The sequence below is a fragment of the Folsomia candida genome, unplaced genomic scaffold (genome assembly GCF_002217175.1).
Source record: "Folsomia candida strain VU population unplaced genomic scaffold, ASM221717v1 Fcan01_Sc010, whole genome shotgun sequence".
Taxonomy (NCBI): domain Eukaryota; kingdom Metazoa; phylum Arthropoda; class Collembola; order Entomobryomorpha; family Isotomidae; genus Folsomia; species Folsomia candida.
Genome location: NW_019091202.1, coordinates 2028448 through 2088152, shown reverse-complemented (window position 1 = coordinate 2088152; position 59705 = coordinate 2028448). Strand labels below are relative to the sequence as shown.

At 37.1% G+C, this 59705-nt stretch overlaps 7 protein-coding genes and 1 long non-coding RNA gene across 9 annotated transcripts; 5 read left to right on the top strand and 3 right to left on the bottom strand.

Moving 5' to 3' along the window:
- Positions 1-8031: 8031 nt before the first annotated feature.
- LOC110854783 (death-associated inhibitor of apoptosis 1-like) lies at positions 8032-8944 on the bottom strand. The gene is made up of 2 exons (XM_022103228.1): positions 8563-8944; positions 8032-8249 (listed from the first exon to the last, which is right to left on the bottom strand). The coding sequence occupies exons 1-2, from the start codon at positions 8942-8944 to the stop codon at positions 8032-8034; spliced, it is 600 nt and encodes a 199-aa protein (XP_021958920.1).
- Positions 8945-25723: 16779 nt separating this feature from the next.
- LOC118436846 lies at positions 25724-34142 on the top strand. The gene is made up of 3 exons (XM_035855482.1): positions 25724-25787; positions 25857-25913; positions 32536-34142. The coding sequence occupies exons 1-3, from the start codon at positions 25779-25781 to the stop codon at positions 33991-33993; spliced, it is 1524 nt and encodes a 507-aa protein (XP_035711375.1). The 5' UTR covers positions 25724-25778; the 3' UTR covers positions 33994-34142.
- A 115-nt stretch (positions 34143-34257) lies between these two features.
- LOC118436847 lies at positions 34258-35165 on the bottom strand. The gene is made up of 2 exons (XR_004835731.1): positions 34916-35165; positions 34258-34699 (listed from the first exon to the last, which is right to left on the bottom strand). It is a non-coding gene; the product is annotated as an uncharacterized LOC118436847 (long non-coding RNA).
- A 7396-nt stretch (positions 35166-42561) lies between these two features.
- On the bottom strand, positions 42562-43366 carry LOC118436861 (aggrecan core protein-like). The gene is made up of 2 exons (XM_035855497.1): positions 43212-43366; positions 42562-43142 (listed from the first exon to the last, which is right to left on the bottom strand). Exons 1-2 carry the CDS (start codon positions 43288-43290, stop codon positions 42763-42765), a joined length of 459 nt encoding a protein of 152 aa, XP_035711390.1. The 5' UTR covers positions 43291-43366; the 3' UTR covers positions 42562-42762.
- A 4516-nt stretch (positions 43367-47882) lies between these two features.
- LOC110854781 (DBH-like monooxygenase protein 1) lies at positions 47883-55750 on the top strand. The gene is made up of 5 exons (XM_022103227.2): positions 47883-48565; positions 53729-54008; positions 54191-54403; positions 54536-54860; positions 55021-55750. Exons 2-5 carry the CDS (start codon positions 53919-53921, stop codon positions 55563-55565), a joined length of 1173 nt encoding a protein of 390 aa, XP_021958919.2. The 5' UTR covers positions 47883-48565; positions 53729-53918; the 3' UTR covers positions 55566-55750.
- Positions 48799-52829, top strand: LOC118436762. Its single transcript, XM_035855355.1, has 6 exons — positions 48799-49514; positions 49608-49904; positions 50004-50162; positions 50235-50425; positions 50481-50646; positions 50724-52829. Exons 1-6 carry the CDS (start codon positions 49301-49303, stop codon positions 50906-50908), a joined length of 1212 nt encoding a protein of 403 aa, XP_035711248.1. The 5' UTR covers positions 48799-49300; the 3' UTR covers positions 50909-52829.
- Positions 55751-56514: 764 nt separating the features above from the next.
- LOC110854780 (probable alpha-galactosidase B) lies at positions 56515-58705 on the top strand. 2 transcript variants are annotated; one of them, XM_035855194.1, is made up of 3 exons: positions 56515-56715; positions 57429-58033; positions 58540-58705. In XM_035855194.1, exons 1-2 carry the CDS (start codon positions 56671-56673, stop codon positions 58005-58007), a joined length of 624 nt encoding a protein of 207 aa, XP_035711087.1. In that variant the 5' UTR covers positions 56515-56670; the 3' UTR covers positions 58008-58033; positions 58540-58705. The 2 variants fall into 2 exon arrangements, with proteins under 2 accessions (XP_035711087.1, XP_035711086.1); XM_035855193.1 differs by lacking the exon at positions 58540-58705 and having other exon boundaries at positions 57429-58530.
- LOC118432882 (alpha-galactosidase-like) lies at positions 58445-59242 on the top strand. Its single transcript, XM_022103226.1, has 2 exons — positions 58445-58449; positions 58540-59242. Exons 1-2 carry the CDS (start codon positions 58445-58447, stop codon positions 59240-59242), a joined length of 708 nt encoding a protein of 235 aa, XP_021958918.1.
- The last annotated feature ends 463 nt before the right edge of the window (positions 59243-59705 follow it).

The following is a 59705-nucleotide window of genomic DNA, read 5'->3' as shown; positions in this document are numbered from 1 at the left end:
GGGTAGTGGATGGACCAAAATGAGGCATGCAGAGACCACGTGGTGTTTTCATGAGCAAGTACTATGCAGAGACCGCGTGATAACATACATATATACAATTTTTTTTTATTTTTTTATTTTTTTTGGTTAAACATATCCATATAGCATAATATTATACACATATCCATATCCATATAGCATAACACATATCCATAACCATATAGCATAACACATATCCATATCCATATAGCATAATATTATACACATATCGTCGGACTAACTCTAAAACCACGTAAGTGCATTCCCTTCTTAATTCGAAATCCACCTATGTGCAGTCAGTAGTTAATTCTAAATCCACCTAAGTGCAGTCAATAGTTAATTCTAAATCCACCTAAGTGCACAAGAAAAACGGGGAAAAAGACCTAACTGCAATTCCAAAATTATACAGAGTTTTTATTAATTATGCAAATCATACTATGAGCTGTAACATGAAAGTTTTTGGCAGATGAGGCTAGTGATGCCAAAACGCTCGAAATTTAAAAACCAAAAGAACCCCAATGAAATATTCGAAATTTAAAACCACACCCTCAATGGGTGTGGTTCTTGGCCGCTAAATTAAGTTTCATAAATTCATGGCATAGCATTTAATTGTACTGACAAAGTATAAATCGGATTAGAAACATCCGTAAAATTAAATAGCATGCTTCTGGGCACACCCCCTAAAGATTTTGTTTCACAGTTTTTAATATCCTGAACCGTTCATCTAATTCAGATAGAAAAAAGATAGATTATATGGTTTAGTCTTCATTAAGCTTAATTTAGGCGCCGAGAACCACACCCCCTGATGGAGTGAATTTTTAATTTATCCAGTTAGAATTTCCTTATGGGACTGAAAAAAGATAGGTTACCAGCCAGGTCTTTTTTAAGTTTAAAATAGGCGCAAGAACCACACCCCCTGAACCTGTGGTTTTTAAATTTCGAACGTTTTGGCATCACTAGCCTCATCTGCCAAAAACTTTCATATTACAGCTCATAGTATGATTTGCATAATTAATAAAAACTCTGTATAATTTTGGAATTGCAGTTAGGTCTTTTTCCCCGTTTTTCTTGTGCACTTAGGTGGATTTAGAATTAACTATTGACTGCACTTAGGTGGATTTAGAATTAACTACTGACTGCACATAGGTGGATTTCGAATTAAGAAGGGAATGCACTTACGTGGTTTTAGAGTTAGTCCGACGAAATACATATAATACTAAAAAAGTAGTAACCTTAGGTGAGGCGCTAATAATAATAATATTAAAAATTCTCATGTAAATCCATATGGTACAACATTTTACATTAGACAAAACTAGAAACCTTACATTTATTTCACAACAATATAAAATGTAAAAATTATGACGGAGAATAAAATAATCGCGAAAAATCGTGAACAATATAAAATGTAAAAATTATGACGGAGAATAAAATAATCGCGAAAAATCGTGAACAATATAAAATGTAAAAATTATGACGGAGAATAAAATAATCGCGAAAAAATACGACAATAAAAAGCAGCAGTCGTGAATAAAAAATGCAAGTTTATTTCAAGGTCAAAGAGTCAAACTCAAGTTTTATACGTGTTGTGTAGGAGTCAAGAAAGTCAGCATCAAGCTTATTACGTTCATGCTTCAGGTGAAAATTTTCGTTTGGATCGCATTTTAAAGGAGAAGAAATGGGCTTCGGTTTGATACCATTTCGAGCACGATAAAAGGCCTTATGGTTTAAGCGTGATAAGCATTGGTTTTTGCTGTTGAAAATTATACGCTGTTCCTCGCCAGCAATTTTGTTTGATCAATATCTGTAAAGTAAAAGGAGCAAGTTTGGATGATGAAACGCTTGCGCTCGATACCATCAATGTCGCAACCAAAAAGCCTAAGTGTGTGCCAGAAGCGCTTATTCTCGAACATAATACAAGTAGTCGAAATAACCTGACGCATTATATGCAGGAAATTTATTGTATAAAAAAATAGCCATGCTCATCTTCTTCTATATGACGTGCGACCAAGCGTTTTCCCCACAACAAATTATCCCGGTTTTTGTGTATCAAAGCTACAATGTCGTTGACCTCAATAGGCTGATCAGATTTTAAGAGGGAAGCACTGGCACAAACGGCATAAGAACAATCCCCTCTTTCCTCATGCATGTAAGGGAATAAATCAAACATATAGTTATGAAATTCTCTTTCTTCCGGCTTGCCAGCAATATTAAAGAGCTGAAACCCATTTTGCATTATAGGCACAAAATAACTGGGTTTGGTGGTGTCACGAATTGAGAATTCACGACCCCAAACGTTCCCAATCTCAGCAGCAGCGTAAGCAATAGCGTCGCTATAAATGTGACGAGTTTTATCATGGTAGTTGGGGTCAAAGAATGCTACGAAATTTTTAATTGTATCAACGAAAAGAAAAGCGAAATGACCACAATCAGAAGTTGGATCATTCAAATAGTCGCGAAAGAAAGAAGTCAAAAAGGTGAGAGGAATAAAAATAAAATCCTTTCCTCCTTCTTTGGCGTCGATAAGAAAGTCATAATTGGTAAAAAAATAGTGATTGCTACTTGTAATAGTGTTGACGGTTATTCTATCAATACAAAAGAATTTAAAGCCTTTGTGGTGACGATGGTGTGGTCATACTCAGAGTTTCATATTAGGCCTTTCCATAGTTTATAGTCATCCCAGTCTAAGTGTAACTCGGGATTTGTATCTCCAAAAACTGCCATCTTCAAGTTGTTTAAGAAGACGAGACCCCACCCACGACGGATGACGGCAACGGATATAGCTTCAAAAAGCTGTAAAAATATTTAAAAACACAGAAATATGAACACAAAAATTTTACAAACAATGTTAAAATTGTCAAACATAAATTCATAAAAATTCACTTACAAAAATATCCCTAAGTCGCCCCATTTGCTTAGAAAGGGAGTACATGTGGAAAGAAAACACACGGTCGCTGGGACAAAATTTCAAAATGGTAGTACATGAGTAACAATGATGAATATGCATGCTCCCTATCCTAACTGAGTGTAGGAAAGCCTTTGTTTCGCTTCTGGGAAGGTACAAGTTATTTTTAGTCCGCTTGAAAAAAAGGGTCACTTTTGGCTCACTTGGACGGGCAAGTGCACCTGCATAAAGGTACATTGAGTTGACCTGCAGCTTTTTTCTCAGTGAGTTTAACACCAATATAAACGTTGTTTAACATTCCACTTAACATAATCCCAATATACGTCACTTAAAAAATTCTTTTAAATCCCAATAAACGTCACTTAAAAATTCCAATAAGCCCTACAACTTAAAAATTCGTTAAAAAGTCGTGTTGAAAATGTCTCATATTTTAATACAATTTATATTTTTAAAATCCGTTAAAAATTTCTACAAAAAGTCGTGTTAAATAATCGTTAAACATTCTTAAAAATTCCTAAAAAATTATTATACAAAAAATTATTAAACATACCTTTAAACTTATAAATTCCTAATAATAAAAATTCTAATAAAAGTCAAAATCTAAAAAACTTAGTTGAAAATTCGAATAAAACTTTGATAAACTTTGAAAAGTAGCTTCACTTGTAGACTATGATGGACATGGATACCTCCCCTTGGGAAGGTTTTTGTATTTCTTGCGGTGGGTTTCATATTATCCACTGTGAAAAATTCAGTGAACTTCATTGTGCAAATGTGTGTAAACTATATCCACAAATCATTAAATTCTGCACTGTTTGTAATCATCAACATAGTGAAAAGTGTACGTTTTGTTCTGCATCACATTGCCCCAGCAATTGTTCAATTATTTTAGCCGACTTTCAAGATTCACCACCTGTTGTTAGCATACCTGCTCCCATCAGGAAACATCCTCGAGTCAATTATAAATCGGGTACGTGCAATATTTGTGGTCAAATTTTCTCCTACAAGGGATCTCTTGATTTACATTATCAAAAAGAACATGCATCAATGGCAGCTGAGCCGCTATTCTTCACTCAAGAAGGGCAAGGATTTGATAACCGACTCCGGCTTTCTCACACTATACTTAATACTGTTCGAGTGTATAAGTTAGACACTACCAACCATAAGTACACTGACGTGGCCAATGTTTTCAAATTAATAGTTCGCGAACTCGAAGCTATTGTGCAGACGGAGCTGGATCAGCATAGATGTGTAAAAATCGCTACTGAAATGCAAGCTCATTTTGTTCGCCCGTATTTAGCTGCAGACGTTGTAGATTTTAATGACATTGAACGACAAGACAGTGATTTAATGAAACATACCAACCCAGATCCAGTTTTTAAGGCTTATCCCCATACGATTCTTCAAAGCCATTTTATTCCTGAGACAATTCACAGTATTGCCTTCAAGTTAATTGAGGGAGTCAACGATTTTATTCACAAGGGAAGCGGCTGGGTTTTGGATTTTATTTCTAAACTTCAATTCAGCATTTCTCCCTTTGCCCCGTTCAGAGCAGGGGCCTATATACCCAACAACAATTTGCTGAAATTCAAAGACAAAAGTGTCCTTCTTAACATTGACAATCGTGGTGTAGATGGACAAGATGACTTCAAATGTTTTACCTGGTCGTGTTTGGCACATGAGGAAGTGTGTGGATTCAAGAAGAAATGGCGTAAGCATAGTTACAGACATGACGGTAATGTTGAAGAATATAAAAAAGTGCTACAAGAGAAGAAAATTAACTTTGACGGCATTGTCTTTCCAATGACGCTTGGTCAGCTACCAAAGTTTGAAAAACAGAATCCTGGTTTTGCGATTAGTGTATTAGGCTATGAGGAAGAAGATGCAGCAAAAGCCGAATATGACAAATATCGTGATAAGTTGTTTTCCGACTTGACTAACCTCCAGACAAAGTCAGTTCATCGTGCCATAAGAAACTCTTTATTCCCACTGTACATGTCACAGAATTTAGCCCAGTTGGAACTTAAAGAAAGGCTAAACAAATCCAGTGAACCTGTCAATCGAACTTGATCGAGATTGATTTACTTCTTGTTATTGAAGAAACAGATGATGGAAATAATTCCCATTTTAATCTCATAAGGAAATTAACATCTTTGCTACGCACTGATACATGTTACAAACATCCTTGTCGTAACTGCCTCAACAGCTGCACAACGGCAGAATCAGCTATGGACCATCGCGAATTTTGCTACCAAATGAATTGCAAAAAACTGATGTACCAGAAGAACCCTTCTACTTTTTCAACCTGTATCATCGTATGGTACGTACCCCTTATCGTTATTACGCAGACTTCGAGGCCTTCGTCAAACGCAAAAGTAGCAAACGGAATGTGAACGGAATTGAATTGGAAGAATCAGACCATATTCCATGCGGCTATGCGTTGGTTTGTGTCGACTGGCAAGGTAAAGCAGTTAATTGGAGTGTTTATCGAACTGATGATGAAGAAGAAAATGTTGCAAAGATATTTTTTGATGATATACTACAAGACCAGAAGCTTCGACAAAACGTCAGTGAATTACTCCAGCAACAAAGCTCAAAATCTATGATTATTAACCCTCAACTGAGAGATATGCTTAAGAAGCAAATCCGCGAGGATCCAACTCAACTTGACCCATGTTACTTTTGTGGAGAAAAGTTTAGGAGACTAAGCCAACAAGAAATGTCTAAACTATTTAAAAACAGACCCAACATGGCTGTTTTTCTTCATGATCACTGTTCCGGTAAGTTCCTCGGTCTTGCTCATAACCGTTGCAACTTAGAAGCTTCAATGGGCAAGATATCTCCATGTTTTACTCACAATCTCAAGTCTTATGATTCCCACTTCCTTGTGCAAGCATTCGACGAGTCGATGAACGCAACAATAATACCGTGTTCTTCAGAAAAATTTATGTCATTTACAGTGAGAAATCAAATTAGATTTTGTGATTCGTTTTCATTCCTGAGTTCTTCGTTAGAAAATCTTACAAATACATTAAAGAAAAACAACACCGACGATTTCAAGCTTACCAAAGAGATTTTCGGCAAAGCTGAAAATATATTGAAACTGTACAAGCGTGGAGGAACTGATCAAGAAATTGAAGATTTGGCACAGCAAATCAATGTAGATTTGCTGCTACAGAAGGGTGCCTACCCATATACACATATGCAATAGCCTGCGAATTTTGAGGAGACTCAACTGCCCCCAATCAAGGAGTTTTACAATGATCTTAATGACCAACCACTTGATCAGAAAGTATATGATCATGTTAAACAAGTCTGGGAGAGTTTCAACGTGCAAAATCTTGGTGATTGGCATAATCTTTACGTACTTCTCGACGTAACATTGCTAGCTGATTGTATGGAAAGAAGCAGAGAAATCTTATGGGACTCTTACAACTTGGATTTGGCTCACTATTTTAGTTTGCCAATGATTGCGTATGACGCTTGTTGTAAGATGGGCAAAGCGAAATTGGACTATGTGGATGTGACCATGCATTGCACGGATTCACGGATTCGTTTGTCTATCACGTAGAAACTCATGATTTTTATCAAGACATGGTGGATAACAAGGAACGTTTTGATTTGAGTGACTATGCTGGAATGCATTCTCATTTAAATAATCAAGAAAACAAGAAGCGACTCGGCAACATGAAGGACGAAATGCCAAAAAGTGTAATCTTTCGCTTTGCTGCGTCCAAACCGAAAATGTATGGAGCTCAAGCACTTTCAATTGAAAATGGAAAGATGACAATACATACAAAAAAAGTGGCCAAGGGGATCGAGAAAGCTGCAATCACCAATCAAATAACATTTGACCAATATTGGAAGGTTTTGTATGTAAATATTCGGACAAGTGTGGTGATTAAATCAATTCTAAGCCGCAAACATGTTCTTTGAACAACCTCAGCCATAAAAAAGGGTCTTAATGGCTTTGACACAAAACGTTGCGTCATTGATCATTTGACTACGCTTGCTCACAGGGGGACATTGACATTACGCTAAAAACGCCTTTCACTATGGCGATTGCGGGGGGAACTCAATCAGCAAAAAGTACTTTGACTGAAAAACTACTCTCTCGTCGCATGGAGCTATTGGATCCGCCAGTAAATAATGTGAAATATTGTTATCAAGAATATCAGCCGGAGTTGTTTGAGCAGATTCGAGAGGATATACCGCATATTGAATTTGAAAAAGGACTGCCCAGTGTAATTAGTGATGATGGAGAGCCTCTTATTTTAGTTTTAGATGATTTGATGACTGAAATTTCTCGTTCAGATGAAATGGTGAAAGCCTTTAGTATTTATTCCCATCACAATAATGTGTCAATAATTTTTTTAACTCAAAATTTTTTTGAAAAGGGAAAAACTAGGAGTATTACTCTGAATTTAAAATATATCGTATCGATGAAAAACCCTAGAGATACAACTTTTGTTAGCAAATTAGGTCGACAAATGAATGGAGGACGAAATCATCCAATTGTGCAATATGCTCTAACTGATGTTATGAAAATACCGTATGGATATTTAGTAATAGACTTGAGCCAGACACAGGATGATAAGTTTAGGATAAGATCTAGTTTATTTCCAGAAAATTGTATAGTTTATACAAACAAGTAAAATCAAATAAAATATGTAATTATAGTTTATATAAATAAATTGTGTAATTATAGTCTATACAAATAAATTATTGTAATTATAGTCTATACAAATAAATTATAGTTTATACAAATAAATTATTGTAATCTTATTCAAATAAATTGTAATTATAGTTTATACAAATAAATTATTGTAATCTTATTCAAATAAATTGTAATTATAGTTTATACAAATAAATTATTGTAATCTTATTCAAATAAATTGTAATTATAGTTTATACAAAAAAATTTATACAAAAAATTCGAATAAAAAATTGTAAATTTGTAATTTTAACGTCTTATTATGCGTCTACACCAAGCACAAAATCTTGCAAAATTATTTCTCCAAATTTTTTTAAATTGTTTGGGCAATATTGTTGCGGCAAGTCTAGTTTGTTGGCGTAGACACCTTTCTTGATTTTGAAATTGTTGTGGTCTTCCACTAAACTTTGACACTCACTAAATAACCAAGATGGTCTTGAAGCGTTGGCGTATCACGAGCAATTGCCAGTAAATTTAGAGCCAAGTGTAAAACTTTCTCCTTTTCAATTTCAACTTGTCCAAGACTGTTTCTTATAACAACACGATCAACGAGGAAGTGAACAGGGCCAAAGGGCGAATCTTTGAAAGCGTCACTCTTCACAAAAGACTCGAGCACACCTGTATTGCAAGGTAATATTTGTCCGTTGATGTTCTCCATGCCGTTGCTGGTAAAAGACTGAAAAATGAGGAGCACTGCTGCTGCTTTTTATACTCGGACACAAAACGATTTCACGTTTATAGATAACTTGGTCACAAAACGTTTCACATTATATATATAAAAACGTTTCTTATACTACAATTTTTACAAATCCATCTATATCCGAACGACAAATGGCACATTCATCTTGTGTAGTTGTACATTCTAAACAGCCGACCAAATGTTCACACGTCATGTTCACGTGATTTGCTACGTTAACTTGACAAATTTTACATAGATAAATATCCAATGGTTCTGCTTGATTCATGGCTTCAAGAGGCAACACTTGTTCCTTTTCTCCGATTTGAAATTTCAATTCACTTTTCTTCAAGTTTAAAAATGCACAATGAGGAGTATGAAAAGCGTGTTCGAACCATGGATCGTCTTCTGGCTCCCATTCTTCAACACCAAGTCCGCAATGAAAACACACACATTGATCTTCTAATCCCATATAATAAAAACCTGCTTCTGCTAGTTGTTGGGGCGTTTGCTTGATTTTTAAATTCGAATCTTCAAACGATTTTATTCTAGATTCTAGAAGCACCATGTCCTCATTATAAATCCAATAAGTTTTTTTAATAGCCTCCTTGTTGAGGGCTTCGTCTTCAGAATCCATGATGTCTTTATACAAACACATGAAGATAACAACCAATATACTGGTCACAAATATGACAACATTTAAATTGTCCCTGCTTCCTTAAACACTGTTGACAAGTAGTCAAATGACTACAGGGTAAGTTCACGTAATTTGCTTCGTTGATTTTACAAACTGTACACAGGGAATCCGTGCGGTTAGTCGAAAGAGTTATACGAGATTCACTGATTTGAATTTTCATTTCACTTTTCCTTTGCTCTAAAAATTCACAAATTTCTTTTTGACGTAAAGCGTGCTCAAACCAAGGATTGGCTTCAGGATTCCACTCACTAACTTGAAGTCCGCAATAAAAACAGACACTTGAATTCGAATCGTAATAAAAACCAGCTTCAGCAAATTCTTTTGGTGTGTGTGTTAGACGAGGCACTTTTTCGTAGGATTTTATTCTAGCGTCAAGTTTGATCATGTCTCTGTCAAAAATTCTTCCAGTTTTTATCTTTTTCGGAGCAGGCTCCATGTTGTCAGTGTGAACAACGAAGCAAGACTAAGCCTCCTCTTGTTTCTGCCCTTTCTTATATTTGGCCATCTTCACAGTGGGTGGTTTCTGGAAACGTCGAATGTACATCTTGTACATATTTTTTAGCCCGCTTTCAGCTCCGTCTAATGGTGCTGTACGATTGGAATCAAAACGTTGCACCATTGTTTGATGACTCATTAGCTGATACTTTCCTCCCCTCAAAATCTTCTCTACAGCTACTTTGTATTCTGTGATATCCAGTTCTGGGTCCAACATGGCAGCTTTTAGTACATTGATTGACAAATGCAATAACTGACTTTTATCAAATTCAATGCGGCCAGTATCGTTCATAAGCACAAAACTTATTTTTGGCATGGACGTTGGCTGTTCGTTTATATCCAAAACGTAACGTCCGTTTTTCAGGTATAATTGCAGCCCCCCTTCCAGGAGCAATTTCAATCTGAGGTTTTTCAGCGAATTTCAGTTTCCCCAAACAATCCTCAATAGCTTGTTGCACTAATTTCGGTTTTTTCGTTACCACTTTTTTAGGTTTTCGTTTTTTTATCGGGTTTCCAACAGTTTTACGTGAATCCTTTTTAGGATGTTGGGATGGGGCGAGTGAATCCATTTTGAGATGTTTACTGACTGACAACGTCAACTAACATTTTAATAAAATATAGCTTGAAAAAGTAAAAAGTTCTAAGGTGAGGAGATGAACTTAAAAGTATTAAACAAGCTCCCTCCGCCACCCAGATAATTTTACTTCACCTGGGCTGTCTACTGCATGCTAAAATATCTGTTGTAAATAAGTCGCTCAAATAGTCACCCAATAAATCTAAAAACAAAGGTTGTCTTGTTATTGTATAGGTTAAAAATATATCGGTTGATCAGTTCATACATTCTAACTTGAATGTACAACGAGCACGATGTGGAACTAGTTATACAATTAATTAATAAATATTTAGGGACGGATGACCCATATGTAATAATTACCACCAAATTATCATAATTGCTAATATTCTTACAACCCAGCACTGTTGATTTGGATATTGACCAATTCAAAAGTTAACTTTGGACCAAGAAATTAAATCTGATCTTTATTTTCTTACGTGACGCCGAAATATTATTGTCTATGCATGCAATCATAGAAAGTGGATATTTTAGAATGCAATAGACAGCCCAGGCGAAGTAAAATTATCTGGGTGGCGGAGGGAGCTTGTTTAATACTTTTAAGTTCACCTCCTCACCTTAGAACTTTTTACTTTTTCAAGCTATATTTTATTTAATTCTTTTTTAGGTTTTAACTTTAAAGGCAAATATAAAACATAACCATTATTGTACGTAGCAACAGTTACACCCTTAGTCTTGCGGATATCGCAGCCAATTTAATTTGTTCAAATTTACAGCATACGTTATAAAAATGTCAGTTGAAAGATATCAAGTTTTGATATGCCTAACCCACTCAAATTTGCTCTTCGACTTATGTAACGCTATATATAAGACCATTGGTGACAATTTCTAAAAGGTGTGGGTGACTTCAAAGGGTCCCTCCACATACAAATGTTCCCAATTCCAGTTCATATTCTTCCATTAGGTGCGACTAGAAATTGCTGTACCAAATTACAACTCAATTTGATGATTTTGAAAAATCAGTATGGGTTTCCCCATAGGGTCCCTCCAGATGAAAATTTTTCCAATCTGAATTGATATTCTTCCATTAAAAGTCAGTAACAATCTGTATGCCAAATTTCAGCTTTCTAGGACAATTTTGAAGTCTGGTGCATAGCACCCCACCCACTTAGATGACCAACTCGGGTCAACCATTTCAACCATTTCTCCCACCTTCGAAAATTTTTCTTCACTTTGTCCAATATGGTAAAATTGCAAGTCAATCGTGTTCACGGACCGACATTACGGTCCAACAAGTCCTGGATCTGGCTAAGACTATGAATTACTCCATAGCCAGGGTGTAATTATATGGTTACTATATAGCAACCACTCGGAAATTTTCGTTATAGGGAAAAGTCGCTGGTTTCTCAACTAATCGACCCAATTCTTGTTTTCCCTTATAGTAAAGTGGGGGCGATCTTTCAGAAATTTAGATACCCAGCTATGTAGGTAGTCTCCTTCATACTTAAATTGCAAAACGCAACCATTCACCACCATCAAAACTTTTTTTGGGACCTCATATCGAAAAATCCCTTTCAATAGCACTAGATTATGTCCGTAATTGATTTTTCGGTCTCTTTATTTTTTTCTCTAAAACGCACCCCCTTGGCTGTAGGAGGCGGTCAAGGTTTTCGAAGGGGGGGGGTGAATGCATACTAAGGTGTAAATGTAACCATAGTTTTTTACCTCACCTTAGAAAAACGTTTCGTTGTATAAAAACGTCGCGTTGCACAATGAAATATTCCTCTGCTGTTGTAAGCACTGTATGAACAAATGTGTATATAAGACAAACGCGCACATATATATCGTCAACCAGATATATGTTATGACACCAAAAATGAAGACTAATGGATGACAAAATAATGATTTTGCAGCACTAACCATCATGAGAGTCAAATGAAGAATGAGCAATGATGAGAGATGTATGAAGTAATGATGAGAGATGTAGTAATGACCGCCACGTAAAATAATTTGTTAAAACGAAATGCAAAATACAATTCAAATTGATTTTTATTCAAAAACAGAAAATAAATGAAACAATTACAACATTTCATCAAATGCGACGCCGAAAAGTGAAAATGGCTCTTTCACGAGGTACTTTAGCCATTCTTGTCCTTGTTGATCTGTAGCACGTAAAATTGTTTGCCCCCATGGATAAGCAAGTCCTTCCGTTTCCTTCTTCTTTTTAACTCGTGGAGTTAGAGAAAGCGACATGATCCAATCGTTGACCATGTAAAATATTGGGGGAGCCTTGTCACGATATTCGTTTTGTCCCAAGCTGTGGTAGATCTTTATCTCCAGTTCCTTGTATGATGCCAGTTGTTCAATCAAGGGAAAATAGGTAGCAACGTTTGATAGCAATCTTGCAAATTTCGAAAAGAAGTCAATGTAACACCCGACGTCCTTCTCCAACGTTGTGAAACAAATTTCCACAATCTTCTTTAGAGTTTCAATACACAGTAAACTGTTAAAGTTCACAACGGAATTTGCACACTTCACGTACACATAGTCCATGTGGTCAAAACGACTGAGCCACACGACGTATTCTGTGTTACTTGCTTTCTTTTCTTCAAATTTGTTAGCCTCAGCTTCTTCAAACAACAATTTCGAAACTTTTGTTGGAAATTTGTCGTTCATCAGCTTAAACAGCTGATCAAGTCCTTCAACTGAACGTAGTCTTCCAAGTAGTATTTTTTCAATCAAATTGAAACAATCCGAAAGATTGAGCTCCACAAGTCTCCCCTTTCTTTCTAGACGAAACGTTGGTCTCCCATCACGAAGTCCTTCACTTACAACAAGCACAATTCCAGCTGGATCAAATGGGTTTTTAAGAGTTTCTTCCTTTGATGAAGGGCACCTTCCAAAATCGCTGCGTGGGTGCGTGGTGTCGATAGATAACGTACCTTCCACGAATAACATTCCTCTCTCCATTTCCAGCGAATCTAACAATTACAAGGATTCACACAATGTACGAATTCGCGGAGCCGTACCATGAAATTGTCAGGCCTGGTATGAGCTTCAGTGCCGGGCCCTGTTCATGGGTTCAATATCTTCGATATTATGTAATCGTTTTCGCTCCAGAATACTATTATATACTATTATATAGATTATTCTGGAACGAAATAGGTAATATTCTACGAGTATTTAGAGTACACTATTTTCCCAGTTCCATTGGAAAATAGTGAACATTTACTTGCGGTTTTAACTCAGCCATATTTTTGAAAACGTCAGGACGGAGAAAATTCAATTATGTATACACATTTAACAATTCGATGGTGTGAAGTGTAACCCTCGGAGTTGGTTGAAATTTTGGAATTATGATGTCCAAGTCAATACAACCAACGTTTTTTGAGGCGGTTCGTGCGGTGGTTGGAATTTGTCAAAATGTTTGAGGTCAAAGTAGAAAAAGGGGCGATTTTTAGCAGTGGAAGAAAATGGAAGTTAAGTTTCCTTCCTCCGCCTGTGCAAAATCGCACAGGCGGAGGAAGGAAACTTAACTGAATAGACTGAATTCTTTCCTGAATATTCGTATTTTCGGTTGTGACAAAATTTATTAATACATTTTAAGGTAAATCTGGATTTTTCAAAAAGCTGTTAATTTTGAATTTTTAACGCAATTTCAAAAATGAAAGCACATTTTTGTTCAAAATTATTTAAAAACGAATTTACATAAAATTTGAACGATTTTACATAAAATTATAGAAACGGTTTTTCGGGAAAACTCTTAACATTCGAAATTTGTATACTACCGTAATAGAGGTCGACGCCGCCGATCTCACGCCGCCGCGCCGCCATACGCCGATGCATTTTACGCGCCGCCGCTGCCGAAAAATTTGATTTCCTATTCCTTTAACATTGCGACGCCGCGCCGCCGACGCCGCCGAAAAATCACCAAAAACTGGCCCCGCCGCCGCCGAAAATTGGTCGGCGTCGACCTCTGTACCATAAAGAATCTATTTATAGCCGGGTCAAAAGACGGCACAAATCCAAATACAATGTCAAACCGGGTATCATTAGAGACCCGGGCAAATTATTTTTCGGTTATGCATAACTTGAAGCATCCAAAAACGGACAATAAAGTAATGACATAATTATGGACGAGCTTATTAAGTTTTTCAAACTTGGGCTCAAGACCCGGTTGTAAATAGAGTCTTTAAGGTATTTCCGAATTTTTTAAATTTAAAATTTATTTGTGTGGAATAATTTTTTTGTTAAATCTTCAATACACAAAAAAGTCCATTATATCTAGTGTAAAGCTAGTCACCTGGCCCGGTCCCTTGCGGGCCCCGGGCCTGGTATTTGGTACCACCATATACCACGGGTGGTACGGTACTGCGAATTCGCAAAAAGCTGGACATATTCCAAACTCTTGGGTAGTTATGAGAATTAGTATTCCTATTTTTCTCACAATCAAATTGAAACCTTGATCCCAATCTTGCAAATTCTATCGTACCCAAGTTAACACAACTCCAAGTTAATACATTATCCATTAGCATTTATATGTCTAAAATTCATTACTTATTTCTCTACTATACCCACCCGCCTTGTGAAAGTTGCCCTCATACGATCACAAAAGGATTTACTTTATTTTTTAAACAACAATGTATTTTCTCGAAATGGCTCCTATATGCGCGACCTGCAGCGTAGATGAAGTGTGTAATAATAAAAATAAGAAAATAATATACATAAATGTCTAACAACCAACCCAACCGTAACCTAACTGCTGCCTGTGCAATAAATAAAATATACAATAAAGGTGTTTGAGTCCAGATAAACTTTTTTGCAAAAAATGTGCCAACCAAGAATCCGCTAACTCCAAATTCGTCACCACCACCATTCCCAGAACAAAATCTTGATCTGCCGGTAACACCGACAGAAATTACTCCTTTGTCGGTTGCAACGATACCAATCAAAGAAAAGTTGCGAAAATACAGGCGAAATAAGCAGCGACTAACAACCACATTCAAAAAGGAAGTTGGATTAATAATCAAGAATGCATGATGAATGCATTAAGGAGAAATATAGTTTTGCGTGACTCAACATAAAACCTTCAAAGTAACATGTATGCACTTCTTGCTGAATTAGTTAAAAAGATAATACAAAAGTTGTTACCTATTTTTCCCAAACTCCGACAAAGTTTAATGTTGACGAATGGACAAAACAAACTATTTACACCTGCAAACCGTGCAGTTATTGCAATTATTTTGAATCGAAAGATACAAAGAGCATCATTATTTCAGAAGTCACTCGGACTACTACTATTCGACGGACGACCAAGTGTGGGTGTGTTAAATAACTAAAAAATGTGTAATATTATTCTAGAAAAACTAATGATCTCACGTTATAAATTTCAACATCTATTAGTCCTTACGATTTATTACTCAATGAGAGTTTTAATGCGTATTTTATGAATGTACACATTTGAGAATCTTAATAAAATGGGATTATCCTGCTCCAATCAAACTACCACCAGAACGCTGGACCGGCTAACAACTAATTATGATCGCGTTCTAACTTCTTGAATTCAAACAGGTTCAAATATTGGCTCATACAATTTACATATACAACTGTAATAAAGGCGATATTTAATCAAACCACATCTTTGTTGGAATGACGGGGTGTGGAAGAACCAATGGATACGAAAGACACATCGTCTGAAGAATACGGTGAGGGTATTCACGCACCCTTGGTAACTACGTAAACAGCCTAAAATCCGTAAACTTACAAACGTTTAGCTTCCAGTGAATTAACTTTCGCAATTATTTCCGTAAAAATTTACCTGATGATTGAAACAAAATGTCATTTCCAGAAAATTAATGGAAGAAATTTGTAGAGGTGCATTTATTGATATAAAAACAAGCCCCCAAAAAGGGAAATCTTAGTGAGGCTTGATGCAACTATCAATATTAAATAAATTTTCCGGAATAGAATTTACAACACCGCTCTCAATATTATTTTATAAAACTGAAGATAGAGGGTGTCCAGAAAGCTTCTCTCTATGGTTTTTTCGCCCGTTTTTTGTTGATAGTTTTTATACCTTTTAGTTTTGGCGTGCAATTATTTTTCAAATATGATACGAAATTTAAGGCCTTTTCCCATGCACAAGGAATTGAGTATCCTAGGAGTATCCAATGCAGGGAATGGATTTAAGTGGAAATGCAAAAATTTCAAAGATGCTAGAATGGCGGAGTGATCAAAAATATTTTAAACCCAAACGCAGGTCAAATCGTTCGAGGACACTCTATCCATCAAAAAATACTAACTTACATAAATAATTTGAAGGAAATCGCATAGTTAAGGTATTAAATCTGAATGAGCCTAAACCTCGCAACGCCACACTTTCAGAACAATGGTAATACTTTGATAACTACTTTTGGGACTAACCCAGCATGACAAAGGAGGTTTGTCAGACATACAGGGGTCAGCATAAAACGCTTTTTAACCCACGTGATATGAGTTAAATTTCGCAAAACTGATTAAAAAGCATAGATTTTCGACTATTATGACCCCTGCGGAAAGCCAGGATAAGCGCATATTCACAGATAAGATCTAGATTTCATAGCATTGACAATTCAATCCACAAAATTCGTGATGTGGGAAAACAAATTTGAAGGGTGTGGCATCTATTACATGGCCGTAACACGACTTTGAAATCCCGCTCCCACGTTGGTTTTGTAAGGGCCACACATTTTACACCACAGTTTTATGGCGTGAATTGTGGAAATGGTGAAGAAGGCCAGATTGTGCACACTATATTACGGTACTTTCAAAAAATATAGCAGTTTGAACAATTCTATCTCCCTGTTTTTGTCAGGTAATAAAATTCATTAGTGGTTGATAGGGCGAAACTTTCTGGACACACTCTAGTGTTGAGAGCGGCGATGCAAATGCTGTTCCGGAAAATTTATTTAATATTGATAGTTGCATCAAGCCTCACTAATTTTCCATTTTTGGGAGCTTGTTTATTTAATACTTGTAGTTGAATTATCTCTAGATGTTATTTCCAATGGCATTTAAGTTTTTGAAACTGCATAATTTTTATCCATTTTTCAGTTTTCAAACTTGATTATCTATGTCATTTATTAACCGATTTTTATCATATTTATATCAACTTTTGCACAATCCGGATATTAACTAAAACTCAAAAGGTGTTTCCAAGAGCACATTTTTGCTTATAACTCGCGTAAAACTCCAAAATTTGCTAAACCGGTTCGCAGGTCGTTTGTAAATACCGTAACACTGATCTGTGCAAAATTTTATCAAAATCGGTTGAGAAATAACTGAGATATGGTGGTCACTTTTTTGGGGTGCGGTAAATGCATACTTAGCAAATTATTTTCGTTGTTAGGTATTTGCCTCACTAACAATAAGAATAAATACGACGAACAGTGGAGGCTTCTCCTATAAACATTTCGAAATTCAACCCTCGTAAATTCTAATCCTAAGTTATTTTTTTACTCCTCACTAAATTTTAGCTGAATATATAAATTCTTTGAAATCGGTATGGGTACCCCTTCCTTATTGCCAATCTGGTTATTTTTTGTTCATCTTTGAATTCATATTCCGTCAGTTACGAATTTCAGCTTTTTGAGACAAGTTATGAAAATCGGTATGGATCACTCCAACGGGTCCCGGATCTGAAAATTTTACCAATTTCAATACATATTCTTCCATTAGGGTCCTTTAGCAGCCTCTACACGAAATTTCAGCTCGATTGGCTGATTTTGAAAAATCGTAATGGGTCACCCCCTCGGGTACCTCCGGTTGACAAATTCTCCAATTTCACTTCATATTCTTTCATTAGGAGCCAGTAGCAACGTCTATGCCAAATTTCTGTATCGAACAATTTTTTTCTTCCCCAAATTGAGTTTACAAAATACTTTACAAAATTAAAAGACGCCTGTGAGCTGCGTAAGTTTACAAAAGTTTGTTTAACTGATTTTCCTTGTCAATTTGTGTAAAAGTTTGTAAACGTTTGTAAGTTTACGGATTTTACGCTGTTTACGTAGTTACGAAGGAGGGCGTGAATTGCCTCTTTGTTTTTTACGAACATTGCTGACGATGCGAACTCAAAATGAATGCTCTCAATATTTTAAAATTTAAAAACAACCCATTTATCATAACAATTTGATATATTTCTTAGAGCTAATGAAATTGGCCGACTTTTCAATGCCAAGTCAAGCTTCATAACCAATGTGAGAAAATTCTCATCCGTAAGATCAACGAGGACAATGCATATTTTTGCGAAAAAAGCTTCCTCGGTAAACGCTTCGGTAATTAATTAAATAGTTAATTAATTGTTGATGGCATAATTACATGCAGATATTTATGTGGTTTGAAAATTATTATTTCATTACAGACTTTGAAGCAGTAGCGGAACTATGAATTTGGGGCCGGTAGGTAAAGGTACGTCGGGGGCCCCTGTCCCTGACAGATTTTAAAATACTTCAAAAATTAGGGACATTTTGTGGTTTTAGGAAGGTAATTTTGCACCATATGGTCAAACGACAAAGGTTTACTTAAAATTATATATTAACTAGTGTATAAGCCCGTCAACCGCGGGGTGACGGGCTTGTTTGATGTTCGTGAAAATTATGTACGATTGTTCATATTTAATTTCACCGAATTCTTTTTTATTGCATCTATATTGTTAGTGGGAAATGTCTGTTGACACAAGGAAATGAAACTTTCTCCACTTTCACTTCCGTCACGGAAAATAACTTTCACTTCCGTTGCAAACAAACATTTCCAGCTTATAATATAGATAAAACCACAACTTCAAAAACTGAGGGTAGAGCTGGCTGGTTGTATGGAGTTCAGTTTTTGCAGTGGTTTGATTAATGCTTTTTGAGCTAAATAACTAAAAAAGTTGACAATTTTAGAACATGAAAAATTATTTATCAAGATCGGATTTGCGCGCACAGCCTGTAGACAAAGAAATTGAAAATTTGATAGTGGCAATTCCCATCCAAGAATTTTTGGAATGGAAATTATAATATAGATAGAGTCCCTACCAGCTCCGTTTGCCTCAGTTTCTGCAGATTGACTCGTTGAACGGGTACAAATAGTACAATTAATTGGGCATATAGTATTGGTGCGTCTGTGGCTCAATTGATAATTTTTTTGTTTGCCGACCTGAAGGGCGAAGGTTCGAAACCTTATACAAAATATTTTTGCACCATAAATCCGTATTTATATTTCTAGTTGCAAGGTAAAATTACTAAAAAGTTATAATACTTGTAAATTTGTAAAATAATATTGCATCCAAATACGGATTTGTGGTGCAAAAATATTTTGTATAAGGTTTCGAACCTTCGCCCTTCAGGTCGGCAAACAAAAAAATTATCAATTGAGCCACAGAGGCACCAATACTATATGCCCAATTAATTGTACTATTTGTACCCGTTGGACGAGTCAATCTGCAGAAACTGAGGCAAACGGAGCTGGTAGGGACTCTATTTGACAGAATTTTTTCGAGAGGTAACAAATTTATAACAATTCCGGGGAATTTCGGGGCCCCACTTCCGCGGGGGCCCCTAGGCAATGCATTTCTGGACGCATTCGAAGAAATATCGGTAGCTTTGTTTAATCAATAGTTTCCAATTTGTGAGATATGATTAAAATGGGAAAATATCTAACCATGTTAATTACTATTATAATTTTAATAACTTATGTTCCTACCTATACGTATAATTTATGAAATCGCTTCTGTACGAATTTGTGATAAAAATCACGTGGTACTTCTGCAAAAATTGCACATTATACATGGTTATGCGCAGTTATGTTCAAAAAATACAAATCTCATTGGATTATTATTGACAGTGTAAATTGAAGGAACCAATTTTGCACGCATTATTATTTCATGAGCCCCTGGGGAAGTTGCGACCGGGCGGTCTTTTTAACAGCAGCTGATTTGAAGGATTGTAAAACAGTAAAAAGGAAACACATTACTGTGCATGCGGAGCGAAATAAATTTCCAAAGAGTAAGAATTATTTGACTCGACAAACAGATCCGCCGAGTATTTCAAAAGCGGAATTACTCTATTTCATTATGTTCCCCACATGAAAAAAATTAAAACTCAACAATTTTTTCGGGCGCGAAAATTTTCCCTGGGGGGTTATGAGAATAATGGGAGATTCATATGGTGCACCTAGGGCACCGCATATCTATAGAACGGATTGATGAAATTTCAAAAACAAAATTTTGTTACACTCCTTAGGTCAGTACCTGGAGAGGTTTTTCGAACCGACTTCGAATTCCGACCTTGAAGGGTTTTGTGCATTAACCAGAAATTTGCGAAAAAATTAGTTTTTCGAAAAGACGAAAAAAGTATGGCGCAATGTTTATCGGTTAGATTTTCACCAATTTTTGATATGTTGAAGATTATTGGTAGTAGAACAAAAGTTAAATTACACAAAAAGTCGAAATCGACCTGCGTGACCTTCTTTCGGGGACCGAAAGGTCAAAATGTCAAAGGTCACGCTGCCACATAAATGGGGTATCATTGGAAAGGTATTGACGAGTGGGTTAAGAATATATATACTTTGTGGGGTTTGGGACCACTCCCTGCAAACATATAGCCAGAAGAATATTTTTGAGTTCTTCCCCTTCATGCTTCCGTGTAAGCTCCCAATCCACTGCCGTGTTAGATTCTGGACAACTGTAGATTTTTGTTCTTTGGCTTATAAAACTTCAAAAATTAAATATAAAGAGTAAATTTCGTGCGAAAAAATTGGTAAGTTTTTACAAATTTAATTCCATTACGTGTTTCTGATTATGTAGATTGGCGTTATTTTTAACCCTTTATGGGTCCAATTTATAAAATTGAATGGAGGGCTTCGCCCTCCATATAAAAATAACGATATAATTTAAATGCAATTAGTACACATGTCTTTCTTGTCCATTAATTGTGTATGATGCTAAATTAAGCAAGTTTAATGATTTTGATTTGAACTTTGAACTTTGATTGAACAAATATTTAACCTTTTTTCAAAATTAAAGATCAAAGATTAATAATTATTTCCAGCAGCAGAATTACAAATTACCGAAATAATGGCAGCCAACTTATTTCATATTCCGGATGGTGTTTTTAAGGCTAAATTTAACACCAACTCGGATAATTGGTCGGCTATCTTGCCTTACATTGATGGTCAAAAGGTAATTGTTTTTATTTCTAATTAAATAGCTGCGAATTCTTGTCATTAATTGTAAATTATTATATATTTTAATTGCAGTACACCATCGGCGATACGTGCACGTCGAGGGAGACGCAGGGTGAATTCATCTTTTTGAAGCCAAAGGTGAGGATCAAGGAGTCAGCAAACCCCTGGAATTGGAGCTTCGGTCTGGAAATCTTTTGCGAAAAGTACCATTACTGGGTCAAAGCTGTCGAGGTTGGTAATCAATATTTAATTTAATTAATTCACTGACAATTTTACTTACTAATCACAAAACAATAACACACAAAACAGGGGGGCGAAATTTTCCAAAACGGTGTTAAGCTTGACGACAAAGTCAAAACCAGGCTAAATTTTGGCGATATATTCACCGTCGCGAAGCTTCGCAAAGACTTTTCTGGTGGCCTTGCAATCTTCACGTTTAAAGTAAAAATACAGTTAAAATCGACGAATTTGAGTAATGCTTAATAAATTTCGTTTAAATTTTCTTAGAAACGAAGGTACCGTGAAAATTGGGATAACCGTGGGGAAATTGGTACCTCGGAGAATCCAGCTGAATTAAATGTCGCATTTCAAAACGATTTGGTACGCGAATTACGAAATAATTTAATGATAATTTTTCAGTGAAAAATATTAAATAATTTACAATAATTTTCCCTGGTAATTTCTAGATTTTCTCGAAAATTCTGTCCCATCTCTCCGTCGGAGGCTTGAAGAACGCTCGGCTAGTTTGCCGACACTGGAACGAGCAAGTGATTCCCATTCTGGGGAAGAAATGCGTCATAAATTTGAATTGTCACGTTTGGTGTTGGTGTTGGCCCTTTTCCGACTGCAACCCCTCCCTGAAACTTTTGCAATATGATCATGACATGGAAAATGTCGCAGATTGGCCAAACTTGGAGATAACCTTTCCTAACCTATCGGAAGAAATGGATGGCCTCGAAAATATGGCACTTAAGCATGTCGCTGATCTGAAGTGGTTTCTGCGAAGGGGACACCAGCCCAAGACTTTGTCCTTGAAGGGGAGCATTACTTCTGACCGGGAGTACCAGTTATATCTGGACACCGCTTGTCAATTTAAGTCCACCTTGGAAGAATTACATCTCGACGTCAAGTTGCAAATTCACGACGGTAACAAAGAGACGAAGTATTCAACACGGGACGCGTTATTTTTCCCCGTTCTGAAGAAGTTTTCTATCGAGCTGGATAATCGTACAGGTTGGGAACCCGACTCATTGAGAGCCAAGTGGATGAAAACTTGGGCCGACGCGATTACCCAGGCGACCTCCATCTCTACTTCCTGCAATGATTTCATTGGGTCAAGATTTGTCCAAGAGTTGCAAACCACGGGACTTAAGGCGTATCCAAATTTGAGAGAAATCTCGCTCACATGCAAGGCAGAGGATGCCATTAATTCTCTCACCGAGTTGGACCAGCCCCTGAAAAATTTGACACTCACATTACCACTGGGGAAAGAACATCTTCCCGACTTTGAGAATTTGCTTAAGAAATTCGCCCCCCCCTTGGAACTTCTTTGCTTTCGTGTCACGACTTATGGAATGGAATACAACTCAAGTTTCGCCTTGAATCTGCCATGTCTCCCTAAATTGGAAAATTTAGATTTTCACTTTGGAGCTTGTAGTAATAACATGGATTACCATTACTTAGACTATCGAATCCGAAACGAGGCACGATTGAGCCTCGCATTTCCGAGTCCACGTGGTGATCTCAATCGACACGGGATCGACTATCGACGCCACCTTCCCTCGATTCGTTCCATCGTTGTGGAACCATGGATTGCGAGGGATGAGGAGGACGAAGATTATAATTATTATAATCATAATTACCACAACGATGGCGACAATGATGAGGATCATGACAGTGCCAATAATGACACGGATAATTACGACGATAGCGATAATGATGAGGATATCGACGATGATGGCGAGATTGATGCGGATCAAGATGATTTTTGGGAGACGTACAGCGATCTGATTGACAGTCTGCTGCCTACAGAAAGAGGACAAAGTTGCAAAACTCTGGAAAATTTTACCATTTTGAAGGATGATATTGAACCTGAAACTCGATACCGTCAAGCCGCCCGACTTCCGGCAATATTTCCAAATGTTCGGAACGAATGGATGAACAGATTGAGGGAGAGGATTAATCAAGATGATAATTAAAAAATGTATATACTTGTTCAATGTTATGAATTTATACTTTGTCAATCAGTTAGTTAAAAGGATATTTAATACTGGGTAAGTAATCGAGAGTGGGATAATTAATTTAATTTAAATCCGTGTTTTATAATTAAATTTGCAGCAGTAATTAATTATACTTTGTGGTTTCATTACCTCTCTTTTTATTCAAGAGTTTGGTGATAATTGTGTTATAATAAATAAACCGTTACAATTTACAATCACATGTAACCAAGCGGTGAAACCATATTGAATATTATTTTTTGCCAGTAGAAAATCTGTTTAATTGACAGACGCCTTGTTAACACTTACGACGTACATATGTATTTAATTCAATATTTTATGGCTGGCTGTGACCCTTAAGGTTCAAAATGGAGATCATCATTAATTCAGGGTCAAATTTCTGTTTAAATTGATGTGCATACCTAATTTTTGGGTCAGCTTTTCTGTATACGGCTCATCAGCTCATTTAGGGCTACTTTCAAAACTAAATTTTTTTTATTGATTTGAAATTTGAACAATTTCATCCCAAATTTATGATCACCTCACCGCATTGACAAAACCTATACGTGTAGATTGTAAACAGGGTTCGCCACCCCGGGTTTTTGTGGGTTGGGGTTTTTTGCGGTTTTTGGGATATCAAATCTCCTGAAAAACCCTACTGCTTAATGGGGTTTTCCGGGGTTTTAAGGCAGATTGATACAAAATCCCTTAAACTATAACTTCGATCAATGATAATCAAATTGTCGGATTCATCATGAAGTTTTGAGAATTTTTATATGCGACCCGAATTTCCAAGTATCATTGCATATATGTATTTCCAGGTTTACATGCTAAACATAAATTTTCGATTTAACAGTCCAAGTCAATGATAACGCTTAAAATTGCATGATAAATTCGTACATTAAACAAGTTTTTCCGAATATTTAATGTTAGAAATTTTTGTACAGCCTGCCCCAAAATCTACAAAAACCCACAAAAGCCCCAAACACTCCGGAAAAACCCCCTGGGTTGGGTTTTTCTAGAAAAACCCTGGGGTTTTACTGGGTTTTACTCAATGTTTTAGGTGAAGTAATAAAACTTACAATGTTGCATACGTCAATTTGTTAAATTATTGAATTTTGTCAAGATTTATCAAAAAACTTCAATTCAAAATGCGAGGGACACAAAAAATAAAAATTTGACCAAACTCCAAGTTAAGCTGTAAATTCTTACTTTTAGATCATAAACAAAAATTCGAAATAAATATACGAGATTTTCGATAAATTTACTGAAAATTGATCATAGTACTTAATTCTAGTTAGATATGCACCTGCAAACTGCTTCCATTGATTTATCTATTTGAATTTTAGATAAAACTTAGTAAAACCCGAGTAAAACCCCTTTAACATAGTAAAACCCGCTGGGTTTGATTAATTTACAACCCAGTAAAACCTGGGGTCGGAATACCCTGATTGTAAATCAGAATAGTAACCTGTAGCTAAATATGCATATATGTAAATAGGCTGTTATAACACATGTACCCAGACAGTGAAACTTTATATACAGGGTGGTTTAAAAGTCAGGTTACAATGGACAATTTTTCAATGAGAAAAATTCGTAAATTTCCATTAGTTACAGATTTGGGATTCAGATTTTTATTAATTTTTATCAAAACTGACGGAACACTGATGACAAAATTCTTAAAATATTGAATTTTAGAGGCAAAATTTTGGTAACTACTGGAGATTTACGAATTTTTCCCGTTGAAAAATTGTCCATTGTAACCTGACATTTAAACCACCCTGTACATATGCATGTCTCCCCACATTATTGAAAATTTTCATGGGAAACGTCTTTGGGACTGTGCAAATAGCACGTGATCTACTTGACGGGGGGTAGGGGTCCAGGCATCCTATCTTTACCAGTTGATTATAGTATGGGCCATATGGGTCACAACAGGGGGGTGTGTATACAAATTCTCCGAAAATCGATCACAAATTTTATGCACCGTCCCCAAGTGCCTCCTTTTGTGCTAACATATTTAGAATTGCTAGAGAAACAATCATTATTATGTGTATTGACCTGTACAAAAAAATGTAAGGGCTCTACATACATATCTATGTTCCTATTTATAACTTTTTACACCCGACCTTTCTATTTACTGGATATACATATTCACATATTTATTATATATTACAAGCACTCGGTTTAACCTGCAAACACTTCGCTACCTTTCTCATTTCTCGCTGACGCGTTCACCCTGCTCGACCCGTTCAAGGAAGATCAGTCTTTTAGCGCATGCATAAATAATATGCGACAGGTAAATTTCACCCTTTAATTGTTTTTGAACAGGATTAATTCGATATTTCTCAATTTCGCTCTTTTCCAGGAGGATAATATGGAAAAAGTAACGCAACAAGGGCAGAAAGTTGGACACATTCAGTGTGTAAGTTTGAAATCATTAATTTTCAGTCCAAATCCGCACAAAGTTTATCCAAATATTTTTATTTGCACGTTATACGGTTGTAGGTCAAATTGCATAATTTACATATTAGAGATAATGCAATATGGTGAATTTTTTTTTATCATAAACTAAATGGGTCTAATGGTGCGTAGGGATAAATAAAAAAGGGATAATTAGAGATCCCGTACTATATAGTGGCGATGGGGAACTTTGACCTAAAAATGGTCAAAAAATGATTCTTGAAATCTCAAATTTTGGTATAATATGTCAAATATATCTGACCACGTGTCCTCAAAATTTCATAGGCTTTCCTTGAAAAACAAATTTCGTACGCAACTTCAAAGCGAGGAAGTCGGGAAACGAGTTTTTTGTAAGTAGCAAAATCTGAGCGACAAAGCCTCGAACAAGGCTTGACTAAATTTTAACGGAGAGAGTTGTTGTCGTGCAAAAATTAGGACATACATAAAAAAGTATGGGGAATCCGAAAATATCAACTTCAAATACGCACCACAAGAAAAAACCATCATATTGACCCCTGGAAAATAAAAAACGATTAAATTTATTTTTGGAAAGTACGGATCCACGTTTGTGCCTAATGCGACCATGAAGTTGAACATTACTCCAGACTATGCGCATCATATGAAGGCTCATAAGTTGTGGGTCAAAGCGTATTCAAATAAATCTGCAGCAAAGCATACGGAAGGTCAAGAAAAAATGGTGAATGCAAGCCCTCCCAAGCTTTACAACAAAATTTCACCAAAACAGTTGGTCATTGGCGACGAGTCCCACGTCTTCAAAAACGTGACAGAAACTCCGGGAAGTCAATTTTTTTCTGGGAAATATATCTCTCAACTGAAACCCGAAAAGAAATTAAAATGTTCTTCAGAATTTCTAAAGAATTTTCATGTTTAATAATTGGATTACACGGAGTTAAGTGGAAAAGTCGAAGAAAAAGTTTTGCTTTATTTTGTCAATATTTCGAATGCTATCTGCTATTCATTATCAAGACATTTACAAGATGGGAAATTTGTTACAAGATTTCGTAGTTGAAATTAGTTAGTGTAAATTCATAAAAATAGTTGTCATGTTTGTGGCGTTGGATACTGGGGTCACGTTTTGAAGTGATAAAAAATGTAAAGGGACCCAACTTGATGGACCGAGGGAAAACCTTGCCATAAAGAAAAGAAGGAAAACCTCAGTCAATCCACCCAGACCCCATTTGGCATCAAGTTGGGTTGATGTTTTGTGTTTTGTTGTGTGTCGCTTGAAAGTGGGAGTGGTTTTGTGTTAATAAATTTTGGATGTCGAATGATTGGTAGAAGTAAAGCTGCCCAAATGGGGTTGATGTTTTTGCCTTCATTAGAGTTGATTTTGTCTTTGTCAAGTTTTTTAATGTAAAGTCCTTCTTTGTATTTACGGTAAAAATATCTGTGTTCTGATTCAATAAGTGCAGTGGATTGAAAATGGATGGTGTGAGTGGGATTGTCTTTGATATGTTGTGCTACTGCTGAAACGATTTTTTGTTCGGTGACATGCTTGTTTTTGTTTCTGGTGGTCATTTGAGAAATGTTGGTATACGTTATGTTTACCTTGTCTGTTTCTGATTTGTGTTCTTTTATTCTATCTAAAAGTGGTCTACATGTTTCACCTATATATAGTTTGTTACAAGAGCAAGGAATTTTATATATACCTATCTGAGGGGTTGGTGCTGCCTGTTTGTGTGTACATATCATATTTCCTACCTTTTTACCTGGAATATAACCGAAAGTGCAAGAGAGAGTGCGTCTAAGAAAGTGTGAAAGTTTTGTTGTGAGGGGGCCAGAATATGGTAGTATGATACGTGCGCCTGTCTCTAATGTTTTAGGTTCATTTGTCTGAAACTTTTTAATGCGTTTATTTATGAGATGCAAAGGGTAGCCATTTTGCATGAGTTGTGATTTTATTAATTGTAATTCTTGGCTTAGGAATTCTGGACTGCAAATGGTAAATGCCCTATATAAAAGTGAATCAATTACCGAAATTTTGTGAGATTGGTGGTGGTAAGATGTGTAATGCAAATATCTACCTGTGTGTGTACTTTTTCTGTAAACTTTGTGTTTTGTAGTACCATCTGTGTATCTAATTATGGTTATGTCTAAAAAATGTAATTGATTGTTAATTTCTTCTTCTAACGTGAATTGTATCTCTGGATGGAAATTATTGAACTGATTTAAAATGTTTGTTGTTTCGTTTTTTGTGATGCAAGTGAAAGTATCGTCAACGAACCTACGATGAAAATGTATGAGTGGGTTATTATTCACTAGTGTGAGTTCTAAATATTGCATGAAAAATTCAGCAAAAACTGGTGAAATTGGGGAACCCATTGGTGTGCCTGTGGTTTGTTGGTAATATGTGCCCTTGTACTGGAAATAATTGGAGGAAATGCAAAGTGTGAGTAATTCTAAGATTTCAGTAGAAGTGAGACTAGTTTTGGTTTTCCATATATCTTTGTTAGCGTCTAATTGTTGTTTAATATAATTTAGTGTTGGTTGTATTGGAACCTTTGTGAAGAGTGATTTTACATCAAGGGAAATCATGGTTTGATCGCGTGGAATTTTTAAAGTTTTAATCTGTTCTGCAAATTTGTATGAATTGAGAATGGAGTGTTTGCTTTTAATTGTGATTGTTTTCAAAATCTTGTTCAGATAGTGAGCTAAATTATAGGAAGGTGAATGACGGAAATCGCAGATTGGTCTAATTGGAATGCCTGATTTATGTATTTTAGGTAAACCATAAAATATAGGAGCGGAAGAATGCTTTGGTGCAAGGTTATCGTATGTGTGTTTGTCAATTCTATTCATATTATGCAACTTATGTAGTTTTTGTTGGATTGATTGTTCTATTTCTTTTGTTGGGTCATTGGGTAGTATTTTATATGCAGGGTCATCTAATAATTGTGCCATTTTGGTTTCATATTCATTCCTATTCATTATTACTGTCGCATTGCCTTTGTCTGCGGGACATATTACGATGCTATTGTCTGTACGTAATTTTTCTATGTGAGGTAGTGCCCAAGTAAAATCAGAAGTATTTGTATTGGTTTGTTTTTTATGATCATGTATAATTCTTGATGCACCTGATCTAATTATGTTTTTGTCATGTTCCGTAAGATTTTCGTCGTCAGTGTTTTTGAGCCAATTTTCTATTGCTAATGTTGTTTCGATAAGTTGGTGTTTATGATTTTTTATTGGTAATGCATAGTTTAGCCCTATTTCTAGTGTTTTAGAATTTTCATGTTTGGCAGGTGTTAGGTAAATTTGGGCATGTTTCGGACCCCTCAGTTCAAAATGGCTGTGTGAAGGCACAAGTTTGTTTTGGGAAATGTGAGATAGACCGTCTGACTCCTTTCATCAAGGAGTATCAGAAAATATAAAATGTAATTTTTTGGACCGACCTTTGACCAATCCATAATGCAATGACTATCAAGGAAGAAATTGAAAAAAAATTCAGTTTGACGCTGAAAAATGAAAACCTCACATTCAACCCTTATCTTCACGCAATAAAAAAATTTGGGCTATTTGTAAGAAGACATACTCCCAGCTTTGTGAAACAGTCGAAACTTTAAGAAAATTTCAATTCAGGTAGGAGATAATTACCCTTTAATTAGTAAAGTCTTCCGAAAAAGCAGTAATGGCGGGCGTGAAGGAAAAGGTTAAATACGAGATGGACAATTGACTTCAGTCTTCTTTGTTCGCGAATATGTGTGGCTGGATATATTTAGGATATTATCCTAAAATTTGAGATTTCTAGAATTATTTTTTGACCATTTTTAGGTCAAAGTTCTCCACTATATAGTACGGGGTCTCTATATGAAAATCAGAATTAAATTTGAAATTAAATTTTAAACAGTCATGTAGTTGTGAAGGCATTTTCCAATACTCTTGAGATATTCGAAAGTGTCTAGATCAGTGTTGTATGATTCTACAAATTTTTGTCTTTACTACTGGAAATATACTGCAATTCACTAATGTCGTTTTCGGTGGACATGGTTGTGAATGTGAGTGTGGAGTGCAATTCGAGTGAATGCAAGGAAAAAGGAGTGGAATGCATTTTGGTCCCTTTCTAATCTATTAAAGCTTAAAATAAATTTAATTATCCCTACCAGAATTATCTTTGAGTTTCATTATACCAGATGGTTTCCTTAAATTATACCAACAATATTATACCAAATTGTCGTTATACCAAAAAAATTATGCAATCCGACCGCACACCGTTCAGTGGCGGAACTATAGATTGGGGGCCGGTACATAAGCTTGGTTTGGGGGCCTATCGAAATTTACGTTTACTAATATGTGCTTGTGATTTTTTATGAAGTTTAGCATTAACAGTTTTACCATCATTCCTTAAATTAAATACTACTTGCGTTATTTAGTTTTATGTAGTTATCAAAATATTAATAACAATTGGAGATGACAAATTGTAAATCAAAAATGACGTTATGGGGTGTAGCGATGTTAGAAATTTCTCGAAAAACCGACTTTAAATTGTTTTTTTTAAATTTTGGTAAGACCAGTTTTTGATAAATCAGATTCTGGAAATCTTTAGTAAACCGGCTACTTTGAGTTAATTTGAAACCTATTGTATGTAGTTCTAATTTAAAAAAAAAAGTTTGCAAATTTAATAAAAAATAACACAAAATTATAATGAAATCTAAAATTGGCAGGGATTGTCAAAATACATTCTTTCAAAATAAAAAATACAAATACACTTCAGAGTCAAAAATACATTTGTATTTTCAAATTACTTTGCTAATTTTTTGTAAAAATGCAAATTACATACTGTACTATACAGTGCAGATATTCGTTACTTCTTTGTAGCCTTACAATGGAACCTTTTTTCAAGCTACACGAGATACGCTTAGTGACCAATGCTAAAAAATCAAGCTAAAAATTACAAATGACGTGGTACTTATCTTTCCGTTGAATGGGCACTTGGAGGTCAAATATTTGAGGGCAAAGTTCACAGTAGCGGCCTGTTTTTTCTCAAACGGGCGAGCGGAGGTGAAAATTTTCTCCTTCGAGGTCACTCCGCTCCCTTCACTACTTCACCCTCCCACGATCGCACTTCATTCAATGCATATTATTTTTGACAAAATTTCACAATCTCGAAAATTGGTGTATGCATTCATATAATTTTATATTTACTATAAATATATATATGCTAAATTATAATTATTTGTTAATAAGTTAGAGTTATAATTTATTGAACCCATCGTCACTTTTTTTATTACGGATTGGTGGATAGTAGGACTTTAAAAAGCAAAAATATTAGTAAATATATAAAAACTTATGTATATGAAGATTTACGTATATGAAAATTTACGAGATTGTGAAATTTTGTCAAAAATAATATGCATTGAATGAATTGCGAGCGTGCGAGAGTGAAGGGATCGAAGTGACCTCGAAGGAGAAAATTTTCACTCCTCCGCTCGCCCGCTTGAGAAAAAAGCAGGCCGCTACTGTGAACTTTGCCCTCAAATATTTGACCTCCAAGTGCCCATTCAACGGAAAGATCAGTACCACGTCATTTGTAATTTTTAGCTTGATTTTTTAACATTGGTCACTAAGCGTATCTCGTGTAGCTTGAAAAAAGGTTCCATTGTTAGTATCGAAAAATAGTTTATGAAGATAAAACAAGGGGTCAGGTTTCGTAAAAATCGAAAGCGTACATATGCAGTTACATGATTATAGATGACAAAATCTCCTAGGCGTCGTAAGTATTTTACTATACGACGAAAACCAAGGATACGAAGAAATATTGAATACCCTCAGTATTTAAATATGTTTTGGCATACCAAATACTCCTCATTTTATGGATTTAATAGATCCAAAAAATTTGACATGTTTTTTTACATGAGTAAATCCTATTTACTAAGCTTAAAAAACAAGTTATGCAAAAAATAACTTCAAAATTCGCATTAAACTAATGCATGACTTGAGCCACAATGGTGGGATGCCAATCAAATCTATGTAGGCCTTGAATGTCCACATTTTCTTCGTTATCAGAAAAATAGTTATTCCAAATCCATGCAACATTTCAAGGAAAATTTATAATATTTAATTCTACAATATAATTTCTTTAAATAAATCTTCAAACAAATGAAAACATAATTTCAACAAATTAGAGAATCTTAAAGTAATATTTCCATAACTTAAAAAATTTCTACGCATTAATTTCATTTTCGCAATTTCAAAAATTTGATAAAATTAAAACAACCGGAACATTTTATGATGTTTGCACAAGTTAAGAACATTTCTATAATTCCAGAAAATTTTACAAATAAAAATAGGCGCTTGGGGGCCTAAAGTTTAACAGATTTATTAGTTTAATACTTTTTGAATTATGAAAGTGGTTATGATATTATTCTTTTAGTTTCTTTGGGAATAATTTAGTTTATTATTATTGAACAAATTTGAATAATATATATATAATAGTCGGAGGGCCGGGGGCCGTTGCCTAGCGGGGGCCGATACGTGAGACATAACCCTGCGTACCCCCATTTCCGCCAGTGACACCGTTTGTTACTCTATCAGATTTTTTACAATCTATTCTCCCCATTTCTCAGATTATCCGCTGCATCACGGAATTCCTCCCAGTCCAAACCCTTTTACAATGCACCCTGGTAACCACCACATGGGAGAGGGAAGCCCGGAATCAACTGCACTCTCGAAGATTCCTCCACCTCTGGGAAAAACTCCTCCCAGCTGAACCAGACCGCAGCATGGCGACCTACTTAAGCAAACCAATGCACCACTACGGAGGTCCCAAAAATGTCCAGATTACTATCCACCAGAAATCCAATTTCACCCAATTTCTCTCCGAGTTTGCCCAGTTTGCTGCAAAATATTCCAAAACGGTGAAATATCTTTTGATTGATTACCCAATAACCGCGGAACCATCCCAGTCCCACGACTTTTTTAAAATTTGTTCCACCTTGATTAATCTCACTTCCTTTACGGTTGACCCAATGAGCTGGACAGGAAATCGTGGTGACCCCGACGTCGTACAAACTGCTTTAAGGAAAAATTTAATTCCAACCAATATTTCATTCCCACGTGTTAGGACGCTCGGTTTCTATCTAAGTTCATGTCCTTTTGCACCCCACGGGGATGAAATAATAAAGAACAAACTTGTTAACGACATTCTCCCACTATTTCCAAATTTTGATAGGCTCCTCGTAAACGATGTAATTTACCAGGGGGCTAATTCAAAATTATTCGACAGGTTGTTAAATCACACAGAGTTATCAAGTTTATCCCTTACGCTAGAAAACTGGGGGACACGTGACACCCAATTGATGAAACATGTCAAACACAACAATCTATTAACGAGTCTCGAATTATGTGAAATAACTGAACGAAATGCTCCCCTGTACGAGCAACTGCTCCACCGATTTTCTCCGTATTTGCAAAAATTTCACTTATATTCAATATGTTCCAACGATCCTGACCAATGCACCCTTCACATCCCGATATTTCCAAAGTTAAAAGTTTTCAAAATTTCGGGCGGGCTGAGAGAACGCTTTCCCCCAGCGAGGTTCATATTTGAGACGAAATGTGAACAATTTTCTCTTAATTATGCTAAACAATTCCCATCCTTGGAAAAACTGTGTGTTTGTAATGGATACAAAAAATACATTACGGGAGACGATGTTACCGATGAGGGTTTTTTGGAAGGCGTGGTCCCATTTTTGTGGGACGTATTTTTGAAAGAAAATATTCCCGCGTGTCAAACGTTGAGAGAGTTTGAGCTCCCGTTCCCACTAAGGGCGAGGTTTCGACTGTTTTCCACGGATTTAGATAATACGGAGTGGGAGTGGAGAGATAGTAATGATTATTTTGACAGGATTGAGGAAACTTTCCCACGTGTGGGTTACCACGTGGTTAGTCCTGCATGGAGAATGGAGAGAATGGCGAAAGTTGAGAGGTTGGTAAGGATTGCGGTGAATTTAGGTTTTAGTGAGGAAAGGGTTGCTAAAGGGTTGATGGATGGGTGTTTGATGGATAATAATGTCGAGATTTGAGTAAACAAGTGGTCATGAAACATGATGACAAATCCATTAAAATGCTACTAGGCAGCATTATAAATCGTATATGGTAAAAATCCAATAAAATTTCAGCTCGTTGCCAAATTCTACATTTTTAAGACAAACGCGACAAATAAACATTTCAACATTTGTCTATGCAAGGGATGTTTCAAAATTTAAGAAGAAAAATATTTTAAAAATCAACCTTTTACATACCATTCAGTTTTCTATAAAATAGCAAATATGTAAATAGTTTTAAAATTTAAGTTTTCAGAAATTTTAATATCATGTAATTTACATATACATATTGTTTTTAAAAATAATCTGTTGCCTGATAAATAAATATTTTGACAAAATCAATTTCGGGGAAAATAATCTTAGCGGCGAAAGAAAAGAAAATACACTTCATAAACTGGCATAGCTCGGAAATGATTTGATTTCAATTAGTAATTACAATATTTATAAGGTAATAAAATTATGTATGTGTAGGAATCAATTTAATCCCGACTTATTTCGAAACGTCATTTCCAATTTTGACTGAGAAAAATTGTTTCAGGAATTCTTGAACCACTTTTTCCTTTCCCGTGTTGAGTAAACCACTCGACGGCATGTTGGATACTAATTTTCCCATCGTTTCTGATGTCCACGAAGTTTTCAAAATTCCCGTAATGAATAATTTTTGCAATTTTCAAGATCAATGAATCTGAGTGAAGAATTTTTTAACATTTTTACTTTCTCCTATGAAAAAGCAGTCACTTAGCGACGTCATTGTGATGATATTATCGTTGAAATATTATTTCAGTTGGCGGGATATTTAAGATGTTAATATTATTGGAATTTTAAATGGCCCCACGACTACTAATTTTTCGTTTCAAAAGTTTCTGGCAAAATAAAAATTATCCAAATTATTTGTTTATACCTGTTCTTTTAGAAGTGTTAAACCTTTTGCGAAAATTTGTTCGGATGAAAATTTCCTGAAAAGTTGGGATTCTTCTGTGTCAAGTTCTGCAAATTAAGTGAGACTCACCCCAATCCAGACATTCATATTTATATTAAATATGTATCTGCTTATTATGCACTCGAAAAATGTAAATAAAGTCCAGACCGTAAAAATTAAGTCTAGACCAGTTCAACCCCTGAAACGTTATGTAAGTACAGTGGTTGAAAAATTAGTAAGTATAATTTTGAGATATCCAAATTTTTCCCATCCTTGCAACTGATCTGTGTGATTTCGTACCTTACAAAATCCCAAATCTGAAGCACTGTACAGATTTGTGTACCTACACAATTATAAGAAACCAGTTTCTGACAAGAATTTGCATACAAAACATGTCTTGTCTCGATGACATAACATAACATAACTAAATAATTCAGTACCAAAAGTTGTCCCAGGCCTGGAAACAAGGTTTGTTTACTCATTCTTAACACTCTGCTTACCACGTACGCAGTTTAGTAGGCATGTCGGTACTCCCAAACACGTGAATATGCCGCTGCTATAATTTAAGTACACTCTGAAAAACTGGTGATGAGTCCATTTAGCATATCCTCTTTAGATACTGTAAGTAACATGTTTTACCTTTAACACTGAAATAGGGAATGGTCCGATAACTGGCGAGTTTCTGATCTGTTAGAAATTTTTGGAAAATTTTCTTTCGAATTAAATAAGAGTAAATGTTGTAGTGGCTGATGCATTAATCTCAATTTTAGGATAAAAAATCGATATGAGAATAATCGATAAAGGTCGGGGAGGACTCCTCCCTTGTTAAGCCTGGAGGAGCAACTCAACTAAATTCACAAATACATGTTAAATGCACTTTAAGACTTCCAATATTTACTTTGCTATCTGTACTACCGCAAATTTATTGATTGAGTACGTCTTACTATAATGAATTTAACGCCCAACTTGTAACTTATCCAGAAATCAAGCTTTTAGCTAAATTTTAGTCTCAACTGCTAAATCTGTATTAAATATTTCTGTCCAAGTCAATAAAATACAACAATGTCACCTACATCCGGACATATTCTCTTTTTCACACTCCTAAAATTATTTCACACCTCAAACAGTAATCTTAACACTCTACCCGAAATAATTGAAAGTTTCCATCCATGTCTTGTAATACTAATCGACTTCCTGGGCACTAACGTCAGCTCGGTCTCCGTCCCCACACTAAGAATTTCCCCTCGAGGTCCAAAACTTCCAAATGAACAAGTTTTAGCAATCTATGGCCCAGATAGATTTTCCCACACCTATTACCTCCGGACTTTCAACTCAAATCACTTAAAAATTCAGAAGAATCTCTACTGCTTCGTGGAATTCCATCTGCACCCCCCGATCGACAAGGGACGCATCGATTTCGGCTACCAGCTTGAATCACTAGTAGAATTCCTAACAGAGAGAAAGCTACAAACGGGAAATCTTGACTTCGACCAACGGACCGGGTACCAGATCTCCGCCAATTATTTATATCGTATCCTAATAACTACAGTGCTAACTGGAAAGACGGACTGGACAAGATGGCTGGAATCCAGCTTCTTTGCTAAACGCTACTACGTCCAAGCGCCCAGCAACTTGATGGTGATGCTTTTTAATGGAACCTTATCCAAAATCTATTTAGTTTGCGACGTTTGCATCCCCTGCAGTATAAAATATGTTAGATATGATCATGGAAATAGTAATTCTACCTTTGCAATTAGCAAACTGAGATCTATCTTCGATGCCCTCACTGCTCCGGTTTTCTCTAGGATGTGGCGGGTAGCGAATATGGGGACAAGATTAGACCAGATTTCTACATACGACGACGAAATTTCTGTCGCAATAGAAAGGGAAGGAAAACATTTGTTTACCGCGCCCTACTTTACATCCTTTGCCCCAGACACCACAATCAAATTGGATTTTATCCTTTTCCGCTTGGCCCTCAATAATGCAACCATGGCAGCTTCAGAAAAGAATTGTTCCTTGGTAAGCCCCGGTGACTTGCTAGATGACCCCAAATCAGGGATTTTCTATGTGCAACACTACCTAAAAGTTTGGGACTTCAACTTAGGAACGACGTCAAATGGCCCGCACGTGGTCATGGATTTGTTTGGCTCTCACTTCTTAAATATTAAGGAAGAAGGGCTAGAATTTGTCACGTGCTTTCAAAAAGGTTCATTTTGGTCGGTAAATTTCGGCAGATTACTGAGACCTTTGGATAATACGACTTGGACGATGTTACTCATCTTTGGGAAGATTATTTGCGTAATAGTCACGTTGGGTTCGTATCTTCTAATTATTGAGGAGGATCATAACTTTTACCCACCTAAATCAACAGTTTTCGTAAATAACGTGATACATCTAGCGTACGGAACTTTAATGGAACAGAGCAATGCATACTCACGAAATGCTCTGAAATACTCCGAAATCAATCTAAAATTCCCTTATATTTTATGCTCCATTTGGATTCTTGGAGCCATAGTCTTGTCCAACTGCTATAAAGGCGAATACGTCAAAAGTCTCACGGTTCCCCCGGAACATCCAAAGTTCTCCTTGTTTGAAGATCTTATCCACTCCGGTTTCACATTTCTTACCACCCCCTACGACATATCCGTTTATCTGGACGTCATGAGAAGCAAGAACAACACGAACATGACGTCCTTCTATTATATCGACTATGAGAAGTATCTTTCAGTGATTTACCTTTTTCAATTCTTCATCTTGAAGAGTAAAGATGCCATCGAAAATCCGAATGCTGAAAGGTATCAGACTCTACAGAAGCTCGTCAACACGTCCAGCATTCCTGCCGGCTATACTAACGTAGTCCACGGGAAGCAGGCGTTTTCTTCGCTGATATCGAATTGTGACGAGAAAATAGCTTTGGCCTCATGGTCTGATGATATTGACCTAACGTTCTACGAACTGAAAGCGAAACTCCCAAATTCAGCAGTCATTAGTAAAAGTGTAAAACCCTTTGCGAGGATTGCGAAGGGTTGGGCAATCTATAATTGGGGGCCGGACCAAGTTTTACAAAGGATCGGGGCCCTGTTAACCTGTTCAGGCCTGGCGGAGAAATGGTATAAAGTCGTAAAGGGTATGACCCACGAGAAGTTCATCAAGGAAGCAGAAACCATGAAGGGAGGCTGGAAGCGGCTGGATTTTAAGGGGAACTTCTTCGGAATATTTGCTATTTGGGGGTGTGGCTTAGGCGCGACATGGATTATGTTTGGTTACGAACGTTTTAAGCTGACAAGAATCTATGATTGGAAGGAATAATTTCTTAACTAACAATGCTATGGTGTTAAGTCATAAGTGTAACCTATTTACAGTGTTAAGTGTATTTGGCTGAAATTTTGAAATTATGTGGTCTATGTCAATAAAACCAACATTTCTTCGATGGTCAGAATTTGCCAAAGTATTTGAGGGCAAAGCTAAAAAATATGCGATTTTTAGCACGGGAAGGGAATTGAAGTTGAGTTTGCTTCGTCCGCCTGGTAAAACTCCCACATTTTTCAACTCTGCCCTCAAATATTTTGGCAAATTCTGACCATCGCACAAACTGCCTGAAGAAATGTCGGTTGTATTGGCATGGACGACATAGTTAATTTCAAAGTCTCAACTTAATCGGAGGGTTACACTTCGCACCATCGCATTGCAAATACTTATTGTACATATGTACATATTTACAATACAATTTAATAACATAATTATTTACACAATGTATGGATAATTAAATACATTACAGTAATCAAAATTTTAAGAGGATTTGTCGGAATACATGGGTGTTAATTTTAAAGCCATTTAAATATTCGAGCTTTCGATGCTTAACTTGTGCAATCATCAGGAAAGTAAAAAAATTTTGTAATCGAAACCAGTGTAGTTTTTAAATTTCAGGAATGCTATTTTGTTGTAACTATACAAATGTAGTTATAGAATCTACATTATGTAAGTGGCAACGTGATGATCAGCTGGGGTGATGTTCATTCCATTGACCTGGTTTATGGCGTTGGTGGTTTTTATTATGTATAAACTTGAAATTGTATTGGGGAGGATGAGACTGACTGAGTCTTGGCTTATCCGATGAATGTAAAGTTAATTAAACTCTCTTATCTTTTAATTTTTTATATTTTAGTTACGATGAATATTAAAAGAAAAGTATATATGCGGCTTAATTATAACCCTGTTACATAAAATCATTTTTCTATACAGTATAGACTATACCGAATCTGATTTATACAAGACACTGAATCTTTCATCTTTTTCATGGCTAATCCTTTCATACCATTTAGTAATAAAGGCTCCACCCAGTGCGGTCAAAGTAAACAAAAATAGGACAATAAAACACAACACAATTATTTCCAAAGTGTTTTCTGGACGAGCTGTCCCCTCATCAACTTCCACCAGATCTTCATTATCACATAATTTCATGGATTTGACGTAAACAGGAAATGTAAGGGTGAGAAGTTTCTCTGCAAAATAATTTCCTGGCTTTCCGCCTGTTTGCAACGAGTAATAATCTTGTTTTTCTACACAATTGGCTGCCCCGTATAAGACGACGCATCGGCCATAGGTCTGCAGGGATAAGTGATACTTTACATGGAGTTCTAGATCGATGCATCCATCGGTAAGATTTACGTTGGTGGCATGACCTAGAAGAAGATTAGTATTATGTAGCTGTTGAATTCTCAGAAACTAATTGCTGGAATGTAAAATATATTTATTTCATTATAGTTTACCTCTGTCAACGAGAGGCTGCCTTTCTCAAATTGTCTTGAGATACTGATAGCCCACGGGTTCCGGGCGAGTGGTCGACAAACGTCGACACCGTACTGGTCGACAAATTACTAGTCGCTAATCTTAACCGGTTAACAAAATATTTATCGACACGTCTTGGTCGCCTCGACAGCATATTAGTGTCGACCAATATTCCGTCGACGAGACGTTTGTTGACCACTCGTCACCAACCCGCTGCCCACACACTAATTGATAGACAAGGGCTACCACGTGAATTATCTCCCTTTTAAAAATACAAACTAGTGAAATTCTAAATCTAGTATTTTATTAAACACACCGTAATATCCTTGATTATCATAAAAGGTGACTACATTTTCTCCCACATTTGTCTTAATGTCAGGATTGATTTCCGGCACGAGTTTATTGCAAAACTGTCCACAACGTGAAACCGCCTTTGCGAGTGGTGCGTACGTGTCTTCCCCATTTAATCCCCAGTCCTGTAAATTATCTAGTAGCACATAACCTGGTCGAAATTGGGTGAATTCTCCGCCACAGCTAGAAGAAGCGTGAAGTTCGATGCACGAGTTTTCGTCACCAATGATTTTAATGGATCTTGCCAGCATCCTCGGTTGTGGTAGGAGGTAACAGTCATCACCCTTCACATTGATGTGAGTGGCATTACCTAAAATTATAGTAAGGACAAAATTTACTGATTTATATAGCCCGATTCAACGCTTACAATTTAACCGTTAAGTTTCCAAATTTTTGTCTTTCCTCAACACTAAATTTGCACCACTGGTTGTGCAAAATAATAAGTACCACCTGGCTCTATTTGCTGTGGGAATTCTACACAAATCGGCCAAAATTATGTCAGAATGGTGTATCGAGTTTATAAGCTTGCTTTGAACATTTGCGCATTGTGGCAAAATTACATCATCATCAAACTATGTGTGTATTTTGTTCCATTATTTTGCACAATTACAATTGTGTAAAGTTGTGTAAAATTGCACCAATTCATTGGTGCAAAGTTATATTCAAATTATTATTGCAGGCGAACTACTTAACCCTAATTTAACAAATTATCTAAATACCTGAAAAGTCGGACTGTTCAAATAAAGTCACAGATACAGGGTTCCTCCCGTCGCCCAGCCAATTTTGCGGGTCACATTTATCAAAACACGGTCCTATCGAGCCTACCAATAAATCCTTCTGTATCAACTCGTCTCCCACCCAATTAAAAGTTGGGGACGGGTAAAACGTATTGACATGGTTTTCTATAGCGAGACGAATAAACCATCCGGTGCAATTGAACCGTGGATAAATATTGATACAATTTCCAGATAATTTTATCTTGCCGATGAGTCCCGTGTATGCTTCGGGGATTCGGGGAATACACTTGGAAATGTTGTAACTAGCTGAATTCGGTGGTGCATCATTCCAGTGAATGTGTGGACCCGTAATTTCTATAAATCCCGAATTTTCGGATCCGTTTGATATTAAAAACCGTGCATACAACACGACACATTGGGCCAAGATTGAAAATATTGTTGCAACACGGCGGCACCTTGTATTTTGTAACAGATTATACATTTTCGGAATAATTTATTTTACGCTAAAATGAATGTGATCAGTCCAGCTGGGGGTGAGGATAATTGTGCATAAGTTATTACACAGATTGTCACATGGGTACAATTTTATATGTATGCATACTTGCAAATCTACACAAATCTTGGCTTTCATTCGCTTTGACCTTTGCACTTTGTCAGATATGTTACTTAGCCTGGACAGTGCTGATACAAAATGAGCCAAAAGTGCAAGTCTTTTTCGCATCGATTTCACCAAATTGCACATAAAAAATTACAAATTCAGTTTTGGGTGGGGGGATTAATATAGCATAGCTGTTTTTGAATTATATTCAACCACACCCCCTTCAAAAATTGGGGAAGAAAATTGGGAAAAATGAGAAGGTCAATGTACACTCGGTACAGAAAGAAGTAGATACCAACTTGCATTTGACATTTGACTTCCCTCATGAATATGAACATTTTGATGCATCAAGACTTTCAAAATTCGAAAATTGGCGGTTTTTCGACCTACATATAAATCGTTAAAAAAGTGACCTTAGCGGTCATTTCGCGGCTGACAACCTGATGCCAGATTTTTCTTCGTCAGAAGTGCCACATTTTCCGCTTTTGTTGTCCGCTGCGAAATGACCGCTACCATGACTTTTTTGGGGTCAAAGTTTCTGAGGGAGGGGCTTATACGGCAGGAGCCGTAACAATGTATAGGTATTTATGATATACATAAAGGTAATTACATAGAAGCTATTAAAACAGCCTCAAATCGCCCCAAATTTAAAACTTAAGCTTTTCTGAATTTATAATGATGATATGCATTCGAAAATTAACGCTATGAGGCTTATCAACGAAGTTATCAATTTTTCAGATAAGCAAATTTAGTTTATCCAAATCGGCGCGAGGGACTAGCAAAATCAGAGGCTGATGCTGATCGAATACTTGACGATTTTATTTTAAAGGTCATAATAGGTCAATGGTAAATAAATATGATATACCTATATACGTATGCAAAACACAATAAATGAGTAGTCGAAGTGTTTCTTAGTATGTAAATCTAAGTATATGTATTTGTAACCCTAGATTCACATAAGAAGGACACGAAAGAAGTTCACTGACTGCTAATTCTGGCAATTTAGCCGGACGAGAGTCTTACTCTCCAGGCCGGACCAAGGTCAAATACGGCACTGCCTCTACAAAAGCCGGTAATGAATGTCGAAACCGATTGGAGTAAAAGGTGAGATGCCTTGTAACAAAAAATATTTAAACCAATAAAGTACCCGCTTTCCATTTTTGCAATAATTATTTATTTTCATACTAAATCATTAACTTAGCTTACTTATTCAGTAAATCGATATGAAGTGAAATTTTAAAGTTGTACTTGATACTGAATTTATTTATTGTTGGACAGACGCTTGAAGACCGGCCCGTTATCGGTGTCCAAAACCCACCGAAAGGTACTACCTTTCTTCCCAAAGGCTTTAGCTATCCAAAGGATCTCTCGCCGCCAAATGGTTTCTCACCCCCAAAAGGTCTCTCGCCGCCAAATGGTTTCTCACCCCCAAAAGGTCTCTCGCCGCCAAATGGTTTCTCACCCCCAAAAGGTCTCTCGCCGCCAAATGGTTTCTCACCCCCAAAAGGTCTCTCGCCGCCAAATGGTTTCTCATCCCCAAATGGTCTCTCGCCGCCAAAGGGTTTCTCACCCCCAAAAGGTCTCTCGCCGCTAAATGGTTTCTCACCCCCAAATGGTTTCTCCGCGTCATAAGCTTCCTCGACCCTAATTGCTTTCCGCCCGACGAAAGGTCGCTTCCCGCCAAATGTTAATGGAAGATCTCCAAGCCTACATAGTTTCCGCAACACCTCACCTGTAACAATGAATAACATAGTTAATATCGAATTCTACCCAAATACAAACCCTACATTTAAATTCTTACCGCTATCACTGCTAAGACTCTCATCTGCCCCACCGCAAACTGCTTCCACGAGTAGCACTAGGACCACGAGATACTTCATATTTAAGCAGACTGATTTTCAAAATACATGAACACAAATGGACAGCTTCTGAGCTTGCGAAATTGTCAAGCCTCGCTTTTATACCTGTCTCAGCCCTATTAGAAGTAGCTTCACATTATTAAATATTTTGCCATTCACAAACTATGTATGCAAATTGAACTTAATTTTTATTTAAGCCTAGTGTACAGGTGGGATAAATGTACCGGATAAATTTCTGTAATTTGATGGCAATTTATAAATTCGTACTTTTTAAATGTTCATTTTATTGTTCTTTTTAAAGATCTGCATAGTAAAATTTACACGTATGAAAGTTACTAATTTGTAACTTACCATACGATCACAGGCATTTATCCGGTACATTTATCCCACCTGTACACGCACCTTTATGTGGTACATATGTACAAAATCATATCTGAAAAATTCACTTAATTTTATTGCTATCAATTTATTCAGGTACCCTAGAACCTGTTTCACCTATTTACTTAACAGTTTGTGAACGAAGTGCGAACTTTAGGATACGCAGTAAGTCTGGAAAGTGACAACATTCTCGATAAACACTTGCTTCTTATTTAGCATATCTGTATGCTTAGAGAAGAGACCGTCTACATGTCCGTGTCATATTTTGATGCCCTTTGCAGATGTTGGAGTTCCTTACGACTCGTCAGTTTACTAAAACTCTGAAGTCGTTTGATTCGGTGGATCTATGTGTTGAAAATCACAAAAGTTACCAATTTCAAAAATCCGCCAAAAATGCAATTTTGCTCACATTTTGATGCAAGTTACATTTTTGTGATTCCAGATACTTGTGTTATGATATGCAGCAGAAATACCATCTTTTTAGAAATGTTCGAAATTCTTGAACAGTCCACTGCTGATGAATTATTCGAAAAAATTCAAAATTTCAAAAAAGTTGAAATATCTATTGAATATGATCACGCAAACATCTAAGGTGGATCCTAGTAGGATCACAAAAATGAAAATTTTTTCAAGATCCCACCCAAAATGGATTTTTGGGGACAGTTAAAGTACATGGTGAAATGAAAACAAGGCTTTTTTCGTGTTATTAACGCCACTGCGTGGGTGTGGCTGGCGCAAATGGGGACATGGAATCAAACCACTCAGGGTTTTAGTAGACTAGTCTACTAAAACAAGATAAGTATACATAAGAGCGCTTATGTAGGCTAATCCAACATATGCAAAGGGTGTCAAGATCTGGGAGTGTAGAGGGCCTCTCCTCCTTAGGATTAGTAGGTACTGTACATATCCAGTTTTTGTACATAAGGTTACAATTATCGTCTAGTCCTTTGACCGTTGATTAAATCTTATACGCTTAATCCAGTGGAACACATTTTCATTAAAGGTCGAATATTTGAGGTAGTACTCACAGGTACCTCAATCCGTCAACATCATGAGAGCAACATGTATGTATGCGTGTATAAGTTACAGGAAGCATAAGTATGCATAAGGTACAAGTACCTATGTATTTCAATAAATACAAGGTCTGCAAATATTATTTTATGAGCCGACCAGCTTAATGGGTAAACTTAATGAGCACATGTGACGACTTAGATAAGTTGTGTCTGTCGTGGTGAATTTGTAGTATTGAGAGGCTGTTCTGCGAGAATTTTCCTGTGAATAAGAGCGTCCCACAAGCGAATATTTATCGCCCATCCTTTATGCAACGTCTCCAAACTCGCAAGTATTTTCTTTGTACTAAACAAATCTTAGGATTGGTCACGACCTGAGATCGTGTCTTCCAAATGGTCTGGAAATCGTAATCAAGGGTATAAATTCTACTCGCTTTGACCATATCCCAGATGTGGTCAACAACATAATTACAACTAAATCATTCTAGACTGGAGTACATATGTACATATATGACCACTACCGTTGAGGTAACGAAAAATTTACCACTCAGGGACAAACTACTACCAAAACGATACCAGTTGAAGGTACATTTTCATACGTATACGTGACGCTAACTGATTTTTCTAAGGTGAGGTAAAAATACTATAGTTACAGTTACACCTTAGTATGCATTCCGACAGGTCTCGAAAACTTTGACCGCTTCCTACAGCCAAGGGGGTGCGTTTTAGAGAAAAAAATAAAGAGACCGAAAAATCAATTACGGACCTAATCTAGTGCTATCTTTGGCGATTTTTCGATACGACCTCCCAGAAAAAAGTTTTAATGGTGGTGAATGGTTGCGTTTCGCAGTTTAAGTATGAAGGAGACTACCTGCATAGCTGGGTATTTAAATTTATGAAAGATCGCCCCCACTTTACTATAAGGGGAAACAAGAATTGGGTCGATTGGTTGAGAAACCAGCGACTTTTCCTTATAACAAAAATTTCCAAGTGGTTGCTATATAGTAACTATATAGTTACACCCTCTCTATGGAGTAACTTATAGTCTGAGCCCATGTCCGGGCTTATGGGACCGTCATGTCCGTCCGTGAACACGATGAACTTGCCATTTTACCATATTGGACAAAGCTAGGGAACGAGTTAGAAGGTGGGCGAAATCGGTCAAATGGTTGACCCCAGGGGGGTCATCTAAGTGGGTGGGGTGCTATGCACCAGATTTTAAAATTGTGTTAGAAAGCTGAAATTTGGTATACAGATTGTTAGTGGCTCCTAATGGAAGAATATGAAGTGAAATTGGAAAATTTTTCAACCGGAGGTACCCGAGGGGGTTACCCATACCGATTTTTCAAAATCATCCAATCGAGCTGAAATTCGGCATATAGGGTGCTAATAGCCCATAATGGAAGAATATGAAGTGAGATTGGTAAAATTTTTAAAAGCCGGGACCCGTTGGGGTGACCCATGCCGATTTTCATAGTTTGTCGCAAAAAGCTGAAATTCGGAACTGTGATACTTAATGGCTTCTCATGAAATTATATGAAGTCAAAGATGAACAAAAAGAACCAGAGGGGTACCCATACATATTTCTAAGAGTTTATATATTCAGCTAAAATTTAGTGTGAAGTCGAAAAATAACTTAGGATTAGAATTTAGAGGTGAGTTTGGTGCCAAGCAATACTACCAAATGACGTTAGTTAAAGCAAGAATTAGTGAAAAATAGTATAACATTCTGACAAACATGGGTTTATTAATCAATCCTGGTTCGGGCTGAGCGTACTGAAAGGTTTTGCTTTTAAAATTCAAACCTAAAAAAGAATTAAATAAAATATAGCTTGAAAAAGTAAAAGTTCTAAGGTGAGAAAGTGCACTTAAAAGTATTAAACAAGCTCCCTCCACCACCCAGATAATTTTACTTCGCCTGGGCTGTCTACTGCATGCAAAATATCGACAATAATATTTCGGCGTCACGTAAGAAAATAAAGATCAGGTTTAATTTCTTGGTCCAAAGTTAACATTTGAATTCGTTAATATCAGCCAGATTAACATTGCTGGGTGGTAAGGGTATTAGCAATTATGATAATTTGGTGGTAATAATTACATATGGTTGAGTTAGGTTAGGTGTCCCTAAATATTTATTAATTATTTTTATAACTAGCTCGACGTCGTGCTCGTTGTACTATACTCTGTCTCAAATGTAAGAGATAGAAATTGGAAATGCTCTCATTCTGTGATATGTTACTCGTGGGTCATGATATTTTGTAATATTATAGGTAATGTAGTGCCACATGGCTCCACAAAGTTTCATTCAAACTAGGCTACAACTTTCCGAGATTTTAACATTTTCCCAAAATTAGTCAAATTGGACTGTCTCAAAAGTAAGAGATAGGGCGTTTTTGGGAAATTTAATCGATTAATCACTTAGCCACCTGGCCAGTTCTCGACTTGAAATGTCAGTATTGGTCAAGATGCCCACCGGGAAACCTCTTTCCGACTACCAGTTGTGGCAGATCGACCTTCTGCATGAGCAAGGGGCGTCTCAATCGAGAATTTCTCAATTTCTCGGGTGTTCGCAAAGTGCAATCTCTAATTATCTTAATTCAAAGACCCACCAAGGCCTTGAAACCACTTCCTATGGTCGCCCTAAGATTTTGACACCTCGGGACGAGCGACAAATTAGCAAACTTGCCGCAACAGGGCAGTACTCTATCAGAGAAATTCAAAGGGAACTGCCGTTTACCGTCTCAAAAGACACCGTGCATAGATCCCTGACCAATAATACCGACTTGGAGTGGAGGAAAAAGCTTACGCAGCCTCCCCTGACCCAACGCCACAAGGGCGCAAGGCTGGAATTCGCCAGGAAACACATGTCATGGGACAAAGAGTGGCAAAAGGTCATTTTCACGGGCGAAAAAAAGTTTAATCTGGACGGACCGGATGGTTACTCGTATTACTGGCACCATCTCAAGAAGGAACCAGAAATCTTTTCCAAACGACAAGCAGGTATGTCAGAAACCATTTTAGACCAGTTATTTTTACAATAAACTACTTCATCATTAAGTATAAAAATCTTTGATTGGCTTATTAATAGGGGGTGGGTCTGTAATGCTTTGGGGAGGATTTGGGTACAATGGAAAGACTGAACTTGCGTCCATTCCACCAAGAACAGATTCCCTAGGCTACCAAGAAGTCCTCAAGGCAAATCTCATTCGAGAAGGTCCAAAAATTGGAGGGAGAGGGTGGATTTTCCAGCAAGACAATGCTTCAATTCACGCTTCTCGCTCCACAATGGACTTTCTAGCGAGGAAAAACGTTCGGACTTTGCCCTGGCCAGCAAGAAGTCCCGATCTCAATCCAATGATATACAATACAAGACCTACATTGTTTTTAGATTTGTTGGGTGACTCTTTAAGCGACTTATTCATATCCTACATATTTTTATTTACAACAGATATTTTGCATGGAATAGACAGCCCAGGCGAAGTAAAATTATCTGGGTGGCGGAGGGAGCTTGTTTAATACTTTTAAGTGCACTTTCTCACCTTAGAACTTTTACTTTTTCAAGCTATATTTTATATACAGTGTAGAATAATCAGATATATTTTCTGAACGTATTTGATAATTTCGTGATGTGGTCACAAATCGGGACTCTAATTACCCTTGCCACCGTAATATGGCATAATTGTTCCGGGGGCTTAATAAAGGAGCACAATTTCACTAAAAATGCAGAAGCCTTAGATGGCGAGGGGAAGTATGTTTTGCGATGGGACGTGGTGGGGGATAGGATCGTGTTTGAAGTGACAGCGGGAACCTTGGGGTCCGTAGGGTTTGGAATTTCCCCCTCGGGATGGATGACCGGAGCGGATATTTTTATCGCTGGGGTGCACCCCGATGGATCAACGTATGCACAGGTGAGAGGATTTTGATGCCACAAAGTTGTTTTGTACTAACAATAAAGGTCTCCTAACGTATGATCACCGATGTTGACCAAATTAGCGTCAATCGATAGTGAATTTAGTTAATATGAAATTTGCAAATGGAATTATCCTCCAATCCGCTGGTTTAGCGGAGTTCTTTACATAAACAGAGATAAAAGACGCCCCAGAGTAGAGAAATTTTACGCTTTCCAAATTTGCTGTGCCTAGGGTGACCATCCGTCCCGGTTTAGCCGGGACATGTCCCACTTTTCAAACCCTGTCCCGGCGTCCCGAAAATGTACCGGTTTTGATAAAGTGTCCCGGTTTTTTAAATCGTCGAAAAAATTAAATTATTTCACTTTTTCGCCAAAATATTGATGAAAACGTATATTTTAGTGCATAAATACTACCCAAGTAGCCAAGATTATCGGGCCGAAGGATATTAAAGGGTGGCATAGTTGGGCGATGGTTGGCCGACTGTGCCAACCATTCCCCTCCCGATTTTTGCAGACAAGTTTTAAGCAAAAAGTGCATGTAGAAATTTTTACATTTACTTCCTTCCTACCGAGGGTGGGACAAGGTTGGCAAAAGTATATTTAAATTGCATCTGACAAAAACTGTCGGCACGAGGTCGTACCATCCGTGGCCAAAAATACCATAGTGCGCCATCTATCCACTACAGCGCCAATCGTACTTTCAAGTCCATTTCCAGCACGAGAATCTGCCAGCATGGCTAAAATCACTTTTCCTCCAAAAAATAAATTCGCCATCGTCGAATTTAAAGAAGATGATAACTCTGTGTCGATAGTGTCAACAAGTTGGCTCATAGACTTATCCACAGTCCTCTGGCCATCATCACCCAACGTCACTTCTATGGTGAAAAAACACAAGGCACCAGAAGAGAGTTGGGCACGACATAATTGTAAAATTTTGAAAATTAAAGGTGAGTTAATAAAGCGATAATAATTTTAGATGAGATAATAATTTTATCATTTTATTTCCTAATACGCAAAATTCTTATCTTTTTTATTTCCAGATACTTTTGATGATGCACTTGTTGTATTGCGTTTAGCCGAGAAATCAAATCAGTCGACATTTGAAACTACCGTGGATGAGGATGAAAGTCGTCGTCCTAGGCGACGAAGACGAAATAAACAAAAGAAAAAAGTAAACTCTGAATCTTCTGGGTCGTCGCCGAGTAAGGACCCAATTGATAGCGACATCGAAATTCCAAGCACGTCATTTACCTCAATTACTACGTCAAAACCAGTCGAACCGAATTATTCAAGTGATTCTGACCACCATCAAATTCACTCGCCGAGTGTGTCCAACGGTATTTAAACATTCTTTTATTTAAAGTGTTTTTAAATTGACTGTTCTGTTCACAATTATGTAAAATTATATATGATTTCCTCCTTATTTACGATTTTAGTTGGTCCGAATAGTTGCCCAATTATATCAAGTCCTAAGTTGATATTGGTTGATCACGGAACGGTGGCATTAAATTCCAACCTTGATTTAAGTGATATCCCTCCAAGTGTTAACAGTCTTCCAGGCTTTAGTGGGGATTTAGTTGGCAAAAATGACACGGGTAGCTATTTTATATATATTTGTACAGATATACATAAAGTCATTGCTTTATGTATCTAAAATTTATTCGTAGAATTTGAGAAAATCGTTATTGATCGTTTGGCTAAATTGGAACAACTTGTCACGGAACTGTTGAGAAGGTCAGGTGGGATTAACATATCTCCCCCAACTAAAATAAAATTGCACAAAATTCCTGTGGTGACTGTTGCTGAGTTTAAGTCATTAAACGTGTGGATTCAGGTGCAGGAAAATCGTGTCTGTTTGGTAAGGGTATAAAATTAGTTAAATAAGTTTAGTGTAATAATAATCTTCTATTTAGGTCACGGAATTGGCACTCATTGGCGCAAAAAGGCTCTCTCTCCTGGTTAGCAGAATACTGAAAAAACTTTTTGCAAATAGTCTCGCAAAAATCATTACTGTCACTGGAGCAGGGAAGGATATTGAAATTGCTTTAAACAACGAGCCAATTTATCAAATTATAAGAGGTAAGATCTTGAGTGACAGTACAGATCCAAAGTTGTAATTTAATGAAGTTGGAATTTCAATGAATTGATTAATCTAGATTCCGTGCGTGCCACAAACGGTTATAGTTTATCTACGGACCAGGAAATTGGAAGTTATGTTGCATCGTGGCTAAAGGGTGCTGAAGACAGAGAGGGCGGACGAGAAAAACGACGACAGAATGCTAACCTCAAACAGAACAAAGGCAAGAAGAAGGAAGGCGGAAGTGGCAACCCTTCTTCATAATATAAATATAGCTTCCTCCTCTACTATTCTAGCGCCAGTATCAAGTGTGGATGGTGAATCAGTTTCAGAATCTCAAGTAATAATTAGTAGTTTGCATGATAGTGTAGAATATTCGTCAAATTCAGAGAATAATAGTTATAGCTTTACAAGTTTCAGTGAAAACGAATCGTTCAATGAAGAGCAAACACCATTTCCTCAAAAACTTCGAGGATGGGCTTTGTCCCATAATATTACACATGTTGCTTTAAAAGAATTATTATCATTATTATCTAGTAGTCTCAAATTAACAGTTCCACTAGATCCTCGAACATTATTAGAAACTCCCCGAGTAGTTGAAACTGATTTTATTTCTGGTGGAGAATTTGTATATTTCGGAATAGAAAAAAATTTAAAGAGATCAATTTCAAATATCGCTCACCTCGTTCAGCCAAAATCAACAATTTTTAGCAAATTTTATCACGATTTTGGCGAAAATCTTGTAACAATATCTGTAGGTGTGGATGGTATTCCATTAAGTAGGAGTACAAGATCCCAATTTTGGCCGCTTCTTGGTAAAATTGATCAACTTAAAATTAATTCAATTTTTGTAATAGGGCTATTTTACGGAGTTCAAAAACCTACTAATTTAGATTTTCTAAATGATTTTATTGCTGAGACAATTACACTAGAGAAGGATGGATTTAATCATTTAGGGAAGAAATTTCATTTCAGAATTTCCTGTATTATTGCTGATGCTCCAGCTAGAAGTTTCATTAAGGGAATTAAGAATCATAATAGTTATTCAGGGTGTGAGAAATGTGTTCAACACGGCGAATTTGGAAAAAGTGTAGTGTACACTGAATTAAATTCAGCTTCGCGTACAGATGAATCGTTTCGTTCACAATTAGACGAGAATCATCATAAATTTTCTACTTCTTTATCAAAATTGCAAATTGGCTTCGTCTCGCAGATTCCATATGACTATATGCACATGTGTTGCTTAGGGGTCATGAGAAAACTTTTGCGACAGTGGGCAAAAGGGAAATTGCCTCATAGAATGCAGAGTAAAATTATTAATGAAATTTCAGACAGATTTATAAATTTCAAAACGTTTATGCCTCGTGATTTTCAGCGAAGACCAAGAAGTTTGAATGAGATTGATAATTTTAAGGCCACGGAATTTAGAACGATAATGCTGTACACAGGTCCAGTAGCACTGAAAAATGTCTTACCGGAGAAGTATTACATTCATTTCCTTTATTTTCATTGTGCTATGTTTATTCTTTTATCGGCCAATGCTGATGACCCCGAGTGGAACGCTTTAGCCAGGCGGTTGTTGACAAAATTTATTTTACAATGCAGAGTCGTATATGACAGTAATTTTATGGTTTATAATGTCCATGGTTTATCACATATTCATGAGGACGCTCTAAACTTCGGACAATTAGATAATATTAGTGCGTTTGGTTTTGAAAATTTCATGCAGCAACTGAAGAAAATGACAAGAACAAAAACATTTTATCTCCAACAGGTTGCAAAAAGAATCGTAGAAAACGAAAAGTGTAACGTTATTAAGAGAGAATTAGACGAGAAACGCGAAAATTTTCAAGCAAACAAAATAATTGTAAATAGCTGTTATTCTCTGAATTCTGGTCAAATTATTATAGTTCGAAGAATTACGTACAATAGATTTTAAAATGTTAAAATAGTTCATTACGAAACATTTAGTAACAAAAAATCACTATACGAAAAACCTATAAGTAGTTGTAAGTTAGGAATTTTTATTTTAGGAAATGAAATGAAAAAAACTTGTGAGCTGAATTGTTTACAAATTGCACATAGATGTATTTTGTTACCCTTTAAAGAGAACTTTGTCTGTTTTCCATTACTACATGATATCAAATAAATGAACTAAATCAGAAATAAACAGTGTGAGATTATTAAAATTCGTTGGGGAATGGTTGGGGCCAACCATGGCATTGGATCGGTAGGATGGTGGGCGGCTGATGGCACGAGGTCGGGAAAAACATTTCCAACCTTCGGCCCGATAATTTTGGCCACCCACGGCCCGACTTAAAACACGAGGACAAGATGGTACCTTCGGCCGACATTATTGGCCACTCGAATACCACTGTCGGGCCGTTCAATCTTGGCGACTAGGGTAGTAACATGCATGTAATATTTACTTAATTTCCTTTCCTGGCTAATTCTCAAAATTCGGTGATATCTGAATCGCCAAGCACTAGATATTATGAAAGTTTTTTTCGCCAAGCTAGATATTATGCAATTTTTTTCGCCAAGTAATCTCTATTATGGCAAATTTTTTCGCCAAGCACTAGATATTATGGCAAATTTTTTCGCCAAGCACTAGATATTATGGACAATTTTTTCGCCAAGCACTAGATATTATGTAAAAATTTTGTGGCCAAAAAATGTCCCGGTTTTAGTCAGGACAAATATGGTCACCCTAGCTGTGCCGCTTCGTACCTTTTTATGTAAATATCAGCGCCACACCTTTGAATTGGGAGATAGTGTCATTTCCAAATTTCATACTAATTAAATTTGTCATCGATTGACACTAACTTGGTCTAAATCTGTAAGCGTACGTTGGGAGACCTCTATTGTACATAAGTATGCCAATTGTCTCAGGGGGACGTTATTAAATAATGTAATGCGAAATAGGGAGCGTGAGCGGGTGAAAGGCTTCAAATGAAATAAAATCGGAACTGTTGCGCTACATAATTTACATATCTACGACCCCTAAAATGCATTTTGAGTTGTAGGTAGTTTTGGGTTTTGGAATGTTTAAATTATTACATGCAAAATATACTGATTTTTCAGGATTTCCACGCCACTGATGAGACCATGCCGATTTTGGATACTCGGCAGGATTGGAGACTGTTGAAAGCGTATGAAGTACCGGCGGAAAATACGACTGTTTTAAAATTTTCGCGGGACGACAAGTGTGAATTTGATCCATGCCGCGAGACCGGAACTTGAGTTTTCGAAATTACAAAATTACACGATCGTGATGAACATAACGATGCCAGCGATTGACACGACATATTGGTGTACATTCCATAAAGGGCTCCTTTTGACTAAAAAGCATCACATCGTTGCGGTGAGAAACTTTGAGAATTGTACTCAGGATCCTTGGGTATCATCTAGATAGTTCCCCAACTATCTAAGCAGGAGAGAGAAAAGTTTGTACACATAAAACTAATCAGTCGTCGGTAGCTAAACCCGATCCTCAAAAGTACCCACTACGACCCACTAATAATGTGAATTAATTCTTCCCAATAGTTTGACACCTTGCTGCCAGGCAGACACTCGGTTCAGCACACTCACCACTTTGTGGTCTACTCGTGTCACGCCCCTCCTGGTCAGACGGACGAGGAGGCCTTTGATCGATTCACGTATGCCAGCGGAAACTCAGGCGATCACTGCTCTACGACACAATTCCTCCCAATCGCGCAGTGTGAGTCGATCGTCTACACGTGGGCGAAGGGCGGCAAGGTAAGTTGAATAACTGACAATCCCGTAAATGTTTAAGGGTCTACGTGTTAGAATCCGGCTAAGGATCATTACTACATATGTATTTACTACTCTTTACCAATTATGAACTTAAATATTCGTACATTTATACAGATGATATTTCCTGAAGATGTGGGCTTCCCTATTGGAGAAACGTCAACCGTGCAATATTACATGGTTGAAGTTCATTACGATAATCCGGATAGGTTAGAGGGTGTTTCCTTCGAAACGGGGTTGGCCATGTATTACACGACCGAGTTGAGACCGATCGACGCGGGAATACTCGCTATTGGTCAAGGTGTAGATATTTCGCTGACCATCCCGCCAAACCAGGATGCCTTCAAAGTCGTGGGCCATTGTAGTCCACAGTGCACGTACGAAGCACTTGAACCCGAAGGGATCACCGTGTTCGCTTCGATGCTCCACTCGCACAAATCGGGTAAGTTAATAAACAAAACTATAAAAAAGTTTAAGGACATTTCGGGGTTTTTTATTTTCAAGTGCTTCGTTTGGAAGACTATTTTGTCATAAATTCGAGTTTCAAAGAAATCAGACTGAGAATGCTTTAGCTTTCTCATCACTTTCATCCCTTCTTTCAGGTAGAAAAATGAGGACGCGACACTTCCGCGGGAACTTTGAACTTCCTTGGATCGATTTCGACAACCATTACGACTTTGACTTTCAACAAAACAAGGTCCTTCTCGATACCCGTCAAATTCTCCCTGGAGACCAGATGTCCGTCGAGTGTACGTACTCGTCGATTTGGCGTAAGGGAAAACCCGTAATCGGCGGACGTTCCACGTATGAGGAAATGTGCCAAAGTGTGCTCTGGTATTATCCAAGGACTAGGTTGGAATGCACGTCGCGTTACGATGTGGACACTCATTTGGCCGATTTTGGCGTTGAGACGTACCACATCGCAAGGGGGACCTCGTCACGAAGATACATCGTGGACACACCGACCTCAATCGCAGGCGATTACTATGACCTCGTGGCGGCCAAGTTTAACTGGACCGAAGGCTTTTTACTCGCATATCAGGAAGAAAGATTAAATGGATATCAGATGTCGCAATGCGGTGGAAAACTACGAGCTACCAGATATCCGGAAGATGTTATCGAGTATTTGCCAAAAGATCGATGTTAATAAAAAGGAAATACCCCATTACTTTTGGGGTATTTAAATACATAATTGTGGTAAATTTGTGATTGGATTTCAAAATCAAATTTATATGACATTTAATGGTGCATACGTATGTATGCATATATTTACACACGCACTTTGCAACACTTCTTTAACCACATGAACACTGCTGTCACATATATGTATGTCTTACTTTTATTGAATAACAATATTGAATTGGTAACAAGGTCTTACCGAATTGGTTGTGGTTTTTTTATGTGGTAACTTCTTCACTGACAAATATAAATTCTTCACTGACATTACTGAACGGTAATGATCGTTGTTACTGTTACCGATCGTTGTTACCGACTCCGGTCAATGATGATTTAATGTCAGTTTAATACCAGCTTTACCAATATGTAATTTATGATTTCCGCACTTTTATTTCGGGCAAACTAATCCCAGATTTTTCTTGACGAGAAGAGCTATATATTTTCAGCTTTTGTTGTCAGAAATAAAAGTATGGGAATCATGAGTTGTCTGGTGTCATAAGTTTTCGAGGGAGTGGCTTGTACGATAAGCATATATGTCCGCTTATCAAATAATCATCTACATAATTGTAATTACTGATGTTATTAACATTGCGTCTTATCCCCATATTTAAAACTTAAGCTTTTCTGAATTTATAAGGGTGATATCCACTCGAAAATTAACGCTGATCTGGCAGAGTCGAAGATGTTTGATCGACATATGAAAAATGAAATACCACATAACATATTTTTGTTAAAATATAAAAAATTCACTGAGAACTACACCTAGTGGCGGTTGGGTTTGAATTTTTAGTTATTGAGTTGAGATCCCGTCCTCAAGCTGGGAAGAATGAGATACATCGTCATCAATTAATTACAATTTTCCTTTATCGCATTATATAATATAAGTTATATTTCGGTCCTCCTTATCTTTGATAAGTTGAAGTTATCATGATTGCAATAATACATATCTACTTTGTTACTATGCAGTAGTAACTGACAGTATTTTAAGGTGTGCCACTTGTGCATATGCTCGCTAAATAAATTAACATCTACACAACCAAAATTTTACTTAAATTGAAAAAAACTGCACAACTACTATGATTTTACTGAATTTGTCTGCAATTTTGATAATTGGCGTAACGGTAAGTAAGGATTATTTAATTAATCTTAATAATAGTGACAGATCTAATCAACTTTTTGGCACAAGTAATTCCGAGCATGACTTTAATATTATTTTCACTACATATTTTTTTCAAATAAATTTAAGCGAATTGCAATGTAAGTCCATCATTTTTACATGTTTTTTCATAACTAATTTGGAAAATGGAAAAATCATCATAACCATAGTACAATAGGGGCATGACTTGTAAAATTATGCAGAAAACTTGGAGACTAATTCGTATGCATGTTTGATTTTCCATAAGGGAAATATCTTAAACGAAAGTTCTTTTGGGAACGTCCATAAATTATGTCAGGCGAGAGGGGGAAGGGGGGGGGTGTAGGGTCCAAAGCTCCGGTGCTATCGTGCCTGTGTCAAACATGTTAAAGGAGGAGTGGGTGAGAACAATATCGATTTTTGCGTGACATAATTTATGGATGGCCCCTTATTCTAATATACACTCTAAATAAAATTAAGTAAAATTTACTCAAAGTTGAGTAAAAATAGAGGATGACACAACCAATCTTGGTTGTGTCATCCTCTATTTTGAGTGAAAACTTTGCCAACTTTGTACAAAATTACTAGACAAATGTTACACAACTTTAGACGAATTTTGCACAACGGTTGGGTAAATTTCACTTTTTGGTTGTATCATCCTCTTTTTTACTCAACCTTGACTAACTTATTTCACTACAGATCGCCCAAGGTCAAGAACCCGTCCGTCCGTACATGGGCTGGTCATCATGGTCTCTTCAAGCTACAACGATGCCGGGTCACGGCCTCTCTTGGCTCAAGGAGGACAACGTTCTCCGCCAAATCGACGTCATGTCTTCGACCCTACTGGAATTTGGGTACAACCACATAAACATAGATTCCGGTTGGAATGCTGACTTCAACTGGAACGCTGGATTCGACCTGAGCGGTCGTCCTATTCCGAATGGTGACCGTTTTCCCCGAGGAATCGACTTTGTTGCAAATTATGCGCACGAGAGGGGATTAAAGTTAGGAATCTATGCCCCTGTCGGACTCCCGATGGGGGTTTTTGGGTCGGATCAAGACAACAAGATTAACTTTGACGTTTCCGGACCTTCCGGAAACTGTACCGGGTTTGATTTAGTTTACCCCGATTTTAGATCGACGAATGGCTGGGATTCTTCGTACAAGATGGATTTCGACAATCCCTGCGCGCAAGAGTTTATTGATTCTATTGCCGAGTTGTTTGTTTCTTGGGGGATTGATTTCTTCAAGTTGGACGGGGTTGGACCGGGAAGTTGAAAAAATGGGTCAAATTATGATAATCGGTAGGATAAAAAATATTATCTTAAAAATATCTCGGGTAAGTGGGGAATTCCATTGATGCTACAGATTGTGGACAGTAGGGTATGTAAGCCCGGGTTTTTGGGGTAGGTATTGGGGGTCTTGGTGGGCTTTGGGGTAGCAAATTTTACCATATCCACGGGTAGTCAGGGTAGTCGGGGTTTTTACATTTAATAGGAGATGGCAAGAACGCATTACTAACAATTCTACAAACTAATTAGTCATTCAAATTGAATTAATAAGCGGATTTTTTGCGACATTACTAAAAAAAACAATGCCTTGTGCTACTTAATACACGAGACATTGACTCAGTTGACCCACAAAACCACGAGAACTCCGACTACCCGCCAAACCCAGGTCAAACCATTGGGTATACGTTTTCAAGCACAAAAATCATGAGGTTTCCCTTACCCTGTGGGAGGGGTAACCAATTCACATGACTTACGTACTGCCTACAAATAATCAATAAATTTTTGTAAATCAAATCTAGCCCCGATGTAGCGGCTTGGCGCTCCGCCTTCGAAAAAACGGGTCGCCCTGTCATCCTCGAAATCAGCTGGGAGCTCGACATCACCTTTATCTCCGACTGGACCGCGTCCGCCTCCGGTTGGCGAATTGATACCGACGTCGAATGCTACTGTGACACACTCGTCCGCTGGACACAATCTGTCGTCCAACGCTTCGCCGATATCGTTCCTTGGATCGATCACGCCGGTCCGGGACGATGGAATGATTTGGACACGATTAATGTCGGAAATGGAACAATGGACGGTTTAACGGAGGATGAGCGTCGGAGTTACATGACCTTATGGGCTATATCTTGCGCCCCCCTGTACATCGGGGATGACCTCAGTTTCCTCGACGAGTTTGGTTTGACCTTACTAACAAATCGGGAAGTTATCGCGATCAACCAAAACGGCATCCCGGCTCGACCTGTGACCCCGGGTTTGTTGCGACAAGTCTGGTGGGCGCCGAGTATTGGGGACACGAGTTTTATCGTGGCCATGTTCAACTTGGCTGGACTCGAGTTATCCGTGGCGGCAAATTGGGCGGATTTTGGATTCACTGGGGCAGCAGAGGTGTACGATGTCTGGGAAGGAATTGAGTTGGGCGTGTATACGAGCAGTTTTGCGGTCAGAGTGCCAACTCATGGGTGTCGATTGATCAGAGTGACACCGCTGCTGGCGAAATAGGTATTTGGTAATGTTCGGTTGCAATACAACTACTGCGAACATGTATAACTTTATTCGAATAAATAGTTGAGCATTTTGAAATATTTATTGAATTAGGGGATTAAGCATAGCGTTCTGACTAGGACACTGGTCACTCATTTTGTTGCTGGATTTCAAATTATCTAGCCAGTAATTGCGATGCGTTTGATAAAGCATCACTTTGGTCACGTACACTCACAACAAAACGGTGTCAATAGATGACTTAACCGCCTTGGCTACAATTGTGATTCCGAGTAGTAATGAATTTTTTCCGTCCGGTCATAAAATTATAACGACCTGTATCAAAATCATCATAACTCGGATTCAACATTGTAACCAAGGCGGTAAAGTCATCTATTGACACCGGCGGTGTTGATTCGACAAATTTTTATTTTGAGTGTAGTTAACCAATAATCATAAAAACCAACTCTTTACATAAAGTAAT

Coding starts and splice junctions, on each gene's coding strand:
- LOC110854783 (XM_022103228.1), bottom strand. CDS start 8,944: ATGGATTCTGAAGACGAAGCCCTCAACAAGGAGGCTATTAAAAAAACT. Junction 8,250..8,562: donor ACCATTGGATATTTATCTAT/GTAAAATTTGTC, acceptor CTTGCAATACAG/GTGTGCTCGAGTCTTTTGTG.
- LOC118436846 (XM_035855482.1), top strand. Junction 25,914..32,535: donor AAGTTGGACACATTCAGTGT/GTAAGTTTGAAA, acceptor CCCATTTCTCAG/ATTATCCGCTGCATCACGGA.
- LOC118436861 (XM_035855497.1), bottom strand. CDS start 43,290: ATGAAGTATCTCGTGGTCCTAGTGCTACTCGTGGAAGCAGTTTGCGGT. Junction 43,143..43,211: donor GAGTCTTAGCAGTGATAGCG/GTAAGAATTTAA, acceptor TCATTGTTACAG/GTGAGGTGTTGCGGAAACTA.
- LOC118436762 (XM_035855355.1), top strand. CDS start 49,301: ATGGCTAAAATCACTTTTCCTCCAAAAAATAAATTCGCCATCGTCGAA. Junction 50,163..50,234: donor AGTTGGCAAAAATGACACGG/GTAGCTATTTTA, acceptor ATTTATTCGTAG/AATTTGAGAAAATCGTTATT. Junction 50,647..50,723: donor AATTTATCAAATTATAAGAG/GTAAGATCTTGA, acceptor TGATTAATCTAG/ATTCCGTGCGTGCCACAAAC.
- LOC110854781 (XM_022103227.2), top strand. CDS start 53,919: ATGAACATAACGATGCCAGCGATTGACACGACATATTGGTGTACATTC. Junction 54,404..54,535: donor CGTGGGCGAAGGGCGGCAAG/GTAAGTTGAATA, acceptor ACATTTATACAG/ATGATATTTCCTGAAGATGT. Junction 54,861..55,020: donor GCTCCACTCGCACAAATCGG/GTAAGTTAATAA, acceptor CCCTTCTTTCAG/GTAGAAAAATGAGGACGCGA.
- LOC110854780 (XM_035855194.1), top strand. CDS start 56,671: ATGATTTTACTGAATTTGTCTGCAATTTTGATAATTGGCGTAACG. Junction 56,716..57,428: donor TTTTGATAATTGGCGTAACG/GTAAGTAAGGAT, acceptor ATTTCACTACAG/ATCGCCCAAGGTCAAGAACC.